The 72,089-nt window shown below is 44.8% G+C and overlaps 1 pseudogene; it reads right to left on the minus strand.

The window, feature by feature from the left end:
* Window positions 1-30,711: 30,711 nt before the first annotated feature.
* On the minus strand, window positions 30,712-40,206 carry LOC144827974 (syntabulin pseudogene; annotated as a pseudogene).
* Window positions 40,207-72,089: the final 31,883 nt, after the last annotated feature.

A 72,089-nucleotide genomic window follows, 5' to 3' on the forward strand; every position in this document is an offset into this window, starting at 1 on the left:
GTGTCTAGGGGCTTGGAACACAGGGCTGTGCACCATGTTGACTCAATGCAGTGTGCATGTTCTTGGTGAGGGATCTCTAGGGTGGCACAATTTGTGCTGCAGCCTTAGGGGACCCTCTTCAGTAACACTGCCCTAGGTACCAAGGGTACCATCTACTAGGGACTTACAGGGGTTGCTGAAATGTTGCCAATTGTGGTACAGTTTTAGGGAAAGAATACTGGTACTGGGAACCTGGTGAGCAGGGGCCCAGTACACCTCAGTCAAAGTTACATCAGAAACCAGAAACAAAATGTGGGGTGGGAGGTGGTTCTGCAACAAGTACCCAGTTTCCACAATGATCAAAAAGAATAAAGCTGGCCGGTTCTTAGCAAATTACTTAAAATTTGAAAAACACACATCTATCATCCCAACCATTACAAATGCCAACAGAGTTAATGTTACATCTGTGAGAGACATAATGGTGTTTTGACAAGACTTTTAGGAATCCTTATACACCCTTGATACTTCAATTGATGTAAATATCTGTGAGAATTTTTTAAACAAATTATCACTGTCTACATTAGACCCAGATTCCAGAGTCACTCTTAATAATCCCATAGAACAGGGCGAAATACTCAAAGCCATTTCTAATCTCAAACTTGGTAAAGCCCTTGGTCCGGACGGTTTAACATTGCATTTACAAGACATGTGCCAGATAGCCGCTCAAACCCCTCCACAGTCTGTTTCTCTCTCTTAAGAACACAGGAAAGATCCAAGGCTCTGCCACTGTAGCCACAATAGTTGTTAATCCCAAAGAAGGTTAAGATCTGCTTGAGATCAAAAACTATTGTCCAATTGCACTAATAAACACTGACTGCAAGATTTATGCCAAAATGATAGCCATGAGGTTAGAAAACATTTTGAGTAAACTGCTACAGTTGACACAAACATGTTTCCTTAAAGGTCGACTGGCTAGCGACAATACTAGGACACTATGCTATGTTCTGTAAAAGAATAAGGGGCTTATCTACAAACCCCTTGCACCGCCGGTGCGTCACTTTTAACATGGGAAAAAAGTATGTACCAGCAGCGCATGGGGATTGTAAATAAGCTCCTAAATCCCTAAACTCCCCTTCTGCTGCCATAGCCTTTGATGCAGAAAAGGCCTTTGATAAAGTCTCTTGAACCTTTCTGAGGGCCACTTGACAGAGATTTGGTCTTGGAGATAATTTCATTAAAATGGAGTTTGCCCTTTACCATGAAACAAAAGCTACAGTTCGTATCAAAGGTTGTACCTCAAAAGTAATCGCATTAGAACAAGGCACCCGTCAAGGTTGTCCTCTTTCCCCACTTCTTTTTGTACTACCCATTGAACCTCTGCTTGAATTAATTAGAAATGATACTGGCATCAAAGGTATTCCTTACCGTCTGATCCACAAAACGTTGTGGCCTATGCGATGATGTTTTAATCTCTACAGAAGAGGCGGATAAGGCTATCCTCTGCATACTAACAGTAATCTCAGAATACGCAGAGGTATCTGGTTACACCCTCAATAAAGACAAAACTAAGGTCTTCCCCATGAATATTTATTGCCTTTCTTCCCTAGTTCAAAACTCTGGCCTCAAATGGCAGAACAACTCACTAAAATACTTAGGTATATGGTTTTGGAACAGCTCTTGTGCAACCCTTCTAATTAATGTAGGAAAAACCCTTTAAAAAAAGGGGTGGTTGCTGCCAATCCGAGGTGGGGGTGGAAAGAAAAATAATAATAATAAAAGCATACACTCAACTTTCCTGCCAGCCGCGCAATCTTCTACTCCCGCACCATGCTACTCCTCTGCTCCCAGCCCAGCACTAAAATTCCCATGTGCACAGGCCACTTGACCCCACCAAATCCCAAAGTTTCTCCCATCATGAGAGAAGTGATGGAATTGGGTAGAGTGGACCAGGTTTGCGCTCCTGCAGGGCCTGGGAGCCTGTGCCCCTGAGCACTAGGATTTCTCCAAGGAACAGCCTGGAGATATCGAAGTGCGCATGTCGGTTAGGCCGGCTGTGGACGGACAACCAAACCATCATGCACACTTTTTGTGCCTACGACTCCTCCTCCCCCTGCTGTGTGACGCTGCAGCCTGGCTTCGTCCCGCTCTCGACTCAGCAGACTGGAAGTCAAAATAAAATGACAATGAAATAGTTTTATTGTCATTTTATTTTTCAACTGACTGCTGCATTTCAGCAGTGAGTCAGCCTTCCTTTGCACGCATGCGTTCGAATCCCATTCTCGTTGTCAAAATTTGTAATGAATAAAAGCCGGAACCAAGTTGAAGTGAAGTTCTTCTTTATTTTGAATTACACCAATAGAAACTCCACAATATGCGGAGCACAGAAAACACAACTGCTCCGTGAGACACCAGCTGTCAACTGTCAACATTCCAAGACTGACAGCTGGTGACAGGGCATGCTTAAATACGGTGTCCGAGAGAGGACATAGGGATACAGATTTCAACAGTACTATGTAAAGTATGATAGGATGAGAAATCAGATATTTAGCTCAGATTCTTTTGTTACATGCTTCATTAAAAGAAAAAAAGCATCTTACACAATGTATTGCTTTCTGCCAAATCTTGTTTTCCAGTCACTAATTACTTGCTCAGGGCATCTTACAAGTCAATTACCATGAGAAACATTTGAGGCTTCACTTTTTGCAGGTTAATCTACATTATTATTTCAAAACCTGTAAAAGGTGCTTTTTATTGCACCTGTTCAATCTGGGTCCGTGGGCAGAGTTGGATAAACTGCACACCATACACTACTGTTTTGGCCCTTACCGGACAAGTATGAGGGGCATACCAGCACGTGGCACACCATTCTCGTCAGGGGACGTCTGCATGGCAGGACGTCTGGAGAGTTGGCCATACGTTCCAGTGATATCCGGTGCATCTGTATGGGCAACTGATTTTAAGTTGTAGTTTTCCATTTGAAAGACATTCTAAGGTGGCAAGAGTGGTGGTTTTCCTTTTATGCAAAGCTCGACTCCTTGGGGTCCCTTGTGTCTGGTTTTTTTCAGATTTGTCTGAAGTTGCATGAGATTCCTGGGTGTTGGTTGTCCCTGGCCTAAAACTGCCACCATTTCCCATAGGCAATTACTACTGTTTCTCCTATTTAAAATGAGATAATTAGGAGCGCGCGGCGCACCAAGATGGCCGCAACTTGAAGAGCTCTGTCCCGACGAGCAGCGCTCATATACGAAGGGCAGACTCCGAGGCAGCGTTCCTGCATAAAAACAGCTTATTTCACGTCGGAAGTGTTCAGGCACTTATGGGCAAGTTTTCCGCTTCAAAATGCCTTTTTTTGAGCATTTTATGACTTAAAAACTGTTTCTGTGACTAGCGGCTGCCATTTTGTTTTTCTTTTTCTATGAAGCGGGTTTTTTCTTTCTTTTTCTTGCTGCAACTTTGTGTCTTGCCTTCATGGTTCCCTTTCTTCTACAATGTGGAATTACCTATTTTTTCCTGTACATGATAACTTGGGCTGGAAAATCCTCAATGCACCTATGCTGTGACTTTTGCAAATTACCTCAAATATTCATCTTTTAACCCCTTCGGGGCTGATGACGAGCTCAGCTCGTCATGGGCGTAACCTGTCCTACGCTGATGATGAGCTGAGCTCGTCACGTAACGCGGGTTTTTTAAAAACTCTGCGCGCAGCGGGAAAGCCGCTAGTGCGCATGCGGTTAAAAGGGTCCTAATTCCGTCTGAGCAGTGTTAAAAAGGATATACGCATATTCATCTGATAGCCTTGGCGGCTGGCACTACTCATATATTGTCTGGAAGCCCATTCCATTGTGTTTTTACTGTACTTTCAATTTGTTAACTTTGGGCTCTTCATTTCAACACCTTTGGTTTCCATCTGGAATGGACTGCCTCATCTTTGTCAATATATGGTTCAACTGATGTTGCTTCATATTGACCCTCTTTTCACCAATACTATTCAGTGCTTCAAACAATTGCTCCTACTGTACTCTATTTTTTACTTTTTGCCTCAACCCTTCTGGGATAATAGCTTTAAAATGGATTCCTCACTCTCAACCAAAGCTCACGGTACTCCCTCTGGTACTCGTAAGGACCCTGCGGAATCTTCTGGTAAACGCATCAAAAAGGATCCTCCGTCTCCGTCCAAATCTCCGCTGCCTATCACTCTGGGGACATCATGGAGGAACTGCGCCTCATTCGCCCCTTCATGACAGACACAGCTACAACTCTTCAGAGGCTGGATGAAAAATGGTCCAGTCTTGATACGAGACTTACAGACGTAGAACAAAAGGTTAACGACACTCCGGATGCTGTAGCCAAGGTTGCTAGCCTTACCAAAGAAGTTGATTAGCTTAAAAAGACCTCAGAAGATTTGGAAAACCGCAATAGGTGCAATAACCTGCACATTTATGGTATTCCGGAAGGTTCTGAAGGGTCGGACATCATCCAATTCCTTAAGACTCAAGTCCTTCAAATTGTTGGCCTCCCTAAACACATGGGGCCTCATTTATGAAAAGTGACACATCTCTGCGTGAAAACAGCGATGCGTCACTTTTCACTGCGCCCTCCTTGCGACACCAATGATGCTTCATATTTACAGTATGACGCATCATGGCCCAAGGAGTTACAGATACGTCAGTATTTCTGACGTATCTATATGGGGCAAAAGTGACGCATTGCTGGAGTGTGTCACAAAAGTGACGCAACTCCAGCCATGTGTCCTTTCAGATGTCTCTAAACCAACTGCGGCTCGACGAAAATAATTTTTGAACTTGAGACCTGCGCTGAGATCCATGATTGCTCGCTATGACCTAATTCATCCTTGTTTTTTCAAAGTAACTTACAAAGAAAGGACCTTTAGCTTTGAAGATCCTGCTGACCTTCGGAAGTTCATCCATACTCACAAGGGAGAACTTATGGAACTGAGCAAATCTTAGTTGTTTTTTAATTGCTTGTTGTTTTGTACTGTCTAATTTTTCCCTCCATATTTTGTATGTCGCTGTAACAATCTCTTTGTTTTTTCCTCTTCCTTGTTTCACAGGTCTCCCCTTTGCAGTTTTATTGTATACACTTCCTATACGTGTCATCCCGATGTCTGTAATGTGCAATTCATTCCGCTGCCACTCCTTCCTAAGTTCCCTTCATTTGTCTTATTTGGTTACCTTTAGTCTTCGGACTCCTTATTACTTCATCTATTTTGTTATAATTATTGTACAGGAAACCCTTTTTGCTTCCTTGTCTCTTGCTTGAGCGGCTTTCTTGTGCCTCGCTGCCCCCCTAGCACAGTAATGTATCCTGGTCAAGTGTCCTCTATGACTAAAGCCACTCGGCTTTTTGTGATCCTTTTTTTTACTTTACCTCATAGGGGATTCTGTCTCCCTTTTTTCTCCTCTTTTCTCGATGTCACCTTTTCTTTCTTCCCTCCTTTTTCTTTCCTTTCCTCTCCCTGGATACCTTTTTCCTTATCACTTTCTTCCCTTTCTTTCTGGCAATCTCTTTCCTATTCGTTCTATTTAGCATCCTTCTCCTTTTTTAATTCTACCTTTGATTCTCTATTACTTTCTCACTTTGCTCTTGTCTCTCTTTCTGAGGTGGTCATAGGCTCAATTTTTTCTTCGTTAACCTTTTTCTAATATCCCTACATTCCCAATCTCTTTTCTTTCTATTTACAACTCTGCTATTCCTCAAAGCCTTCCCTCTATCTGTTTGCGTATTCTTCTGCAAACTTCAAAGATGAATGGTCTCCGTGTCATTTCTTGGAATGTTAAAGATATTCGCAACCCTGTTAAGAAACAATGTGTTTTATCTCACTTAGCAAGACTAAAATGTCACGTTGCAATGTTGCAAGAAACTCACCTTTCGCTTAAAGATTTGTTTTCACTGCGCAAACGATGGGTGGGCGAAGCTTTCTGCTCTCCGGCAGAAAACAACAAAAATTGTGTTATTATTCTGTTTCACAAATCGTTATCTATCCAGGTAAAAACTGAGCTTCATGATACTAACGGTAGATGGTTGTTTTTAGATGTTATTGTTAATAATACAAATTTATCTTTCTGCAATGTCTATGGCCCCACTGGTGTAGACTTAACTTTTTGGAACAATTTTTCCATGCTTCTTTCCTCTCATGCGACCGATGACTTAATTGTTGGTGGCGATTGTAATCAGCTCATGGACCCCTTTTTAGATCTCTGATATCCGTACATCTTTTCATCTGTCCAACAAATACTCTTCCCAATATCCCTTACTTAAGCATGCCCTATCCTCTCCCATATCCCAAAACAGTTCCTTATCCACCATTGTCCCATCAGATTCCCCTCGACCTTACTTCACTATTCCTTTCAAAGCTGCTGCTATTTACAAATTATTTTCCCGTCCCACTACAGATCGGTTCAAATCCAAACTTGAGCTTATCTGGGAAAAGGATTTATTGCAGGAATTGTCCTCCCAGTTTGGGACTCTATTTGGTCTAAAATTCACATTGTTTCTCGTTCTACCAGTACCACAGAGACTTTATATTTTTTTTACAATAGGCTCTTTTTTACTCCCTCTAATTTATTTAAATTTAAAGCCTCAGATTCTAAGAAATGCTGGTACTGTTCATGTGCTGATAGTGATTTTCTTCATATGTTTTTTCATTGTCCATTGGTCAAATCCCTTTGGTCTCATATCTGGTTTATGCTAAATGATATTTTAAGTACGAACCACCCCTTTGATCTTGTTCATATTTTTTGGGGTGGCTCCTCTCCCATTTGGAATGTTCAATGTAATGTTCGTAAGTTTATAGATTTGTACATAGCTATTTCTTTGCAGATAATCACAACAAATTGGACAGATACTTCGAAGATCTCATATAATGCTTGGAGGCATCTGTTGTGTCATCACCATAGACTTGATCGTGCTTTTGCTAATACTGTACCTCTTTTAATCAAAAAAGACTTGTTATGGTTACCATTAACTAATTTCCTTTCCAGACATGTTTCATGAATTTCCCTTATGATCTATGAGCTAGATTGCCTTTTCTTTCCCTTCCTCCCTCCTCCCTTTTCTTTCTCTTCCCTCCTCTCCTTCTCTCATCACAAAATACCCTTAAAAGCATGTTCTCTTGGTACAGTTTATAATTTCCCTATGGGGATCTTTTGTTTTACCTATATATTGTGTTACCCGTTGATCTATTTTAATGCTTTCTGTATTGTAATACTGTTTTACATGGTTTATCTTATTCAATAAAGCTTACTAAACTTTACAAAAAATTAGATACTTGCCTGGTCATGGTTTTGATATGTCCTGTCCTGTACAACAGGCCAGCCTACACAGGTTGGGGTGGGGTTTTGATTTGATTGACAGAAGTGTGAACTCATAGGATGTTAAGTCGGGTTCATGTTGTGTTCTCGAAATGTTTGAACAATGATTATGGGATATCTACAAAAAAGTATTGTTTGCAAAGGCTGGTCACATTCACAGGGTATAATTAGTATTAAATATCCCGCGTAGCACAAAGAATACCCATCCCAGTATTCAGAATATATTCAGATTAAAAATCACACATACAAACATTGTTCCCACATTCTCTTTTTCACTTTTGTGTTCTCAGTTTTGAAATACAATGCTTATTTTGTTTGAAAACAAAACATTTTCTATGGGCAGAATGTTTCTATTCTGCTCTATCCTCCTAATAAATGTATCTATATATAGAGCGAAGAGTAGCGGGGAGCAAGGACACCCTTGCCTGGTTCCTCGTCCAATATCTATTATACCACTCAGCTCCCCCATGGTTCTAACTCTTATTCTTGGATTGTTGTATAAGGCTTTCAGAGCTCCCACAAAGCACTCCCCCAGGTTCAGCTTCTCCAACACTGCCCAGAGAAATCCCCACGAGACCCTATCAAATGCCTTCTCAGCATCTAAAAGGATCAGCGCCATAGGGTCTCGTGAGGATGCCGTGCCATCAAATAACGTAAGCACTCTTCTGACATGTTCCGCTGTTCCTCTCCCAGGTATAAACCCGTGCTGCCTTGGGGAGACGATCTTACCAATTACTGCTCCTAGCCTATTTGCCAGTAACTTTGAGTAGATTTTCACGTCGCTATTCATTAGGCTTATCGGCCTATAAGATCCAGGATTGGTTGCTGGCTTGTCTTTTTTCAGAAAGACTATCATGGTTGCCTCTCCCCATGACTCCGGTGGTATCGCACCCTCTTGTACATTTACAGCCAACTCATATAGTTCTTCTTCTATCTCGGCTAAAAATGTTTTGTAGAACTCCAAGGGTATAGAGTCTGGGCCTACTGCTTTGCCAGATGGTAAGTCATAAACTGCCCTCTGTATTTCTGTTTTATTAAATGTCATCTCCAATGCCCCCCTGTCCTCTATCGTTAGTTTCTCTGGTCTAACACTCTCAAGATACCCCTCTATATCCTCGATAGATGCTGTATTATCTTCTTCATATAGTTTCTGATAATAGTCCCGAAAGCTAGCACATTGTTGCGACACTTCCGTTCTCAGACCTAATCTCAGAAATATCTCCTTTAGTAGCAGCCTGCCTTGTTCGGACAGCTAGCATGCGGCCTATCTGCTCACTATACTCATATTGGTCCTTTCTCCATGCCAAATACTTCCCTGCTGCTTTAGAAGCAAATAGCTCCCCAACCGCTGCCTTAGCCATTGCAAGCTCATATGTTATACTAACAATATCCTGATTCGCCCTGATTGCTCTACTAAGTTCATGTTCTAGTCTAGCAGCTGCCCTTATTCTCGTTTCTACTTCCTCCCTCTCTGCCTTATTCCACCTAATTGAATACCTGATTGTCTCCCCCCTTATACCTGCTTTCAGGGTATCCCATACTACTGCTGGTGGAGCAGAGCTTTTGTTTAGTACAAAAACATTTCTTATCCATTCTTTCATTAGAGCGGTGTACTCTGAGTCCTGTAACAAGGCTCTCTCAAATGTCCAATTTGTCACCTTCTTTTGCTGGGCAGCGGTTGTAATATCTGAGATGAGAGGGTTATGGTCAGACATTACCCTGGGTAGTATGCTAATCTTTGCGGTGGATGCCACAGCAGGTGATACCAAAAAATAGTCTAGCCTTGCTAAGACCTTATGAGGGGCAGAATAATATGTACTACCGTTCCCTAAGTTATTTTGCAGCTCCCATATATCTACTAGACCATTATCACACATCAGTTGAATCAGTGCTCTGTGGCTTCTCTTCTTCCACAAGCCATTCAGTCCATTAACATTTAAGTCTGGCTATTTCTAAGTTAACGGAGACCATAGCTTCTGGGTCGTCTACAGTGGGAGCATACAATGAGCATAATGTGAAATTATAGCTCTGTATCTGGCATTCCACCAATACCCATCTACCATATCGGTCTGATTTTTGTCTCTTAACAACCACGCATCCATGCTTTGCTAAGATCGCTACCCCTCTTGTTCTTGTTCCTTGCGTCGTATATGATACTAATTGGTATCTCAACTGTTCTAAGAGTCCCTTTTGAGAGGCCTCTATATGTGTTTCTTGTAGGCAAATCAGCTCAGCATGAAGTGTTCTTAAATATTCCCTCATAGCTCTTCGTTTCCTGCCATCATTTAGTCCGCAAACATTCAGCGAAGCTATCCGCATAGTCATTTCTGGTTTTTTTTTCACGCTCCCCCAGTTAGTTTTTGTTAACCTGGCGCCTTTAGTTTCTTCTATATACTGATGTGATGACATTTTTTCCCCCATTCTTCCCTCCCCGGCCCTCTCTTATCCTCCCCTGACCCGTCCCACTTCTCGCTCCTCTCCCCCCTACCTGTTCCCCTCCCTCTGTCCCCCCCTTCCCCCCTTACCATCCTATGAGGCTTGCTGGGTCCCCGAGTACCCAGGTGTGGGTGTCAGTGTGGTCAGATTGCGCCTCAGTGCGTCCCGCGGGTAGGTCCTTTATATTTTGGTCGTATCGGGTGGGTGGGGTCAAATAATACCATCAAATATTTGCCCCAGACTATTATGTGAATACACTAAATTTTCGATACATTTATTCATTACCCCCGCCCCCCCTCCACAACCCCTTTTGATTGGTCCCCATGTTTTTGTGTTCATAGACAAGTTGCTGATTTGCGTTTATATTCCTGAATTCCCTTTCTCAGTTGCTGAGATTTCTCTTAGGTAAGCTTCGGCTTGAATTTCACTTGAGAAACTTCTTGTTGATCCCTTATATATTATTTTTAGCCGTGCTGGGTTTTGCAGGTAGACTGTTGCTCCGATTTTTTCAAAAGGTGCGATTAATTGTCTCATTCTCCACCTTCTCTCAACAGTTGCGTGGGCGAAGTCTGATCTGGTGAAGAACATAAAATCTTTATATTTCCTCTGCTTTGTTGGCCTTGCCAGATCATAGAGGGCTTCTCTTAGAAGGAAATTCCCAAAATAGACCAACATTGCCCGGGGATATTGACGTGGTTTTTGTGAATGTTTTGGTGGCGTCAGAGGGAATCGATGGGCACGCTGAATTTCTCTGTCCATATCCCAGGTACTAAGTTCCGGGAAGGCAGATTTCAGCAGTTTAATCATAGAGCCCCTTGGGTCGTTCTCTTCAAAGCCTTCAGGTATTCCAAGGAACCTCAGATTGTTTCTTCTTGACCTGTTTTCGTGATCTTCCACTTTCATCATGAGGTCTTTTATGATTCCATAATGCTCATTCTCCTGTTTTTGCAGCTTGATCACGTCCATTTCCAAATTTTCTGCACGTGCTTCCACTAAGGCCATTCTATCAGAGATCTCGGTACAGATATTGCCAACTTTTTTAATTGCCCCTTGTAACTTCTTAATAGCAACGTGGTTCCTTTGGGTTTCCTTTTTAATGTCTTTATGGAAGTTTTTTATGGAGCTCAGCACTTCGCTCAGCAGTGGCTCTGCATTTGTTGCTGAGTTTTGTCCTTTTCCGGATTGTTTCTGGCTTTTTCCTTCTGGCTCAGCTAAAGTGTGGTCTTGAACATGCTCTGTTTCTTCTAGAAGCTTTAGGGTCGGACTTTTTCGTACAGGTTTAGATCTTGTTATGGCATATTCATTGTTGCTGCCAGGATCTGTGGTCTCATCATTGATTAAGTTAGCTCTTCTCCTTTTATCTCTCGCCCTCTTTTTTCCCGTTTTTTCCTTGAGTTCGAGCTTTGGCATGTTTCGCTAATTTTCCTAGATTCGCTAGAGTCTAGAATCTCGGAGACTGTTGCTTCTAATATTTGTTCATCATTTGTTTCGCTTGTTTCACTTGAAGTGGACATTCCTGTTTGATATATGTCTGAATCCGAGTCCTCTTCAGAAAGCGCAGTATTACCAAGCTCAGGGGGGAATGTTTGCGTGCGTCATGGGGTGGTTTGTTTTTGAGCTATATTTTCCCCATCCACACCGATTCGCTCTACAAGCGTGTTTGGGTCAGCCCCACTGGTAACTTTCGCGCTGTCTGCTTGGTTGTTTTTTTGTTTTATAATTTCAGTAGGTTTGTTTGGTCCTTCCTTGGCTACCGCGATGAAGATGTTAGATATCCGAGTCTGAGAGAGGGTTGGGGATCCAGTATTTTTAGCGGCAGCTTTCAAGTTTTTTATTGTCTGCAGCCTCTGAGCCTTTTTAGCCATTAATTCCAGGTTAGCTTTGTCCGCTGTATCACTTCCCTTCTCTTTGTCTTTCTCTCTGTCGTTCTCTTTCTGTTTTTGTTTCGCTTTTTCTCTATCCTTGTCCTTTTCAGTATTTTTGCTTTTATTTTTTATTTTATTTTTATCAGTCTCTTCAGATATAGCTTTCTCCACATTATTTTCCTTGGCTTTGGATCCTCCGGTTTCAGGTCGTCTTTGTATGTCCTTATTTCCCTGCAGGGTGTGGCTTTTTATACTCTGTGTGGTTTTTAAATCTTCCCTGTTCCCCAGATTTCCTGGACTCTCTGTGCTTTCTAAGTCTTTGTCTGGGGCTTCAAGGTTCTGCACCTGCGTCTGTATCTCTTGCATATCTCGAATTGCTCCCTCCTCTCCTTCCCCCCCTCTTTCTAGATTAAGCAGCGATGAGTTTTGGGCAGCTATTCCATTTATTCCAGCCATATCCTTTATCTGTGTTTGCTCCGGTGCAGACGATCCTTTATTTGGTTTTTTATTTATTATTGCTTTTAGGGCAGCCAAGGTTCTTTTTTTAAGCACTATAAAAGATCGGCTGTGAACTTTGAGGGAGCTTGGGGCTTGAGCCCGTGTAGGATTATAAATTTGCTTAGTTATGTAGATTTTTTGTTCCACCTCAATTTTGGTCAAAGATTTGGAGGGAATATCTGTGCTTTCTGAGTCTAGCAGTGGATCGTGCCCCCTTGGACCCACTGCTTGCCCTGCTTGCTCTGCTTGCTCTGCTTGCTGCACCGTTCCTGTAACTGTTCCTGTGTATCCCACACGCTCCAGTTCCTGCTGTTGTAGCTGCTGTAACTGCTCTCCTTTCATTTAATCCTTTCCTTAGTGTTTCGCCACCCTTTACTTTTACCTTTCTTAATTTTCCTCTTGTTAGCTTATCTTTTCCCCCCTTCCCCTGAGTGTACAATTGAGTATTATCAGCTGTCGGCCAATCGGCTATCGGACAGCACTTCCGTGTCCCCCTGACAACGTTGCCTGCAACACGCAGCACACGCAGCCCACGTGATTTAAAGACGTGGCCTGGCAGTCTGCAGATGAAGCCTGATGTCGAACAGGGGAAGGAGGGTATTTTGACGTGCGAGCGCCGTAGAGCTGATGGAGGGAGCCCAGAGAAAAACCAGGTAAATGAATAGTTAAGATAGTTAAGAGAAGGCGAAAAAAAAGAGAAGAGGATATATACGCTAATATTCAATCTCCTAAATCGCGTGACGCTAGGCGCTAGACGCTGACATCGAGCCCCTTGTTTAGCTCCGTCCTGCTCGATTTCTTACTTTGATTAGCGCAGCACCTGGCTTCCTTCTCTTCCCTTTTCTTACACTTTCGTTGGGTAACAACAAACGGTTTAATATAATTCAGTGCAGTTCAGTAGAGATGCGTGCAAGTATGATCCCATGAAAAGCAGGGAGGCAGGGAAAACAGCCGATATTATTCGTTAATGGCACAGTCTGATCTAATTCGATACTTCAATACTTCAGTACTCACGGTTCCGAGGCATGTACCGCACAGAAGTGTGCTCAGAGGGATGTGCTTGGATAGAATGTTGGAGGATGCTAATATCGATATCGATATTGTCACATATCCTTTGACTCCGCCGTCACACAGCCTCTTAATAGCTCTTCTCAGCTGTCTCCTTCAGCTCTCCCCCTTTGCACAGACTTCCCCCTGCTCTCTGTTTTTGCGGACTCCTCGCGGCTCTTGCAATTCTTGCCCCTCTCCGTTTGCGGAAGCCAACGATCCTCATTGATTCCTCTTCTTCCTTTCTTCTCCTCCCGGCTTTTCGGCTCTCAGTTTCCCTTCCTCTGCGCAGCTATCCCAGTTTTTCCAAGTTTTTTTTTTCCACCAGCTCCAGTTCAAGTTAGGTTCAGCTCAGCTTCGTGGACTCCATTGCATTTTATTTTTAAGCAGCATGTCTTTATCTGTCTCTTCTCATATAGCATTCATATGGGGAGATCAAAGCAAAGATAAAGAAGGACCAGACCCACGGAGCGATGCTGGTGCGTCCTCTCACTCTGGCGCCATCTTGCCTCGAAAAACAATCAGATTTATCTGGGCCAAGGGTAAAACATGCCGCAGCCAAATATTTCTGTCACTCCCAAGAGAAAGAGGTGGGTTGGCGCTACCAGACTTTAAAGCATATTATTGGGCAACGGTCCTACAATACATCAGAGGTATGCTGGGGGGGAGCGTTTTAGACAGATGGAGAGGTAGAGATGGTGTCCCAGACGTATATGAATTAGTAGTGAAAAACTCAAATCAATGGCTACTCACATATGAGGAGAGGAGTTATCACAAAAAAGTAAGGTTTAAGACCTTGGTGGCCGCAAGATCAGTCTGGTCTGGGATCAGGAGAAAATTAAAACTAGGGAGAATGAATTATTATACCCCTCTGTATGGGAACCCATCACTGCCGGGGGTATTTCACAACTCAGTTATGAAGGGCTGGGATGTATTAGGGGTTAAAACTATCGGGGAACTTATAGGGGCAACCGGTCTGATCTCTTTTGAGCAGGCACAACGTTTATATAACCTAGGGCGCAGAGACTTCTTTAAGTACCTACAAGTGAGGTCAGTTTTGATAAAGAAACAGGGAGGAGACATGAATTTTCAAAGAATCGAAGTGCTGGAATGTGTAAGGGATGAAGGGGGAACCTCCATCTCGCAATTATACAAAGAAATTTGTAAACATAAAAAGGATGATTGTGTAAGAATGTATGAGAAGTGGAGAGACAAATTAGGTCTAACGGGAAATGAGGCAGAAAAGTCATTAAAACTATCAAATTCGGTCTTAAGTGTGGCAAATTTACAATCCCAACACTACAAGACTATGTTCGAACTCTACTATACTCCTCATAAAATAGCGCAATGGGGGGGAAATAGCGGGGGAATCTGTCCGAGATGCCAATCCACGCAAGCAGATACAATACACATGTTTGCATCATGCACCTCTTTGGATATATATAAAAAATCTTTGGAACAATTTTTTGCTGACTCTCTGGGGATACATTTAACTTTGACAGATGAAGTTATGACTTTGGGTGTAGCGAGGGTGGGTGTAGATGTTCTTCACCATGAGTTTCTGTATTTAGCTATGATGACCCTTAGCAGATTATGTATAGCCACACTCTGGAAGGATCCTAACCCCCCAACATTACAGCAATGGATCTCACGTGTACTGGCGATATATATCCTAGAAATGGCCTTTTATGAAAAAAGAGGGAGGGAAAAAAAAGAGGCCGGTCGGAGGATATGGGCCCCAATAATTGAATGGAAAAGGAGACTGGGAGAGATTTAAGATGAATTAAGGGGAAAGCCAGACGCAATTAAGACTACAAGATATTTCTTAATGATGGCCTTCTATTATTTCTGAGACAATTTTTTTCCCATCTGTTAGCCTATCTTACCCAGTCTAAAGCTCTTTGTGTGTTTTTGGAAAAAAATACTATATTTGTTTTAAACCTGACGATAATGCTTTCTGAATTGTAAGATAAAATTCTTTTTATAATTTTTTGGTTTTTTTTGTTTCTGTTTATCTGGCAATGTATGATGAACCTGTAAATCTGATGTTGATGGAAAAATAAAAAAATATTTAAAAAAGGAAATGGAAAACAAAACAAAACATTTTCAAACCACACAGACCATCCCCAGGTGAATCCAGAATTCCTTCTACTTCTCAGAAATCTATTGCTTTCTGGGTTCACCTCACAAATTGTGAGTAGGTTGAAATCTCAAATCTAGGACATTTTGGCTACCATTTACCAAATTTAAAAAATAGTGATATAATAATGTTTTTGGTGCCTCTCGGTCCGTTCCAGAAAACTGAGATCATGACAATTTTGCCACATAAAACCTTTTTTGCCTGTGCCGATTTAGAAAGAAAAAAAAAACACATACTTCTAGTACAGCATGTTTTCCTTTTTTTATTGCCATATTTTAACAATTTATGTAGATCCTCTCCTGAGTAAATTGCAAACTACTGGGAATTACGATTCCAAACGTGGGGATGGGGACACAAACTTGGCCGAGATGTTTGTTGTGGAAACATTTCTGCAGGTTTAAGTGGAAAGTGCTCCACGTGTCAAAACGTCCTGAGGGGGCAAACCTTTGCACGTACAAACCTACCATTGTTCTTGTTAATCATATATTGCTGTTGAATGTGTGGGAATTGTAGAGATGTGCAAATAATACGAGACATAATAAAATCATTAAACTGGAGGCAAATCCTGCTTTCTTTTTTATAAGCGAGCGCCCTCTCGTGGTATTTTTTGGCATGTCCTACTTAGCCGAGTTTCATGACTCATGTTTGCGTGTTGCTTGCCCACATAAACTTGAGGAAATAAACGTTACTTTAACATTGCTGAAAGGTAACAGATAAATACCTGTGGTCATGGCAGTATCCGGTGAATATTCAAAGCTCGGCAGCAAGGAAACAGCCTCCTGTTCATCATTGTTTACAAGTAGCAGGCATGGGACGGCCATGCCTCTGCAGTTGCGTCACCGCGCTAGGCCAGACCTGGCATCGGTGGCGCATTCCTCTCGGCCGGTTTGGAATGATACGGAATGTAAACAATGTTGAAAAACTTCCTGTAAATGGCCCCATGCGACTTCTAAATACTGCTTTGTCCTCTAGGATGAATGGACTTGTCTAAACTTGCAAAATACCTCTAAATCTCTCATGTATGCAAAACATGCACACAGTCTGCACAATGCGCGGCTGGGGGGAGGAGGGTGGGGGGTGTGGGCGGGGGGCGGATTGAATGCGAAAACAAAATCTGTATTTCCAATGTAGCATTTACTTAGCTGTTTTATTAATGAGTCAATAAGTGTCTGTATTCCGTGCTGTGCAGTTATAAAAAATGCGACGCTTTCTGCACTCAGGAGAGGGGTCCACGGAGAAGCATCTTTCCTGTGCTGGGGATGTCCCTGGCTATTGTCATGGCCACTGGAATTATGCAGCAAGGGAAAGACAAATTATGAGGCAAGAAAACACAAATTATGCAGCGTAATAAGGCACATTTTTTGATAGTATTCATTTTTTTATCATTTTTACACTTGTTAGCACTGTCTGGGCATAGGTTGCACCTCGTTAGTAGACTAGGCATTTGGTACAGAATAGCCAGAATCCTTGCACTTTTATAAGTTTTGCACTAATTGTATTGTGCTTGCAAAATATGTTCCCACATAGGAAATGTAATTTTTGAAGGGTTTTTATGACGGTGTTGTTATTGTGATATTTGCATTTTATGTAACTTGTAATGATTTTAAGTAATCACACAATAAACTTGACTTGACACCTCATTAGTACTGGTATAGCACTTTAATATACCAATAAGTAACGAAAAGGGGACCAATAAATCTTTGCAAATGGTGATCCTCTGCACAGCAACATGTGTCGCTGCATTTTGAGTAACTTTTGAACCTTTTGAGGTACAAACACATTTTTTGTTAACATCTGCAGATTATGCAGCAGAAGATGTATTATGTGGCAAATGAGGCAAATCCATAATTATACCATAAACACCATAGCAGCACAATCGCATAATTCCAGGGGTCCTGGCGATTGTATAATTGTGTACCCATAAGACAAAGGAGCTAGTATTCAATTTGTCCATGCCAAATTTCTCTTTATCTACCCATCCATCTATACATACATACATCTTTCCATTCCTCCATCCTAATCAGCATCCATTCACCTAGCAGATCACCATCTATCCATCCATCTAGATAGTCGTGTCTCCATTCACCCATCTTTTCATCCTTTATTCTCTCATCCCTCCTTCTCCACATCATTGTCTCCATCCGTTCCTTCCTTCCTTCTATACTCTCTTGTTCCATTTCTTTGCCCACCCAACAGCTCTAGTATCCTGTCATCTTGTGGTGGTCTTTCTGTGCTGCTGGGTGGAGGCTAGCCTCTCCAATCAAAGTGTAAGGAGCTATAAACAACAATAGAAATGTCTGTGTTCCACAGACCTGCCCTGGGCCACTGACCCATGCTCAGGCTGCCACAGCGACTCCCAGGCCTTTTTGAGTTTCCAATTTCAGTCATCCTGAAAACTAAGGTTCTGAGTCTGCAAATATATTTCAATTCCTGCACACACTTTACTCATCTTTGCTCTACTGCTGCTTAGTGTCAGCAGATAAAACCTGCTGAAATGCATGTCGGGCAAATGTGTAATGAAAAGGTAAAATGTATCTATCAGTGCGATAAATACTGAATCCGCATGTCATGCCTCATTTTAACAGGAAAAACACAGAATAGGAGGTATTAGCTGCACCCAGTAAAGACCTCACCCTGGAATATCTATACTTACCAAGGGTGATACATGCTATTCTGATACACTCAGAATCAAGGCTTAAATGTTTTAAACATTCAATCTTCACCACCTCTATAAAATATCAATGTTACCAAACCTATTATTGCAGAGTGGGAAGATACTGTTGCTGCAGTCAGGGCAACCTCATTTGCCACTGCCTTTTTATGTTCCATTTACAGATGTTTTCCATCAAAATGAGTGGGCAGCTTCCAGTTGTTGGCCCGTCATAGAGGCCAGTGCACCGCTTGCAGCTGCATGAGATGCTGTGGGTGTTTAGGGCAAAATTACGAAACTGAAGCGACTACATCTTGTATTAGTAAGTAAGTAAGTATGTCTTTATTCGGTTTCTGGCAAACAAAAAACCATAAACGCAGTTACATTAAAAACAGGAGTTACATTTTATACACAGTTTTTAAAAACCGAATACTGACAATGAATTTTAGTTATAAAAAATACTATTAAGAACAATAATAGAATTTAATAACTTCATTATGTTTAACGAATATTCACACCCATTCATTTCTGATATATGAGATGTTTAACAAAGTTTATCGTTCATGTTTTATTCAGTAGATTTATTTTGGTTTATGCCCCTGTACAGATTTAGACGGTGCCGAAAAATGCATTTTAAGAATTTAACAATGCACCTCGGCATCCACTCCTCATCAACTGTAAGAACAACATGGCCGAATCTTGTATTAATCGCACGAGCACATTCCTGTAGCACTAACACACGCATAGGCTTCGGTGACTAACACTTTTAATGGTGTTTTGGAAAGATCAGCCAGTGTCGCGCTGGGAAAGCAAGGGAGGGAGATAGGATGCTCTGGTCTCAGCCTTCAGAAGGGGTTCTCAAGGATGTGTCTGAGAGGGAAGAATGCCCTGTTTTGCTAACGTCGTCTGTTGTACCAGGAAGGAGTTGTTACACGTTTAAGGAATGCACAACTCTGTGTTCATTGCATGAGAACCGAACTGCTGGGTAACTTTCCATCTGCCGAGGCAGGGCATGCGTGGCTGTCCTCTGAGCTTTTGTTGAAGACATTCCTGGAGCCCAGTGCGCGTCATTCAGCTGAATAAACTTCGCTCTCGATGAACAATCCTGAGACTGGATTCGATTGAAGAGCTCAATGCTACAAATGTACAGAAAATAACTGCAAATATTGACGAACTGCAGCTTCTTAATGGTCTCTTGTTGTGAACTGTGCAACCAGGACGCTTTTGTGAGAAACCTGGATAAATTATGAAAAAACGGTGCGGGAGAAATCGACCCTCAGTGGTAGTAAGTGGTGAATCAGTGACGCTCTGATAGGCAGGGCCCCAGCAGGGCCCCCACAAAGGGGGGAACTGGGTTTAATTTACCTGGGCCTTTAGAACTGCCTGACTCAAGCTGGCAACATATGAGTAGGTGACTGACTCACAATAAATGATTATTATATTTATTAAGGGCACATCCATCTTGCCACTAGAAAATCAATGCATTTAGCAGGGCCTGGCTTTGATTGCTGATTTCAGCCCCAGGAGCAGAGGTGTTGTGCTGACAGGTTTGTTGTTCTTTTTTGGAAGCGGTGGGGTTGGCTCTGCTTGCATTTAAGCATGATGTGCACACTGCCCTGCAAGTGGCAATGCAGTGCGCAGCAGCCTTCTCCAGTTCATCAGGCATTGACAAGGTTAAAAGCTTTGGCCCATTTCGCTGTTGAGCTGCGCATGCGCAAACCTCACTGCCAGGCAGCTGGAGATCAGTAAACTCCGCAGGCGGTCATCAGCCTGATGCAGAGGTCATGTCCTCTGCCTCTGGAGTAGGGGGACCATACATTTCACGGACCGTCGGTTAGTTGGGTGTGATGTTCGGTGTCAGCCTTCATTCGTTTTTTACGGGCCCCTTTTGTCCATAATTTGGGGGGCTGCTGCGAGCTGAGCTGTTCCCCTGCAAGAAGCCCCAGGAGTTTTAAAGCACTCACTGTTGGGGCCAGCTCGCGCTTCTCTTTTCCACTGCAGTGCAGTGAACGGGTATCCCAACCCTTCAAGGGAACCCCAAAGCTTCAGGGGGCCCCTATACAGCCCAAGGCCAATGAACATCTGCTTGATATGGGAAACTCGGGGTCCCTCGTTTAATTCTGCAGGGGCTCACATCATTTTGCGTTATGCCACTGCTTTGTGGAAGGGTGCGCCAACAAAGTTTGTCGCACCAGGTGCCGCCAGCACTAAAGCCAGCCCTGCCAGGGTTGCATCTGTCATTTCTGCAGCCTGTGTTGTGCCCCAGGCCCTGAGCTAAAAGCACTTCAGGACTTGGTTGTGGGAAGGCATAGAGTCTAACTAGTCTATGTGTGGGTCATTAAGCTAACAAAACCGTGTCAAATCATCTAACCAAAACAAAAAGAAGAATTGCTGGATACCAGTGATCACTTACAGGTTATCCATCAGTCACCACACGGAACCGCCCTTCATCATTTGGCATTCCTGTTGTTCACAATCATTGGTACGTCACAGGCTCAGGCAAGCGGAGGTCAGTTGGTATAACCTCCTGAGAGCCAAGTGGCGGCCAAATAGTGGTAGAGTGTCACTAGCTACCCATCAATTTATTTGGTGGGTGACTGATTTGCAGTGCTGTGAAAAGGGGTGTGTGGATAGGGTGAGTAAAGGTGTATACAATTGGGTGAGTGAGCAATAATAAGAAAACTTTATTAGATCATATGCTCGCTCCGCCAACATTAAAAAGCAGCATAGGTAGTTTTAACAAATATCTACCCTGATATTAAATTGGTCGACATGTTTCAGCAAACTTCTGGGGACTAACGAGTCCATTGCTTTCATCAGGACCGTAAAAACGTATGAAGGCTACTGCAAAACGTGGAGTGAAGTGGAAGAATGAAATTAAACGCCAGTTGGCTCAGACGGAGGCAACGGAGTACCGACGGAGAGTGCGGTGCTTCCCTCGACTCCTGAGCCGTTGCCAGGCGGGGTGGAGCCTTCTACTCCTACTATCATGTGACGAGTATACTTTCTACAAACTAAAGAATACACCTCACAAATCAGGTGATCTTTTTTCATGTTGTAAGAAATATAAGTATAAAGTCACGTTTAATTTCATTCTTCCACTTCACTCCACGTTTTGCAGTAGCCTTCATACGTTTTTACGGTCCTGATGAAAGCAATGGACTCGTTAGTCCCCAGAAGTTTGCTGAAACATGTCGACCAATTTAATATCAGGGTAGATATTTGTTAAAACTACCTATGCTGCTTTTTAATGTTGGCGGAGCGAGCATATGATCTAATAAAGTTTTCTTATTATTGCTCACTCACCCAATTTTATACACCTTTACTCACCCTATCCACACACCCCTTTTCACAGCACTGCAAATCAGTCACCCACCAAATAAATTGATGGGTAGCTAGTGACACTCTACCACTATTTGGCCGCCACTTGGCTCTCAGGAGGTTATACCAACTGACCTCCGCTTGCCTGAGCCAGTGACGTACCAATGATTGTGAACAACAGGAATGCCAAATGATGAAGGGCGGTTCCGTGTGGTGACTGATGGATAACCTGTAAGTGATCACTGGTATCCAGCAATTCTTCTTTTTGTTTTGGTTAGATGATTTGACACGGTTTTGTTAGCTTAATGACCCACACATAGACTAGTTAGACCCTCTGACACTCTTTTGTTTTTGTACATGTAGCTAGGGAATGTGTCTTGGTCTTTAAAATCCCTCAGGCCCTCCTCCTACCTTTCAGTGTCCGTTGTGGGAAGGCATAGCCTATGAACGTAGGGAACTTATTTGATTGTAACCCGTGTTTCTGTGTAATGTTTATTCCAACATTTCCAGTTAATGGAGAATGAAGAGCACAATTTGAAATGTCTAACATAACAACACTGGTGTGCACTTATCCCAAAATCTTCTAATTCCGCAATATAATCTACCAGACAAATGCTCCAAGCGGGAGATTTCTCCCTATGTCTTTGAAAAATACTCTTTTTTAAAACAACTGTGATGTTGTGTCTGTATGTATGTATATGTTATTTCTGTAGTGTGACCCTAGCCAAAAGGCAGTGAAGCACTGTACAAAGTCCTACACAAAATCCATGTCTGGCCACCTGTGCCAAATTATTAATGGGGATATTTATTGACTGTGTTGCATGAAACGGAAAGAATACACCCGCACCACATTTTGAAAGACATGCTGCAGTTCTGCTCTCTTCTAGCACTGACACACTTGTGACTGTCTAGTGTCAAAATAGTTTGGTCAAGTACGTTTTTTGTGCAGGAAGGGAAACCTATCCGTTAAGGCTATCTCCTCTTTGCAAAGAGGAAGTAACGAGGCACACAATTTTGGCACAAACCCATGTTTACTACTTCTTGAAAAGAAGACAACACGTGCACTCACTAAATTCAAGCCACTTTAGGTTTATTGATGAACAGCAGTATTTAGAAGATACAAGTTTATAGAGCCCAGAACACACAACCAGTCCCTAACCACTTCTCAGACTGTCCTGCTGAGAGTTCTCAATAGGACCCTTTGCGTGTCATAAGAGAACCTTTGGTAGGTCACCAGCCTCAGCTAAATAAAGACACACACACCCCACACCTAGCTCTATAACACATTTATAACTTTAGCCCACTAGTCTTTGTAAATATTTGTTTATATTGAGTGGCATGGGAACGCCTATGCACCACCCATGTCATCCTGGGAGACTCGGCCCAGGTCCTTTGCAGAAACTAATGTAAGGCAGCGCTATGCCCTGCAGTGTGTTACTTTTTTACAAAGCCACACCAATCGGGATTGAAGCCACTGTGTGCTAGAAAAGCTTATATAAGCCAGCAAGACCAGGCTTATCTGCCTCATTCTTGAGACAACTTATCTTGATAACTGAAAACAACCTTATGAGAAACACAGACTGATGAGGATGATGAAGGTATAGAATGAGGTATGACAAGAGGGCACACTGAGTTTCACTCTCTTTCATAGCTACTGTGTGTCTCATGCCATGCTGGTCAGTCTGTCAGTCTTTTTTTAAACTAACAGAGCACTGCAGGGTTGTAATGCAGGGGCCTGCAGTTCCTGTGGCACAGTGGAGGAGGGGACAGAGGGCCACTATTCAGCCCAAGGTCTATAAATATATGTGAGATATGGGAGTTTTATGGACCCTCAGCATGTTCTGTAGGGAGGGGATATCATTTTCAGTTACGCCACTGAAGCTTTGTATTCTAAGACATGTGGTTCAATGCAGTTTCACTTTTGGGTATAGTTGGAGGAGTCACACATGGCATGCAGGTGCTCGGCAATTACAATCTTTAATTGGCTCATATATATCTGCTGGCAGAACTCTCTTCAGTGGTAGCAATTTGAAGCCTTGAAAGGATGAGTTTGGCCTGCCAGAGTCTAAATTGCGACCCAACATTTGCACAGAAATGTCTGTAAAAGACACTGAAACTATTTAGGGTAGTTCCTCTGTCCTGGGAAACCTGTTCTCAGGGGCAGCTCTAGGCTCATGGCGGCCCTGGGCAGGGAGCGTAGGTAGGGGGCCCCGGAAGAGGGGGTCCGGGCGGGGCGGAGCCCCCTGGAGCTCAGGAAGGTGTTTTAATAAAATGTCCAGAAAAGGCGTTAGATGACAAGTACCTGCGGCTGCTCCTACCCTTCCGAAATCGTCTCAGAACGATAAAATTTAGGAGGAGGAGGTTATTGTGACACATGACGTGAGAGACTGCACAGACGGCTGCAGTGCCAGGGCCATGACAGGGGCCCCGGACCCACAGCCCCCCCCACAGAGAAAGAATCAGTGGACTCTTTGCCCGGAAACTTTAATATCGATACCATATTGAATATGGTGTCTTACACATGGTGGATGGCCACATCCGTTGCGGACACTGCATAGCCGCCTCGTGCTCATGACACAAGAGTTGTAGTGTGAGTGGCCTCATGCATGTGGTGATGACTAGAAATGACAAAAGGCCCACTCTCTGTAATGGCTGGTCATGGAGTGCTAGTTGGGGCTCAACGTGAAAGGCTGAGTGTGGCCTAAAATACGTGCGCCTACTCTCAATTATTAGTGGTACTGGCAAAGGTTAAAATGGCTAGGTAGGGGCAACATGATTTAAACCAAACGCGGGCATGCTCGCGTTTCATAAATGCTGGCAATGGTTACACAGTCATACATGGTCATTGTATGCGGGGAAGGGGCCTCCTGAGTTAGAGAAAGTACCCCGCCTGGCAAAGGTTTACAAAAATGGGCACAGGCTGTTGCGGTATTATTTAAAGGCGGGGGGCGAACGCCTCCTGATAAATGAGAGAGGTGGGGGCGGTAGGCCATCGTCTAATCCTCAGACGGGACACGCAGAGGAATCGTGCAGCAAAAAGAATCTGTAAAAAGCCGGTTGAGCTATGGGTGTGTGCCTTGTCTGGCGCAGCGTAGGCCAAATGAAGAAGAGGCGTATCGAGCAGCAAGCTCGCTTACCTTACAATGCCGTCCATTGCTCAGGATTTAGAAAACGCCGGTGCCGGTTGAGGAGCCGAAATATAATTGGTGTGTGCGCGAGGACGCATGAACGTGCGATGTCTTAATTTCTCACACTTAAGCAGAGTCAGCACAAGACTACAGTATTGGCGTGGCGACCCCTGGGGTTTGGCGGCCCTGTGCAGGTGCACAGCTTGCACATGCCTAAGGCCGCCCCTGCTGTTCTATTCATAGGTGAGAGTCGCACTTTCTAGTATATTTAACTGCATTTAGTAGGTTTTTGTGAAGTTTGCTGCAGAGCTTCAAATGGGACGATGACCAGTCTCGCGCTTGGCCACTCTCATAGACTCCACTGACCTGAAAAGAAGTCTTGGGAAGCTTCCAACTGCAGGCAGACAACTGTAAGGGGTAGATGACAGAAGCTAGCAGACCTCCCAGCCCCTTCAGTGAGGGCAAACAGCCTGAGTTCCTGAAGCACTGCTGCACTGGGGATGAGCACAAGTTAATCTCATGCAGTGGAGTGATATTCCAGTCAACACCTGGGAAGTGATCAAAAGTAAACCTGGAGATCAAGTAGTGTCTTAGAGTAAACCATGTCAGCATGGAGACTGTGCACATGTAAGTGACCAGGACGTTCAGTCATCTGCAGCGTGCACAGGAACTTCAAGGAAAGAGAGGAGGAGCTTTAATGTCCTGCAGTTGAGCTGCAGCCTCTGGGACTGAAGGTGAAGAGAAGCTTCAGGAGCCTTAGAGGGAGGAGTGTTGCAGAACTTGAGGTCAAGCAGGGTGAGCAGGAGTCTTTCGGAACTAAGGGTTAGCAGGAGGCACTGAGATCTAAGAATGAGGCTGAAGCCTTTGAGGCCTGAACGTAGGCTGGAGCCTTGAGGACCTAATAGGTTTAGGCGATAATTGGTTGTCATTAATACAAGGATACACTTGGCTCCCAAAGAATTTAGCATAGTAAGAAAAAGTGCAAATATGCAATTTAAGCGGTGTGAAAGGCGAGGAAAACACCCTAGACCCTCCAATACATCAACCCCGAGGTCTATTCCAAGTAACACTTATCCTCAGCACATGCATTTATCAAAAACAAAATGTCACAAGTAATCAAAATAGAATCAACAAAAGAGAGTATGTAGTTTCTGGTTTTTCTCTGGTCTTTAATCGAAATCGCCCAGCCAATATGTGTTTCGTCGATTGAGGTGATGACACCTCGACTTCTTCAGGGCTGTAAGGCTCTCTTGATGAATGCCCTCTCCACCGGTTGTAATTCCATCCGGGCTGGTTTGGTTGGCTTTATTAAAAGATTGCTGGTAAGTGTAACAGCTCCGTAATGGGACTCTATTAATGTAGATCGGTGCTTCTCCCTGACAAGTGGACTGGGCAAAGTTACGCTGAATCCAGTCTGAGATCCTTGTCAGCGAGTACGCTGAAACGAAATGCTACCTCCACGCCGTGTTCTATTGTTCAACCATAAGCCTTGAGGACCTACATTGAGCATGGCATAAACTGGGAACCTAAGAGTGAGCCTGTGATGCCCAGTGGTCAGCAGGAGATTTGGAAATCCAGTGGTGAGTGGGAACGTGGAGAAGTGTGGCTCAATGGTTAGAGCAGGCAGACCTTGATGCAGAGCTCTGGCCAGGGACCAGGGTTCGATTCCCTCCTTGGCGGGTCTCCGGCTCATTATTTGCCCTGACTGGATATTCTCGCCTCAGTGCCTGTTCTGATCATGGGTCCCACGCTGCAACTCTGGGCAATAGCTTGCTTAGTCTCCACAATGGCCCCAAAAGCGCTGGGATGCCTGGCTGCACCTGGGGGGTGCCCAGGAGTGGACATTTCCCAGGAAAGCCAGGAAGGCTTCCTAAGCGGTATACGGACAGCGCCGGGACACCTCCGGTGGAGGTAGCTGTGCGCTTTACAAATTCCGACATTTACATTTACATTTTACCTCTGGGTCTTTTTGTCTGTGGAGCACAGGAAAAGCTGGGAGTAAAGTTGTGGAGCACAGGAAAAGCTGGGAGTAAAGTAAGTAAATTTATTGTTGAATAAGGACATTTTTACAATATAAGATCATTAAAACAATCATGTTATACAATCAAGTACAATGAAAATATTCAGCCATCGCTTTATACAATTGAGTAAAAAGATTTCAGAGTTGTAGTTTAAAACTAATTTAAAAAAATTTGCAAAATGCAAGCAGCTAACGAGGAATCAATGGTTATCAAAAAGCACACAGTAATCTTTCCATATGTATGCTAAATGCCGCCTCATATGCAAGACTTCAATAGCCAACAATAAGTGTAAAGTGAGCATCTAATTGGTACGTATGTCGGCACCTCACATGATTAGTGTTGAGCACACGAGCGTGGCATGCGCTATCCCACGTTCATGCGTTGTGAGCATGTTTCTATCATTGTTACTGCTTGAAGTAGACACGAGCATGACAAGTTGTGGAAACTCTTGTGTCTATTACATATGGTGCTCTGGGGTTGATGGGGGAGACTGAGTGTGTGGGTATCTTTTAAAACACTGGGGCTATGTATATATGTGGAGGGTGGGTGTGTATCACTTACAACGCAACTTTTACGTCGTAATGCTGTTACAACGCAGCTATTACAACGCAGGATCCATTACATCGGATGCCATTACAACGCATGGCATTACATAGCAGATGGTATTACAACGCATACCATTACATCGTAAGTATTGGTAAGTATATAATTTTTTATTTATGTTTTTAAATATTATAAATTAAATTTATTAATTTAAGTAATTTTTTAAATAAGTATGAGTATAGGAGTATATGTTTTGGGGTACTGAGGTATATGTTTTGGGGTGTTTGGGTATTTTTAGGTTTTAGGGCAGGGTTTGGGTTTTGGGGTACAGGGGTGTTTTTAGGTTTTAGGGTTTTGGGGTACAGGGGTGTTTTTAGGTTTCAGGGTAGGGTTTGGGTTTTGGGGTACAGGGGTGTTTTTAGGTTTCAGGGTAGGGTTTGGGTTTTGGGGTACAGGGGTGTTTTTAGGTTTCAGGGTAGGGTTTGGGTTTTGGGGTACAAGGGTGTTTTTAGGTTTCAGGGTAGGGTTTGGGTTTTGGGGTACAGGGGTGTTTTTAGGTGTCAGGGTAGGGTTTGGGTTTTGGGGTACAGGGGTGTTTTTAGGTTTCAGGGTAGGGTTTGGGTTTTGGGGTACAAGGGTGTTTTTAGGTTTCAGGGTAGGGTTTGGGTTTTGGGGTACAGGGGTGTTTTTAGGTTTCAGGGTAGGGTTTGGGTTTTGGGGTACAGGGGTGTTTTAGGTTTCAGGGTAGGGTTTGGGTTTTGGGGTACAGGGGTGTTTAGGGGTGTTTTTAGGTTTCAGGGTAGGGTTTGGGTTTTGGGGTACAGGGGTGTTTTAGGTTTCAGGGTAGGGTTTGGGTTTTGGGGTACAGGGGTGTTTTTAGGTTTCAGGGTAGGGTTTGGGTTTTGGGGTACAGGGGTGTTTTTAGGTTTCAGGGTAGGGTTTGGGTTTTGGGGTACAGGGGTGTTTTTAGGTTTCAGGGTAGGGTTTGGGTTTTGGGATACAGGGGTGTTTTTAGGTTTCAGGGTAGGGTTTGGGTTTTGGGGTACAGGGGTGTTTTTAGGTTTCAGGGTAGGGTTTGGTTTTTGGGGTACAGGGGTGTTTTTAGGTTTCAGAGTAGGGTTTGGGTTTTGGGGTACAGGGGTGTTTTTAGGTTTCAGGGTAGGGTTTGGGTTTTGGGGTACAGGGGTGTTTTTAGGTTTCAGGGCAGGGTTTGGGTTTTGGGGTACAGGGGTGTTTTTAGGTTAAATTAAATTAATTATATTATATTAATTACATTTCTTAATTAAAATAATTAAATTAAATACATTATTTTAAATAATTTAATTTAATTACAATCAAAAAAATATTTAAATTAAATTAATTTAATTATATTAATTAAATAAAATTAATTACAATTTTTATTAAAATTAATTTAAATAAATAGATTTAAATTTATTAAATAAAAATAATTACTATTTTAAAATGTATTTTAATTAAATTAATTAAATTAAATTAATTAAATTAACTTAATTACATTTTTTAAAAAAAGGTATACTTACCTATACTTACGATGTAATGCCATGCGTTGTAATAGCATCTGCTATGTAATGCCATGCGTTGTAATGGCATCCGATGTAATGGATCCTGCGTTGTAAAAATTCCGATGTAACGGAATGCGTTGTTATAAACCGCGTTGTAGTGACACCAATCCGGAGGGTGGTTACAGTTGGGTCATTCTCGATCTGGACTTGTTAACTTCTGTTGCGGAATAAAGCTTGTGCTGTTACTTACCTCTTCCTGCAATTTGTGAGCTTCCAGTTCTTACAATTAGGCTACCTAAGGACATGACTGTTCAATAAAAATAACATGGATCTGTAATCCTATACTATATGTTAATTAAAAATTCAATTACTAGCAGCAAATTCAATCCAAAATGGCATCATGAAAGTCCAATTTTCTAGTCACAAGCTTCAGGAACTTTGTAAAAATACAGCTCAACGATGTATCAGATGTTTTAAAGGATGCTAGCACCGCTTGCATTCACGTACGAATGCCCCTCTTTTTCAAAGTTATCATTAATAGCCCCCTTTTCTCTTCCAGTGGTGCAGGGCAAAGGCAGGTTAAGTGAATTATGTTTTCCTCTCCAATATTGCACAGTGTGCAACATGTGGTTTTTGTTACCTGCAGCATAGTCATTGCATGAGCGAGGCCTGGGAGTGGGTCAAATCGTGCTCTAATAAAATATTTTTTAGCTGTGGTGACCAACCACTCTCTAGATAGGGCTGTAATTTAAGAATTTTATATTCGTTGAGTATCATCCAAGAATGTGATCTATATGCAAGGGACTCTTTAATCTTTCAACCTTGAGTTTTTTTTCATTAATCCGTTGATGACTTTTTTTTAAAGGACTCTGGGGGTAGAGACATTTCCCATAAAGTGCGAGCTGACAACTCATCTATTGCCGAGTCTAGATACTGCCAGGATAGAGACTTTACATTTATTTGAACTTCTTGCCAAAGAAGTTGGCATAGATGGTTTGAAGTATTTGATTTTATTATTTTCCAAACTTTAACATTAGCTCCTTTCCTTGCGATTGTTCGATTTAATAATCCAATGTCTAGCCTTGTCTGGGCTGGCAAGGCATTGCAGGAGAGACGGAAAAGAGATTTAAATGTTTTTACAATGATTGTATTTAAGGTTACTGAGCCTCTACCACGCAGTGCCTCGCTTCCATAAGAGGTTATCATTTTGTGGTTATTACTTTTGACAATGGGAGAAGGCTTGGGCCGCCTAGTGACATCTGTGGTGTGTGGAATTCTAGAAATAGAATATTGCTTTTCCACTGCAGGTCCAGCTTATGCTGCTGGAACCCTTATCATCAAATAGTACTCCAAGGTATCTGTTTGTTTTGACCTGCTCCAGTTGTTGCAGTCCAATCTTTGTATGACTTAACAGAATCACATCATCAGCATATAAAAAGTTTGATATGTAAGTAGTAAAGCTTTAAAAATCACTTCGGCAAATCCAAAAGCCATGACAAATCAGGGTGTCAACATGCTTTAACAAAGTTTATACACTTAAATAAAATAAGTTAATAAATGGAAATTAATCATTTAAATTACTTTTACAAATACACTGCGACATCGATGGAATGTACACCCATTGTTCATCACTGACCCCTCCCTCGTCCAATAAATTACTGTCCAGCAACAAAAACATTGAATCCTTAAAACTACATCACTTTATGCACAACAGTATTTAAGTACACATTATTTAAAATATTCCAGAATCAAACTTAATCAAAAATATTACATAGACACACAACACTGCCTAAACTACAATAAAGCATCCTTGGTTACTATGCCATGGCTTGCCAAGGGAAAGGGAAATTGTACATTGAAACTCACAATAAGCAAAGCATTTGCACATTAAACGTGCTGTACATACTGCTAGCCGCTTCAGGAACATTTGAACATTGCAAATAGTCTAGGTGTGCTTAACAGATATTCCAATATGCACCATTCAGACTACCATGCGTTTATACATATTTTATATTGGGTGCATTTGGTTTATGCAAGTTCATATTATTACTTAGTAATATCTGATTATGGTTCTAGAGTGCAGAGTGCTGGTCAACAAAACATCCTGTAGTGCAAATAAACTATTTTGGTGCAAAGAATACAAAATTAACTTGATTGTTTACAATAGCTCTAAGTGCTCTTTAGTCTCCGTCATGAAAGGAACATTTGGAAAAAAGTAGGGTGTCCCACCCACTAAGGGAGATGTGGGGTTCTTATCCCAAGATTAAATGGTGTGCGCCGAAGGGAATGCAAACCCACCAGACAGCAGCCACGGAGCAAAGTGCCCATATTATAGAGGGGATCAGTTGCTCCTCTCTGTGTACTGTAAACCCACATTACTGTAGGTATGATGGGTACAGCTAAGGCCAACACATCCACCCAAAAACTATCGCTCCAATACTTTTTCATCACACTCCCCGATGGGGAACTCAGTTCGCTCTCAGTTTCACTTTCTGGGGGGACCTCAAAGTCAAGTTCCTTCATAGCACGGTTGGTATTATATACTGAACTCATTTTATTAGCAGGGGACTCGATGGGGGATAAAAGAATGGCAGAGTTTGGATCATTTGGAGTTAAATCTAGCATTAATGCGGGTGTGGATTCAGTGACACATTCAACATGAAAGCCACCGGATACCCACAGAGCAGATGACGCACTAATAGGGTTGTTATAATGAGATTTGAAGATTTTGAGAACAAGCTTTTCCACATCAAGGCTATATTAGGCTGTGGGGGGGTTTAGGTTTAACCCTATAATAACTGATGAAACCCCACTGAAAGAAAAATAGCCCTCACCGGTGAAAACATATATCACTGAAAAAACACCTGCACAACCACAAACTAAATGCCATTCAAAGAAAGGAAAAAGAAAGTGAAAGAGTCATTTTGTTCTTACTGAAGGGGTCAATACAATGTAACTTTGTTATACAAGCTAGCAGTAAGAAAGACTGGCTAACATTATTCTGCTTGAGTTTTGTTCTTTAGGGATGCCACTAAAATATTGTTTCTTCTTCCTTTTACTTTTTTCAGTTTTATGGCCTTTGGTCTAAAGATGCAGGGTTTAGTTTCACGTTTTAGGATTAGTTTAATTATTTTATAAACTGTAGAGAATCAGGGCATATCAAACTCACATTTGATATTTTGGCTGCATTTAATTCATTTAACTGATAGGCAAAATGGCTATTTTCATAAAAATCTTTCCTAATATGTGTCATCACATTTACCCACAGAGAATGGGTAAAAGCCCTTAATACACCAGACCTTAGTTTCTAGTGGGTCAGTATTGATAGTAGGCGAATTGCCAACATCTCAGGCTTTAAACATTAATTGCAAGGTATAGTGACAAGTATATATATCACCAAGCATCTGGGATAGTGGTGAAAACGTGACACCAGACTTTTGGAAAACATGGAACGCAGTGTCACTTGTTATGCTCTGCAGAAAAGGTTCTTTCCAAGTTCAACAAAGATTGGAGTGGTATTGTTTGTATTTGTAGTGATTCAGCTACGTATATAAAACATTTGTGTGATGGCCTGTCAAAATTGATACCCGAGCTGAAGTGATTCCCTGTAGGAGATCCTTGCCACTTGTTAGATGGTATCCTGAAAGCATCTTTATAATCTTCAGAGTTAATGAGGGATGCTATTGACTTTGTAGTCCATTCTGGTGCACTGTTTTCTTATGCCCAGGAACAAAAAACGCAAATATTTATCATTTCGTGCTTTATGTGGCATCAAAGAAAGAGCCATCCCAACTGTGTCCCTTAGCTGACGATTCTCAGCCCAAGGGGCTATGAATGCTGAGAGGGCCATTTCACAGAAGTTTACATGGGAAGGAAAGCGAGAGCGCACATGACCAAAGACTCACTGAACAAGTATTGTATGGTGTACTACAATAAGATTAATTTGCAAAAATCTCTTTGGACCTCATATACACTATACGTACACTGTCTATATACCATGTTCTTTCAGTGCAGAAAGCAAGCAATGATAAAAGCAAAACGATTCATAAACACAGGAAAAACACTTTTTCTGTTGTTTTTAGTGGCGTGAAAATGTGTAACAACTGATAACAACTGTTTTTTAAAATATTGAAAACACTGAAAAAAAACCACCAGAATTTACCAAAAATAGAAACTGAAAACAGGACAGCCTAGCTATATGGTACCACATCTGTTTGGATGGCTTGTTCCATCAATATGGGGTTCTCTGCCACCACACAGGACATTTGCTCATTGGTAATCTTCACAAGAGGCTTACGTGCTGATCTGGCATGCGCAGCACTGGAATCGAGTACAGTATACTTCTCAAGCTCACTTGATGGTGCTATCAAAACATCATCAAGTAAATCAGTTTTGTTTGCCATATCATCATTGAGCAGGAGCCCGCTGTCCGCCATTTCCTCTACTGCTTGGCCTTCTTCATCAGCCATTTTCCCATACATTGTGCTTTCGGTTACTGACTTGCCTGGTGATTCACATAAATACTCAAGACCTTGCTCCTCTCCCACAGACCTGTTCTGGGCCAACTCCATGTTGTGCAACAAAGACTCCAGCTTCTTGTTCTGAATGTTGATGTCTATGAAATACTTTTGAATGCCTTTATCCTTCTCTTCCAAGCTGTTTTTCATCGTTTCGATAAACTGCTTAAGCTGTTTGATCTCCTTCCTAGCTTCCTTTAAAGCAAGCTGTGCTTCCACTCTGTGGCATTCTTCCTCAATCCAGTCTTCTCTCATCCGAGCCAATTGGGATTTCAGATCTTCTATTTCAGTCTCCCTTTCGTGAAGCCTGCTCTCAGACTCCTTCAGTTTTGTCTTCAGATGCCGTATCGCCACCTCTTTCTGCTGCAAGGGTGTCAAATACTGCTCGGGGTTGGGTAGTTTAATGCCGTGGTTGTCGCCACAAGAGTTGTACCTGGCGGTGCGTCTCAAAGTTGGGCTGGTTTCGCTTCCTTTGTAGGAGCCGGATTTGCTGCTACTCGCCGATGACGCTCCATAGCCTTCATGATTGTTGACGGGGCTGACGGGATTCCTTCCCAGCATGGACATAAGGTCCTTATCACGTGACACAGGTGGGCTGGTTCCTGCCTTGTGAGCTGAACAACTCGCTGTGCCCCTCCCATGACAACTGCGGATGCGAGAAAATGAGGACCTTTTGTTTCCAGTGGCAACCACGGTGGCAGGAGTGGCAGACATACTCCCAGTGCTGCTCGACGAGCTGAAATCGGCCTCACTCCTAAACGGGTAACACTTAGGTGTGCTGTAGAGAAATATATGCACGTGTGGATTCAGAAGCCTGCAGCCGTAGAGCCCACCTTCACCAAAAAACTGGTCTCTCTAGAGGGGCCTCCATTTAAAGCCCTCGAGGGACGCGAACATCACACACGTTATTAATTAGAAGTGCCCGATGGCGGCACGTACAACTAGCAGATCCGCGAAGGGTCGATTTGTTTTAGGAACGTTTACATGTAGCTATAAACATGTAAAATTCCACTGGGTACAGATAATAAACATTAATTGCAAAATATATCTACCAAGTTGAAACTAATTAGGTTGGCAGACAGTATAAATATTCCATGTAATAAAAAAAAAACGGTATATGCTCAGCTTGAAGGAAAGCGGTTTCGGCTGGGGTCTGGCAGTCAGGAAAAGTGAAATACGACCAAGTTTGATATGTGCTTGTCTCCAAACTTGGGAGGTTGTCCAATTACTTCAGATCAGATCACATCAGACAAACAATAAGTTAACTAGGTATGGAGCAAGAACGCTTCAGTCTCTGGGAGGTTTACATTTTCCTAGACAGGTAAGAACCATCACCCTTAGTCAAGTATCAGAATACAACAACTAGATTGCTTTTAAAAGACAAGCAGGTATGCCCAGTTTAAACATCTTTTGCCAGAGAAGGTTGCTCTGTACACAGTCAAACGCAGACAGAAAATCTACAAAACAAAGGTAGATTAGTTGCTTATTTAACTTCTATTTATCTATGATTACTGAGATTGCTAAAATGTTGGTCGCCGTACCTGACTCTTGAACGATCCCGATTGGTTTGGAAGGATAATCTGCGCCGCTACCTCTCAATGTGATAATTCAATCAGGAGGATCCCTGCGAAGAGTTTTCCCTCTGTCTTGTAACATGATAAGGCGATAAAAGAGCTGGAAGTAAACAGAAGCATCAGAGAATCTCAAGGTGAACATGGTCTCACTGACCTGAGGGTAAGCAGGAGCTTTCAAGCAAGAGAGAGCAAGAGATACAGAGCCTAATGGTGAACAGGGATCTAAGCAGGACTATTGTTGAGCATGATTCCAAAACACCAGGGAGTGAACAGAGCACAAACGTGAGCAGAAGCCTCTTGGGTTCTCTATGTGAGCAGGGTCCTCTGGGATGATTCTGATGCTTGCAGGCCAGGTCGCTCCCCACGCCGAACAGCACCGCCTGTGTGTTCCGCACCTTTCCCCCTGCTGCCACTTCTACTGTGAGTTCGAGACTCCCCTGCCTGTTGGTAATCGCCGTATTGCCTTATTGTGCCTTCTACCCTTGTTGTGCCTTTTGCCTTATTGTATTGTCATTTCACTGTATTCTGCTTGCCTGCTCCTTTGCCCCTGTTCTCAGCCCCCCAGTTTTGTCTTCTGTACGCCATCGTCGCCCTTGCCTCTTCCCCGCTCCCGCTGCTGCTCCCCTGCGGCCCCGCCCCCAAGCGAGCCCATTCGCCGCCCCGCTCCCGCCCCCCAGCTGCTCCTCCCTCCCACCTCGCCTTAAATGGCGGCCGCTGCGAGACCGCGCAGCGGACGCACAAAGCGGGTGCGTTGCTGGCGCGCCATCAGCGCCCGTCCGCGCCCAGCACCTGAACCCTTGGACCCCGCCACCACCTCAACGCCAGACTCCAATACGACACCAGCACTCTCCTTGCACTCAACACCGGACGAGACCATAGCTGCATCCAGGCCCCCCCGAAACGCACCCACGGACCCTTCTCCTGCCGCACCTGCAGCTTCACCTGCGACAGAGCCACCAAACCTCCAAGGACCGGACCCAACCACCTTCACTGCATACTCCTCAACAACCGCTCCGCACGCAAACACGCCATCGAGCTCTGGGACCTGCTCGACACCTCCGCCCCGGACATTGCCTTCCTGACCGAGGACCTGGACGAGCGGCTCCTTGGCACCCGACATTTCCATAGCCATCCCAGATGGCTACAAGATCACCCTCAACACCACCGAACACCTGCACTTCAGGATCCACACCGACCCCAACACCACCCTCAGAGGAACACTTGTCTACAGACCCCCCTGGACCCCAGGTCAGTTCAGTGACTCCATCGCCGACCTCGCCAGTACCCACGCACTCGCCTCCACAGACTACATCCTCCTCGGGGACCAGAACTTCCACCTCGAGAACAACAACGACGACAACAACGCCACCCTGATCGACAACCACGCCAACCTCGGCCTCACACAACTCGTCACCACACCCACCCACGCCGCCGGCCACACGCTGGACCCCATCTTCTCTGCATGCACCCACATCACCGTCAACCACACCACCAAACTCCACTGGACTGACCACCGCTGCATCCATTTCACCTTCAAGAAACCAATCAGGCACCAACGCACCCATTAGCTGCCACGCCGCTGCTGGAGCAAAGTCACCGACGATCAGCTGACCACCACCCTCGCCGAGAACCCACCAACCGACCCCACTGACCCAGACGCCGCTGCCTGCAACCTCAGACTGTGGATCAACGCTGGCGCCAACACCCTCGCCCCACTCAAGAGACCCTCCAACAGCCACACCAGCAAGAAAGCCACCTGGTTCACCGACAAGCTCCAGACCTCCAAACGCGCATGCCGGACTTTGGAGAAGAAATGGCTCCGCGAACGCACACCTGACAGCCACACAGTCCTCAAGGACGCCACTCGCAGACATCACCACCTCATCAGATCAGCCAAGAGATCTTCCTTCAAAGACCGCCTGGACAACAACGCACACGACAGCAAAGAGCTCTTCAGCATCGTGAAGGAACTCTCCAACCCCATCGCCAACGCCAAGGACATCCCGCCCTCACAAGAACTGTGCGACTCACGGGCCACTTTCTTCCACCGCAAAATCACTGACATCCACATCCACGGCTTCAACACCACGACCACTCCGACTATGCCAGAGTCCACCCCCCTGCGAGAACCCACCGCACCAACCCCCTGACCTCCTGGTCCAACGTCAGTAACGACGAGACACGCAAGGTCATGAACTCCATCCACTCAGGATCTCCATTGGACCCGTGCCCACAACACGTACTCAACAGGGCAGACGCAACCATTGCACCCCAACTACGGAAGGTCATCAACATCTCCTTCGAAAATGCGACATTCCCGGAAAGCTAGAAGCACGCCAAAATCAATCTCCTCCTCAAGAAGCCCAAAGCGGCCCCCAAGAACATTCGGCCTATCTCCCTGCTCCCATTCCCAGCAATGGTCATCGAGAAAATCGTCAACATGCAACTGGCCCGCCAATTCGAAGACAACAACATCTTAGACCCGTCTCAGTCCGGATTCAGACGAAACCACAGCAGCGAGACAGCCCTCATAGCCGCCACAGACGACATCAGGCACCAACTAGACAATGGCGAAACATCAGCCTCATACTCCTGGACCAGTCAGCCGCCATTCTACACGGTCTGCCACCGCACCCTAAAGTCACGCCTCCAAGAAGTCGGAATACAAGAGAAGGCCCTCGACTGAACCACGTCCTTCCTCTCCTCCAGAACCCAGAGCGTCCGCCTCCCACCTTTCCGATCCAAACCCACCGACATCATCTGCGGCGTCCCCAGGGCTCATCCCTCAGCCCAACACTGTTCAACGTCTACATGGCCCCCTCACACAATTGGCCCGCCAGCACGACCTCAACATCATCTCCTACGCCGACGACACCCAGCTCATACTCTCCCTCACCAAGGGCCCGCACACCGCCAAAACCAACCTCCACGAGGGAATGAAGGCCGTCGCCGACTGGATGAGGAGCAGCCATCTGAAACTGAACTCGGACAAGACGGAGGTCCTCATCCTCGGACTCACCCCATCAGCCTGGGACGACTCATGGTGGCCGACCACACTGGGAACAGCACCAACACCCACCGACCATGCACGCAACCTAGGACTCCTCCTCGACTCCTCCCTAACCATGACAAAACAGGTCAACGCCGTCTCCTCCTCCTGCTACAACACCCTCTGCATGCTCCGCAGGATCTACAAGTGGATCCCGACCGAAACAAGAAGAACAGTGACACAAGCCCTAGTCAGCAGCAGCTGGACTACAGCAACGCACTCTACGCAGGAATCCCAGCCAAACACATGCGAATACTACAACGCATCCAAAACGCCTCCGCCCGACTGATCCTCAAAATCCCCCGATGCAGCCACATCACCCCCCACCTAAGAGACCTACACTGGCTCCCCGTAGACAAGAGGATCACCTTCAAGCTCCTCACCCATGCACACAAGGCACTCCACAACACCGGACCAGCCTACCTGAACAGCAGACTCAGCTTCTACACTCCCACCCGCCAGCTCCGCTCTGCCAGCTTCGCCATTGCCGCTGTCCCCCGCATCCAAAGAAAGACCTCCGACGGCATCCTTCTCATACCTCGCCGCCAAGACCTGGAACACCCTCCCCACCCACCTACGGCAGACCCAAGACCAACTCATCTTCAGAAGACTCCTCAAGACCTGGCTCTGCGAACAGTAGCAGCACCCCCCCCCTCCCTTCAGCGCCTTGAGACCCTCATGGGAAAGTAGAGTGCTTTACAAGTTCTCTGATTGATTGATTGATTAGGAGTGTCAAAGGAACAGAGAGTGGAAATGAGTTTTAGGGTCCTGAGGATGAGTGGGTAGTTTTAGGACTAACTGATGATGAGCAAGAGCCTCACTGTCTTAGGTCCTTCGGTGTGAATAGAAGTCAGACCTAAGGATGAACATGACACTCTAAGGACCTGTAGGTCAGTGGGCAGAGGGATCCCCATGAATGAGCAGGAGTTTGAGAACCTAGGAACAGGGAGATGAGGGTGAGCAAGGGCAGATTGAGACTCATAGACCTGAAGATAAGTGTCAGTAGGCCAGCAGAGCTGCAGTGGAAAATTGAGTTTTCACTCCTATCCAATGTTACTGGCCTACATGTTATAAAAGGCTTTATTTACCACAAAGCTTTCTCACACTGAATCATCTGATACTAACTAAGCAATGCTTCACCAAAGGTTGTAATCTGAGCCACATTTCTTTTGGGTGCTTTTAAATGGATTGCAGGTGGTTGGCAAAACAGAGGGGAGAATGGGGTGAGGAGGGTAAAGCATCACACACAGAAGTGAACAACACTGGGAGCCGGGGGAGAAACAAACAAGGAGTGAAGGACACAGCACAGACAAGGGAGAGAAGAACATGGAGCACAGCGGGTAGAAGCAAACAAGCAGTGAGAAGCACCTGAAAAAGCCAGTAACAAAACAGGGGCAGAGATGTACATGAAGGCAAGAACAACACTTAGAGGGAAACACAGCATAAGTGTGGGCATTTGAGCGATGAGAGAGCTAAAAAAAAAACCCAACACGTACTCTTACGGAGTGCTTAACCCAAAAGAAAAAAAGTTCGGCAAAGGTCATTAGTTGAAGGATAGAAGACAGCCAATAAGCTAGATGGTAAACAGACTGTGCTTCACGGGAGGGACTGAGACACAAGAAGGACAAGTTGTGACAATGGAAGCCATTGAAGTGGAAGCAAGCAAATGAGACTGGCAATAAAGGCAACTAAAGGTAAACAATGGCGGGCTGTAAGCCCCAGGAAGTTCTTCATCTGTCTGGCAAGCTAGACCTGCAAATGTCCTTCACACAGTATAAAACAGGTTCCCCAGCAGCTTTTAGACTTGCTGATTCATTTGTTTTAGGTAACATGCACCCTGGAAAGAAGCCTTATTTCAGGCTACTGAAGATCAGGGTTAATTGTTCTGGAGCAAATGTTTTTAACAAAAATTATGGGATGTGTTTTGGTAAAATTAAGAAACCGTGTGAATGTTCCCAGTAAATACTGTTCACTTTAACCTTTGCACAGGGCCCTCAAGCAGACTTCTGTATAGATATCAGCAACATGTGCACTAGCCCTCTCAGCTCCCCTAGCAAAGTATCATATTGGGATTGAAGGCTCTGACATGCAAGTTACAAAGCAAACCCTCACTTAATCTCACTGTTCACTCCCTGTTCAACTTCTTTCTCTCTTTTCCCTTTTCTCTATCTGTCCCCTGTCTTGCCATTCGTCTCTGCCTCTCTCATTCTCCCACATGCTTTCTCGCTGTTCACTCCCCCTTGCCTTTTATATGCTCTTTCTACCTTTTTCTCCTTTAGAACTTCTCCCTGTCACCCTCAGCATCTTTCTCTATCTATTTTTCAATCCTTTCTCTGCCCCATCTACTTCTGTGACTCTCTTTTCTCTCTTTTGATCATCTGTTCTTTTTCTCTCACCTGAGCGATCCTCGCTTACTTTCTTCTCTCACTGTTCCAAATGTATGTCTTTCCATCTCTGCATATATCCTTCTGTTCACCTTTTTCACCATCATTTGCCTCTCAGTTTTACACTCTCTGGTTGTGCCACTGCCTGTGAACTCTAATTCTACAGTCAGTAGCATAGCACTGCCTCCGGCTCTAGCATTCATGGTCGGATGTCAAATTCAGCTTGGAATGTATATTTTTGCTAGTTTTCTCATCGTTAAATACATCCAACTATATGTGAATGTTTGCTCACTACACCAATGTGTAATACAACTGTCAACTGTCCATTTTATAACCGTGCAACCTACTCAGCTGTGTCTGTAAAAATGACCTTTTCTCCTAAATCTTTGTCCTGAATTTTCTCCCCCTGTCCTCAAATTTTACTGTCACTATCCAGAATTCGCCTTCTTGCCAGGTGGTCGCCCTACTCTGGAGGAACGCCCACCAAAGTCTAAATAAAGCCAAAAGTGCCTAATGCAGTTGAGGTTTCATAACAAAACCTGGAAAACACGGAAATTTGGACACTTAACAGCATCGGGCAGCGAAGCGTATCTCAGAATAGGCCAGTCCCTGACTGATATGTCCTGCTTGTGTTTGCTGGGCAAGCCATGGCAGTGCTGGGCAGGCAGAAACGAAAAATGTCCCAAAGCAAAATGAGGAGACGTTTGAATTACAGGCTATGGATTTATCCTGCGCGTTACAGAGGCCACAGGCTCTGGATTAATCCCACAGGTTACAGAAAACCACAGGCTCTGGATTTATCCCATGAGTTACAGAGAGGCAAGGGCTCTGGATTTAGCCCACAGGTTATAGAGAGTAAGAGGCTCTCCGTAGCCCATTGAATAAATCTAGAGACTGTGGCTCTTTGTAACCCGTAGGAAAAATCCAGAGCCCATGGCTCTCCGTAACCCATGGGATTAATCCAAAGCCGGTTGCTCTCCGTAACCCATGGGATTAATCCAGAGCCCGTGGCTCTCCGTAACCCATGGGATTAATCCAGAACCCGTGGCTCTCCGTTACCCATGGGATTAATCCAGAGCCCGTGGCTCTCCGTAACCCATGGGATTAATCCAGAGCCGGTTGCTCTCCGTAACCCATAGGATTAATCCAGAGCCGGTTGCTCTCCGTAACCCATGGGATTAATCCAAAACCGGTTGCTCTCCGTAACCCATGGGATTAATCCAGAGCCCGTGGCTCTCGGTAACCCATGGGATTAATCCAGAACCCGTGGCTCTCCGTAACCCATGGGATTAATCCAGAGCCCGTGGCTCTCCGTAACCCATGGGATTAATCCAGAGCCCGTGGCTCTCCGTAACCCATGGGATTAATCCAGAGCCCGTGGCTCTCCGTAACCCATGGGATTAATCCAGAGCCTGTTGCTCTCCGTAACCCATGGGATTAATCCAGAGCCGGTTGCTCTCAGTAACCCATGGGATTAATCCAGAGCCCGTGGCTCTCCTTAACCTGTGGGATTAATACAGAGCCCCTGGCTCTCCATAACCCGCATGATAAATCCAGAGCCTGTGGCTCTCTGTAACCCGTGGGATACCTTGATATTTGCTTGTAAACACCACACCTGACTTGGAAAAGCGGTGCCATTCAGTGTGGTCCATTTATGTTAGTTAGCCCTACATTTTTATCCATTGAACTAGTCAGTCCTTATGTTCCATCCATTTCCTTTTCTGTTCATCATCAGAACTAGGCTCAAATGAAGGTGGCTACAATCCCACCAACCAAGGCTATGTGCCGACTCAACGTACAGTGGTTGCAGCAGATCTGTTTTGCCAAGGGCATATTCCATATTTACTGTAACTATAGCTGGCCTACTGAACCCCCCCAGTTAAAAACCCCTCTAGTCCCCATAACTGGGGTTCCTTACTTTCACCATGTGGGGGACATGTATAAAAGCAGTATATGTATGCTGTTTGTGTGGTGGGGGTCATATGGCCTGCATGTTTGTGTTCTACATACGATGGCAACTCTCCATGTTGAAGTCTGGATTCATCCACCAAGGAAATCCCAGCCTGCATGTTGTTCTTCCCAGGTCCCCTGCCCTGAGACCTATTCTACCTTGTGGGTAGCCAGGGTCACCAGCCCACTTACAGCAAAGAAAACCCACCCACCTCCCTCTTCTTGTGATGTTGCTGGTATCCAAGGACATGGTACCCGATGTAGAGATCTATCTGGGCAGAAATCCACAAACAATCTTGTCCACGCCAAACTTGAGTGGATTCTGACATGCACCATAATAGGGTGAAAGATGCACGCATGTTTGAGCATCTGGACACCAAAGAAGCCTGCAAATGTGGCACCAGAGGTGAAACTTTTCGTGGATTGCTATTCTCCATCTATATTTGAACTAAATCTAGCACTTCACTAAGAGGTTTTGCTGCTGTAATCCGAGGAGAGCCAGAGAGCTTGCTAGCCGGCCCAGGGATCTAGGAAGCACCTGCCACCTGGAACTGACCTGATGGATCTGCAGGGAGGGCATCTAGTGGGATCAAGAACACACAGGAGGGGTCGGGGAGGAGCCTAGCCCGCGGACGTAATGGCCGCCTTTTAGCTCGGCTCCGTCGACCCTCCGGCTAACTTCGACTATCCTGTCCTATATCCTGCACTGCGACGCTACTTCCATACAGAATTTGTACTTTGAACACCCACTCTTACTCACCGTCTGATCCGGAGGTCCCTGGGTGCTGTGGATCCGTAGCTGTGCTCTCGGTGAGATTGGGGCCTCCGGGCGTTCGAGACCGGGACCTCGCCTGCGGGACCCGACCGGCGGAGAAGAGATTCCTGCGAGACCCGACCGGCGGAGAAGAGATTGCCGGCCCCTGCCGCGAAAGTGAGCCACTGGTGGGGACCGTTGTGCGTGTGCCCCGGAGATCCTGAACCGGCCCGATGACTGGGCCGTGCGGCTGGAGGGGGACGAGCTGTGTTGGGGGCTGACCGTGTGAAGGGGTCCCTTCGCCTTTGTCCTGTCCGGCGGTCCTGGACCCCGCGCCTGGCTCTCGCCTGTGGGGCCTGCCGCTGTTCGGAGAGGACCCCCCCCATCGGGCACTCTCCCATCCTGTGCCGGTGAGGCCGTTGTTGGGAGCCTCCGGGGGTCTGTAAAGTCCTACATTTGGGAACTGTTTGGGGGACCACGGTGGAGTGTGGGGCGGTGAAACTCACAAGATGGCTGCCGACAACGTGGGGGACACTGCGCTCTGCACCGATGCTCCTTGCCGGCCGGATTGTGCAGAGGCCTGGGTGTGTACTCGAGCGCCCACGCCCGGAGATGTCCTGGACGCCTTGATGTCATTGTATGCTGTCTTGGCCCCCGGTTCCTCTGCTGACCCCGTGTGGCTCGCCGCCATTTTGGGCCGCCGCTCTTTCATGCACCCCTATCGCCCTGATGCCGCCATTGCTTCGCCCCCTTCGGCTGCGCCAGGAGTTGCTGTTGTTGTTCTTCGGCCGCTGGATGGGCCGGTGACTTTTGACCCTCTGCTTCCTCGTCGCCTGGATTCCGAGGACTTCCACACGCCGCGGAGATCTGCTCCTTCCCGGGTGCCTGGGACTCATGGTGGGCCGCTGTTTGCTCCCGCTTTGTTGGATTCGAACTTTTGTTCTGGAGGGATACCTTTGTACTGTCGAACTGCGCACCTGGACTCCGGCTTGCCTTTGCTTGCCTTGTCGTTACTGCTACAATTGACTTGCTTAATTGGCTTTTTGTATTCCCTCCGTACGAAAGCTCTACCTGATTTATATCATTATCGTGACTCTGGACTACGTTATGATTATTTTTTGCTGGGTGGTCCGCTCCACATTATCCTTGATTGGGTTGGTTTCGTGATCAGGAAGGGTTGGGGGTGAGTTGCATGACATGATAGTTTGCTGGTCTACCGGCCCGTTGCATTGCTGTCTGTATTCCCGACACGGGGAAACATTACGAACTCTTCCTCCTCCCCCTCCCTGTGGTTTTTGCTGTATGTGAAGGTGTAGTATTGATTTGATACTTATTCATTTGTTGGCCGGGGAGGGTCGTGGCCGAATGTGTTTGCTCATATCCTCTGGCTCCTCCCTCACACTTTATTTTTGTTTTGTATTTCATCTCCTTCTCTTTTTGTCTTCTTCCTTTACTTTTCTTTCACTATATTTCGGGTTTCGGATTAGGGCGACAGGCACGCTGTTTGGAGGGTAGGCCGTAGCCTTCTGCAGGGGTGCGGGGTGGGACGGGTGGGTGGGGTCTTTCATATGTTTTCTTTTGGTTCTATGGCCCTTTTCTATCCCTTTATAGCGGTGCCGCTTCTGTCCTCGCTTCTCAGGCTTAGGTGGGTTGGGGTTTCTTGCTTTGTCACTTTTCTCGGTTTCGATGCTTCGTTGCGATTGCCATACCCTTCTTTTCGCCAGCTACCACTTTCTTCTGTACTATTAGCCACGGGTTGCTTGGCCCGGGGTGGCGCCCGTCTCGCACGATTGTGTTTCACTTTTATTCTTCTTTATTTTGTTCTTCTCCCTTCCTTTCCCTCCTCTTTTTCTGTCTTTTTTTTGGTTTCCTCCCCCTAGTTTCCTTCCTGTTTTTCCCCCCCTTCCCTTCTCCCCCCCCTCCCCCCCTTTCCCCCCCCCCCCCTTCCCCCTTTTTCCCAGGCTCGTATTGTGAGTAGTGGGCTTGCTTCGTACATTTTTCCGTTCCCCTTGCCTCCGTTAGCGTGTTATTGGGTGGGGGTCATTAGATCTTGGTAGCACTTGTATGCTTCTCCACTACATTTTGCGTCTGTTTTGTGCTATGGTCGTATCATGCCCTTACATCCTCCTTCCCCCCACCCCCCCCTCCTCCTCTCGTTCTGGCATGGGTATAATCCTGTTTCTGGGTTTTTCCGTATTTGTGAGTCAGCCATGAGCCTTGTCCCCTCATTATAAAATAGACCTCATTGATCCTGATGTTGGGCCGTTATTGCTGCTTATCTCATTTCTAGCATTGTTCGATTATGTTTGCTTGCCTGCCACCTGGCCTCGTGTTGCCCTTTTTTGCCTCTTGTTTGTCTTTGATTTGTGGCCGGCCGGATTGGTTGTAGGCCCGTACATGTTTATCCTAATGATGCAAATAAAGGTCTTCAAAAAAAAAAAAAAAAAAGAACACACAGGAGGCACGAGATCCCAACATCCCTTGTGTCGTGGAACTGCAGTGCGCATACACCATCCGTAATCCATGCTTTGTCTATGGGGTGTCTTGAGTCCAGAAGAACCAGGAGGCAGCCCTTGTCCCCACCCCTGCCATTGGACTGGCTTCTGTTCGCTGGAGGTCGCCCGGTATCACAATAGTTTGAACCATGGCTTAAGCCCACATGTTTTGGGAGACAGTGACTTTTGATACTGCAGACAAGTCCAATTCCCATTTGGGAACGGCTGAAGAGAGTCACTGAAATAGGTGACCTGTATCATGGGATACTCAGGATCGAAAAATTCTGACTGCAATAGGCAGAGTCTAAGTTACTGGACACTGAGGCTTTAGGTGCCCTGGTTGTTCCCTCCTACAACTGTCCTAATAAATAAAGTGGGAGCAGGTTGAGTCTCAAATGAGTTCCTGTACCCTAACCACATGACTGGAGTCCAGTCACTCTTAGCTTCAACGCCGTCTCATAGGACTGTGCCTGTGACCTCATCTGGGTAATGTTTATGTGATGGAAATTCAGTATCTAAGACTTCGGCTTGTACCCTGGATTGGATCTGAACAAGGCCTGCATCTGAATCTCTTGCACCAACTGAAATCGCAGAGGCGGGCCACTGTAGGGGGCTGAGGAGGCGCACCATAACCCGGCGGCGAGCCCCCCAGTGCAGCAAGGTGGGGGCAGGAGACGGCCCAAGAGACCCCAGTTTGGCGCAAAAACGGGGTCGCCCCAGCGAGCTGGGGAAACCCCGAAAGGTGTCCGGCTCATCCCCACCTCCCCTTCCCGCACCACGGCCAATGGGGGGGGTGCGGGCAACATTCGAACCCCCCAATGACAATGGCAAGGAAATTTATGATGACATAACATGCAAATGCAAGCTATACCTGTTTCCTTGTAACCCTAATAAACTGCGGCCAACAAATGACCACCACAAAGACAAGAAGTGTAGTGGCTTTCTTGGCGGGAGGGGAATTACAAAGAAAAGGTATTGGGGATCACTGCAGGAGTGGGGCAGAGTGCGGGGGTTATTCCATGGCTTGGAAGAGTTCTTATAAGATCCAGAGACCTGACAAACCCCAAAAAACACTATTTGACTTGAGCTCAACCATGTGGCTATGCCAAGGCACTATGAGCCAGGAAAAAGATGTGGGGTCTTATCTCAGCCACAAAAGCTATCAGCCAATGACTTCTTTTCCAGAGCACAGAGTTACCTGTTCTTTGTACTTATCTAATATATATATACTTGGGGAGTTTTATATAGCGCGAACTAGAACCGCAGATATCAGATATCAGAGCGCTTTACAGTTTCGTTACAGATGGACACATTAATTTTTTGGGCACGGGGAGATTAAGTGATTTTCCCAGATTCACAATATGTTGAGGGTCATTACTGAGACTCAAACCAGTTCCCCAGCTCCGAGGTCAACGCTCCAGCCGTAAGGATGCATCCTCTCCCCTAAATCTTTTGATGATGATTATAGATTCATAAAGCGTGACAAATACACTAGGCTGTCTAGGCGCTGGCCTTACCACGTACAGATCTAGCTGGAGTAAGTTTAAGAGTTTGCACCTTTGAAGTCATAGCACAGAGTGGATATTAAAGTTAAGAATTGTTACTTGCTCTATCCTAATGTATCTGAGCTGCTAATCTCTACCACATCCTAGATTAGGCTGTGACTGCTCGCCCCCGCTACCTACACAGGGGCATGTGCTACAAGGAAACATGATTTTTCAGGTGGAATGCAATAGGTTTTTGGTCCTGAAACACCAGTTAAAGCCACACAGGATTTCTCTTAGCAAACGCTGCTTTCCAATGGTGGCCAAAAAAAGACCTCCGGCAGTTCTGTGAAGGCAGGATGAGAGGAACGATTATAGAATGGGATCTAAAGGGAGAACCTTCACTGTACTTTGCAGACGGGGCCTAAAGTTATGTTACCCCAGGGATCAGGGGGTGCCCCTAAAGGACGCCATTAACTGTGAAGCCGGATCTTTTAAGCTCTTGCTATCTCCAAACTTCACGTTATCTGGTGCTTTAATATATCGTGCTCCTGGCACAGCCAGCACCTGGGCAGCCTCTTTCCCGGAGCTCATTGCACCTTATCTGTTAGATGCAAATAACTTTCTGATAGTCGGTGACTTAAACATCCATCTAAATGACACCTCCAGTCACACCAGTACTAATTTTATTGCGGATCTTTCTGCTCTAAACCTCACTCTCCATAATGCAGGTCCTACCCATAAGGCGGGAAATCTTCTTGATCCAATATTCTTCAACCAAGATAACATTGTTTGTAAAACATCGACTCCTATCCCCTGGTCTGATCACTACGTAGTGGAATTTACAATAGTAGTGCCGCGCCCGGCCCTTTCTCATAAGGCCCCTTCCAGACCTAGGACACTAAGGAACTGGAAAAAGCTGGACACTACCAAGCTGAATACTCATCTTAACGACACCAGGCCCTTTACTAATATAACAAACATAGAGGAAGCTTCCACCAGTCCCAACTGGCTCAGCTCTGCCATCAACGTATGCCTCCCACAGAAAAATAAAAAACAAACCCCACAGCATCCCCCAGCCCCCTGGTATACAGATGCACTTAAATTAGAAAAAACGGCCTGCAAAAATCTAGAGCGAAGATGGCGGGTCCACTATGACCCGGCACAAAAATCATTATATAAAGCAGCCCTTTGGAAATATCATGCTAACTGTGCATCAGCTAGAGCTGAATTTGCCAAAACAACCATTGAGAATGCTCAAAATCGGCCCAAAGCACTTTTTAAAATAGTCCGGGAACTCTCGGGTGCATCTTGCCAACCGAAAGCCCCCTCCCTGGACGCTGTACAATGCAATGCTCTGGCTGAATTCTTCACAAACAAAATTGACAGAATATATGAAGAGTTCAAAGATCCAACCTCTTCCCCATCAGTCCCAAATTCCCCGGTAAGCATGTCCAACTGCGAAAATGCTAGTACACACCCTCCCTCAGGTGTCCTCCCTCAGCATCTAGCCAATTGGGACCCACTCAACCTGACATCATTGCATGAAATCATAAAATCTATCAAATCTGGCTCCCCCCTTGACCCTTTTCCCCCTCAAATCCTCCTTTCACTCGACACCCCCTCCCTTACGCTTATCTTAGAGCTCCTGAACTCTTCTTTAATAGAGGCCAAAGTCCCTAAAGCATGAAAACATGCCATGGTCTCACCTCTACTGAAGAAAGCCACTGCTGATCCAAACGACCCCTCTAATTTTCCTCCAATTTCATTGCTACCCCTATTCTCCAAAATCTTGGAGAAACATATTGTAACCCAACTTACTCACTTCACAGAAACTAATCTCCTCCTCCACACATCCCAGTCGGGATTTAGGGCAGGTTTCTCAACGGAATCTACCCTATTGGGGGTTTCGGAAACGATACGCCGACAAGTTGATGAGGGGGAGACCGTGGCACTCATCTTACTCGACCTAAGTGCCGCATTTGACACGGTCTCCCACGCCATCCTCCTTAACACCTTGCAAACTTGTGGCATTACTGGACCTGCCCTGGCATGGCTAAAAAGTTTCCTCTCCGATAGAACCTTTCAAGTTTTCTCTTTCACATCCTCTTCCAAACTTCAGAATTCAGAATTTGGGGTTCCCCAGGGTTCGACACTCAGCCCCATACTATTTAACTTATACATCAGTCCCCTTGCCACCTTAGCTGAAAAATCTGGGTTGACGATCTACTCATACGCTGACAACACCCAGATTGTTTACTCACTTTCGGCGAATGCACACTCCAACCCGTCCTCCCTCCATTCGGGCCTTATTAACATTGCCAATTGGAAGTTTGAGAACAAACTAAAACTCAATGGAGGAAAGACTGAACTACTCCTGCTTGGGAAACATACTACCCTATGGGGCCCACAACATTGGCCTTCTCAGATGGGACCTACACCCACCCCTCCAAAACCGCTCGCAACTTGGGCATCATCTTTGATGAACAACTGTCAAATGAAACAACAGGCGATCAGAGTGGCAGCCACTTGTTTCCCCATACTCAAGTGGCTCAAGAAAATCAGGTGGATGCTCCCCCAGAACACACTAAAATCCGTAGTCCAAGCTCTAATTACATCTAGACTGGACTACGGCAACATCTTACATCTGGGGGCTTGCAAAGAAGTTACTAAGAAACTTCAAACAGTGCAAAACGAAGCAGTGAGGCTGATATGCATGATACCAAAAAAAGCACCAACTTCATCAGGTCTTCGGAGTCTCCATTGGCTCCGTATCGAACAACGAGCAAAATTTAAAGCTCTATGTTTCATGCATAGAATCAAGTCTGGCAAGGCCCCAGCCGATCTCAGCTCTCTTGTCATCAATATGTCCCTCCAAGAACCCTCCGTTCCTCAACCCAACACAAGTTCCAGATACCCAGGATCAATCGAGTTAGACAGGGTGGTCGCTCTTTTTCCTATCTGGCCCCCTCCCTATGGAACTCCCTTCCAATTCAGCTCCGCACGACCGATTGTTACCTTCAATTTCGTAAGAACCTAAAAACATGGTTGTTCAACCAATAATTCCGTTATCAACAGCTCACCCCCCTTTTTGTTTATACGCTCATTTTGTCCTCAGCGCCGGGAGACCTTAGGGTAGCTGTGCGCTCTACAAAAATAAATATAATAATAATAATAATCATGCACTGCCAACGATTCGTCATCATGCAGAAATCGCAGGATTTGCAAACGTAGATTTGCTTTGTCAGTTAGATAATGTAAGGGTCTCTCAAATGAGGGAGTGGACTTTTGTTTTGTTTTTTAACAGATTTTATTGAAGTATTCAGGAAGATACGCAACCGTAGACGGGGCTCAGTGCAGGGTAGCTCGTAATACAACGTACAATACAACAGTGCTCACAGAATCACATTGCAATTTCGAAAAGTATACAAATAAAGCACTTGAAGAATAAACTGCAATAGCCGCCCGGCCCTTTTCAGGCAGTCATACTTCCCACCACACAGCCACCGCTACTTCACGTCATAACTGTAAGAACATTCACCCTACCCTTCAGCCCCAGCCCCACCCCCACACCCCACCCTCGGCCGTGCCCTGTTCGTGTCAGGTCTGTGGAACTTACTAGCATCCCGGTGGAGTGGTTACATGTGTTGTTAGGTGCTATCACAAGAATTAATGGCGTCCTGGTGCTATGCCCCCCTTGTAAGCGGCCCACATGAAAGCGTTCAGTTATCCAAGTGGCGATAGTATCTAGGGGGTACTTGGTAACTCGTCAGCAGTGGAGGTGTCAGGGTTCCGCATTGCCTCCACCAATGTCTCCCAGGCCCTGGCTAGTTTGAGGGAGTCTTGACTCCATGCGGCCTTCCTAGCCGCACAACACTCTCAAAGCCCACCGTAGAAATTCCTTCTTCCAAACCATCACTCAGGGCCCTCATGGATCTTTCCAATTTCTGGCGATTTCCCTCTTTGCAAGAATAAAAGCCAAATCCTGGAACTTACTCGTAGCTTTGGTTTTGGCAGTGTGTGGGAACCAGCTCAAAAGGCAGTGTCCAGGGGCACAGGTGACCTCCTTCTCAATGACCTCAGTCAGAAGTCCCGTAATGGTCATCCAGTAATCCGCTATGCTTGGGCAGTCCCAATACATGTGCAGGGATTCGGCTCCTACTGCTCCACGTCTTGAGCATCTCATCCTCTCTACTGCGAAGTGCCCAGTAATCCTTCTAGGAGTAAGATGCACTCTATGCAATACACAGTAATTGATGAGCTTAAAGCTGTCATTTCTAGATACCTTGAGCATTTGCTCTAAAATAGTGTCCAGGTCTCTCCCCCGAAATGGGTACCCTCAAGTCTTCCTCCCAGTGGGCTCTAAGGGTGGTTAAGGACAACTTCATGTCTCCTCGTAATATTCGGTATAAAGTAGTACAGCTTTAAAGGGCCTCAACGAGGTGACAAGGGGCTGATAGCTTTGTGCATGAGGTGGTTCCGCGAAGCCCACTTTCCAGTGTCTACGAATAGGTGCCATTACCGGGACGCCCCTTTGCTGGGGCAGCTGTGCGCTTTAAAAATGGAAATAGCATAACATAACATAACATTACCATTCCATGAAGGAGGAAATGGCCCTGAGGCAGGTCATGTTGCAAGCAAAACTCCTCAAACTGGAGGAGCACTTCCACCTCAAAGAGGGTCCCGACGTTCATCGCCGCTGCGGCCACAGAGTCTGTTGTACCTCTCCAGTCGCCTCCATGTGGAAGTTCTGCCAGACAAGTCATCAGGACATCAAGGGAATACAGTAACTTCATCCAAATCTTCTGTAAGCTTCTACCCCAACAATGACTGAGAGAGAGGCCTTTTGTGACAGTAATAATGCATGCCATGATATTACTGGAGAGGGAGGGGTGCTCCATATTGTGACTGAAGAAAGGAGTCGAGGTTTCATAGAGTCAAAGAGGAGCTCACTGACCATTCATCCTTCTGGGCTGGTTCAAGTGGCCACAGGTCAGCCTGGGAGTTAGGGTCCAGATCTCACAGTCACCAACTAACTATGTAACCTGGAAAAAACCAGATAGATGTTCTGTTATATGACCCTATTGAACGTATGCATATGTGGAGACTGGATAATGTGAGCTTAGAGCTTATTTATGAGCCGGTTTGTGTTGCTCTTGCACCACAAAACGTGGTGCTAGAACACCGCAAACCTTACATGGAATTTATGAAGCCATGCAAGGCCACTGTTTGTGGCCCTAATGGGCTCCATAAATCTGGAGTATGGCAATGCAGCACACATCGCTGAATTGCCTTACTCTCTCCTAGGATGCATTCCATGGGCGTTGCATGTTTGTTCCTTCACGAAACCGATGGATATTAACGCATTCCCATATTTACCAGAATTGGTAGACCTAGGAATGCGCCAAAAAGATATTCCTTCTTAGGGGAGGCGTAACGAAGCGAAATGTCTTTATTTCTCCTTGTTACACCCGCTTTCTATGTCTGCTGTTTTCTGCAGCATACATAGACAGAGGAATGTGCCTCAGGATTGTTTTTGTGCAAATAGGTGTCCATTTCTGCACAAAAACAATCCTGCATGCAATGCAGGCACCCTTGCACGGCGGTGCAAGTGTGCTGCATTGGCAATAGGGTGTCAAACGGGCAGCAGTGCAGGGAAAAAGGCAAGATGAATTGTTTCTCTAAGAAGAGAGGAGGGGTAGTGCACTACTAGGTTTTTACTTCAGGGTTTCTGCCCTAGAAGAGGAGTCCATGAAAGAGCAGTACCCAACATAGGCAATGTAAGCGGGCCACTGTGCCCCGTAAGATTTCTGAGTATAAGGGATTGGTGTCCCTGTTGGAAATGCAGTATACAGAGCAAAAGTTACCGGGTATTTCACCTACCTTAGAAGATCCTAGCATCCCAATGAGGGTTTTGTAGGATTACCCAAGACAATCGAGCCCCACACTTTCACAATTCAATTTCCGGCAAATCTACATCTCCATAAAATATAAGGCCCCCATACAAGACTATGAAATACATGAAAGAAAGTCCCTTTTGGTAGCTATGCAGTAAATATATAAATCTATCTGTAGTATCTATAGTATGTTATATATCTATATATATATATTTTTTTTCTCAAAATCACTGAGAAAAAAAATAAAGGATAAAGTGACATTATAATTAGGTGAAAATGTCTTCTTAAACAAACGAAAAAACAATACTAAACTGAAGAAACTCTAACCTGTGCCCCCGCCATGCAAAGTGCTGCTCTCAATAATGCCAAAGAATATTTCAATGTTCTTCTGTAAATCAAATAAGTGATGTGACCAATGATGTAATTTAACATGTCATGAGTGATGTAGTACGTGTGGTCATAATCAGGGCATTGCGAGGGTGCGAGTAGTAGTTTCTTCAGTTAACTGTAACGGGTGAATTTCAGCGTTTTCTTTAGTTTATTATGTTAATTTTTAACTAACATTTTCATCTAATTAAATGTTGTTTTAACCTTTGTGTTTTTTAGTGAATATCAATGGTTTTTAACATAAAGTAAGTTTTTATTACCAACCTGTCAGTCTTAGAGTGGTCTTCTCCCAAAGCTTTTGCCTTCCTCCATCCATATTTTCTTTACCCCATTTTTGTTGGCTTAGGACTCTGTGCACTTTACCACAGCTAACCAGTGCTAAAGTGTGTGTGCTCACTCATTTAAATACAGTAAGATTGACTTATACCCAACTGGCATATTTAATTGCCTTATAAGTTCCTAGTTATGTGGTGTTGCATGTGCCCGGGCCTGTAAATTAAATGCTGCTGTGAGCCTGCAGTACTTGTTGTGCCACCCACTTAAGTAAAGTAGCCTTACAAACCTGTATCAGGCCTACCATTGCAGCCTGAGTGGGCAGTTTTAAACTGCCATTCCCACCTGGCAATATTAACCTGTTGCCAGGTCTAACCCTTTGATTTTAGTACATATAAGTTACCCAGAGGGTAGGGCCTACAGAGCAGGGTGCAATGTATTTAAAACGTAGGAGATGTACTTTGAAGTTTCACATGTTGTGATAGTGAAAAACTCTTATATTGGTTTTTCATATTGCAAGGCCTACCTCTCCCATACTATAACTTGGGGTTACCTTATTACACTTAATAAGGATAACTTGCATGGGAGCAGGTAAACTGCTCATGTTTGATATCTTTGGAAGTGTAATGAAAAATTATTTTTTATAGTTAAGTCAGATTTTGAAATATACTTTTGAAAAATCTACTTTTAGAAAGTTGTAATTTTCCTACCTTAGCCATTTAGTGCCTGCAGGCTGTCTCTGGGCCACATGACCAGGTGTATTCTTCCAAGACAGCCATATACAATAAATAGCTTATATGTGCCTGGATAGGCCATCACTGGTAGGATGGTGACTGGGCTGGGGATAACCCTACTTGCACCCAAATTGGCTGTGTTCTGCCTTCAACACAGAAGGAGCACAAGGGGGAAAGAAACAGTCAGGCCACCCCCACTCAGCAATCTATCAACAGAAAAAGACCTGACTGATATTGGGCAAAACCCCTGATCCTTAAGACACCAGAGGTGTCTGTCCCTTTTCTCAAAACTCCCTCAAAGGTAGGGCTCACTGCCACTAGTCCAAGAGTCTATATGTTCAATTTGAACACAAATTTCAATACACCACAAGAAAAGGAAACCCGCCAGAGAAATGCGTGAAAAAATGTGAGAAAGAGAAGAAAGCACCTCACGGTAGTAACACCAAGGGGGGATTGCTGGTTGGTACTCACTAGCGCACCCACTTAACATCGGTTGCTTTCTTCCCATAAAGAAAAAGTGTGTGTTTCATCAAAGAGTTCTCAAGGGTGAGGAAAAGGAAAAAGACAGACAGTGAAATAACGAATATAGATCCACGGTCAGTGCTAGTGTCACTAAAGTGCCCACTGGTCCTCTAGAAGCTTCTTCCACTTCAAAGAAGTCACCAGGTTTAAACATGGACCTCAGACACCAACTCTTCAGTACACTTCTGGACCCGTGGAAGACTATACCTGTAACCAGGGCCACCAGTGTGACTCCAAAGGCTTGTTACTTGTAACTGGCACCTGCACTCTGTAACTGTGAGTCCTACTCTGCCAAGTGGTGCCACCCCAGTTCTGGACCCTTGGAAGTGGTCCTGACGGTGCTCTGCCAGCCCATGGAGTAGAACCAACGCATCACCTCTGCTGCATTTACTTTCCCGGCACAAGGACTTCGCATTCAGCAGCATCATCTGAACCACAGCGTAAAGCATTCCAAATGCAAGCCCTTACATCGCAAGCCTCTCATAGACCACAAGCCCAAGAACTTCTTTGGAACCAGCCAAAGCAGAACGCCTCCTCAAGGAAGCAGTAGATGCAAGATCTTGCATTTCAGCCTCGAAGTTCTCTAGAACCGACGCTGCGCGATGCATCTCTGGCTGGGACCTCTCATCACCTCGTCTGTGCAACAGATCCTTGGCACTAGACCACTCCATGCTCAACAACCAGGATTTAAGGTACGCTTGTTAAGCGGTCCTTACTGGGTCCCCATATCCGGCCTGTGCTATATCACGGTCGGCCTGAACTGGTGACTTTATACTGGTCTGGCGCAACCAGATAACTTCAGTTGGCGATTTGGGCTTTTTGGCTCTATAGTCACTGAAATCTTTAAAACTGCATATCTCCGGTTCTCCTAGTTGGAATTCTGTCATTTTAGTCTTGTTTTATTTATTAAAATCTACTCTACTTTGCTAATTTGGAGTAGCATTTTTGTGTTGAGTCTTCACTTTAAAACTGTTTGAAATGCTGCATATATGTGTGGAAAAGTAAATTTTGCCATGTTCTGTGTCCCTACGTGTCCTCCATCTTATGATTATGTGTGCATGATTAATATGCATATGTATTCCCCATGATCGATTAAAGACGCAATTACAGTTGTGTCCATCTCTAGTATGCCAGTTTCCAGTTCTCGTGAAAGCTACGAATATCAGGCCTATGTAAAGTTACGTTGCCACGTTTCTCAGTGTGCACGTTATTTCATTGAAAAGTCCCCGTTTCTAGGCCTCAAAAGGGCCTGGACACCAGATTCAGCTCCTGTCTCCTGAATCCTCGCTGAGGAGCGATACAGCCCCCACCTGTATCCTTGACCCTTCACTTACTTCCTGCCTCACAGTGCCCGGCTCGGCCTGGCTCTGCCTGTTAGTCTGCCAAGAGTATGTTATGATTCTAGTTATCAGTCCAGCCCTCCTTCTCTGCATTCCTAAGCTACTGAATCGCATCAATAGTTTCCGTCACAGTCTAGCCTTTACGTCTCCATGTAAGAGAAATACTGTATTAATGGTCATTTAATATTCCTCAGCACGTACTACATGTAGAATAATGCATGCACCAGTCTTAGAGTCTGTTAGCCTTTACCCCGATAGCTTTTGGATTCTATCAACATGTTCTCTAAACATCAGATACTAGATATTGTTTAGGTACATGTCGCCCTGACTCTCCAGACTTCAGTCTCTACTCCTAGCACAGAGTTCATAGCCCCCAGCTTCTCCTAGTAACACGTCATTGTCAGTTTACGCGCACCATTAGGTTAGAGGTCCCGGCTCCTTAGGTAGCCCCCTCCATGTTTCCGCCCCATTTATGACATATTCTGTTACGTTTACATCACATGTCTATGTACACGCCTCTTGTTACACCTACTTTCACCCTTATCTTTCGCGACTGCTATTGACCACACCCACTGCTCCGCCTACTGTATTCATTATAATGCAACTATTTTAGTATATATGCTTGTGTACTGTTATTAAATGTTACGCCGATCCTGATCCAGCCCCCGGCAGCGCTGCCATCCTATTCCTGTGCAGGTTGTTCTGTTCCTGTCCTTTATGCTGTATTAAACCTGCAAACTCCTACTACCTCGAATCTTGACTCTTATTTATTGAGCTATCTGTTATTGCTATGTCCAGTAAAACCTAGATCCGGTATTATTTATTTATATACCACATAATGGCGCCCGAACAGGGACTTGCCCTTTCCCCACGCGCCGGTGAAGCCACGCCGGCCCCCTGACCCTCTGCAGCCGTGACGGAACCATACCGTGCACGTGCAGATATTTCTGCTTCAAGTATCCCTCAGGCCCACGGAGGAGACGGAGGTGGCGGTCCAGCATCCAGACGAGGCGGTGGAGGAACGCGGCGAGTCCCGACCAGAGCCCAAGCCGAGAGTCCAAGGTCCGGAGGCCCACCCGTAACAGAAGTCCGAAGTTCGTCCGTCCGGCGTCGAAGCAGTCCAGTCCAGTCCGAGGCCTTCCGTTCTTGCTGCCCGGTGAGTACCATTGCTGGGGTAGTATCTAGACAGGGTCAATCTAAATTGACTCTGGTCCGTGGGTTGGTGGTACACAGACCAAAAAAAAAAAACGAAGTGTCCACTTCGGTGGATGCGGGTCCTGACGTGTCTCTTTATGAGACCGGTAAGTTTCGTACTGTTTTAGCAGTACATCTAGTTTCTGTTCTAGTCAGTTCTGTTCTCGAGAAATTCATGTATTCTGTTTTCAGTATTCCAGGTAGTATTCTGTTCGAACTGATATTTTAAATGTTCTTCATGTATTTTAATGTCATGGTATGAATGTGGAGTAATTATCGTGTTCATTGTGTATTGTATTGTGTCTAGATTAACAGTTCAGTCATGCCGTTATTTTCCAGACTACGTCAGTTAAGAACTAGAAAAGGTCTGTTAGAAGAAGCAGTTCCTGTCCCGCCTAGGGACAGTCCAGGTCATTTTATGTATCAGAAGCATGGCATAAGTGCCATATTGTATTTAGATTTATGGGTAGAGTATACCAAACAGTTAGAAGAAAAGTATAGATGGCCCGTATCAGGCACATGGGATGCCGAGTGCATCATGCGAGTAGAAGAAGCATTATGGAAAAAGAAAGCCAGACAGTCACAGAAAGATGCCATCGAGTTATGGCGCAAAGAATCTCATAAAAGAACCGAAAAAGAAATCAGAAGGTCAGAATTAAGTAGAGAATCCTTAGAACGAGCCCAAGAAAGGGAACTAATCGAGATAGGTGAACGAGTCAAAACTGAACAGTCAGATAGACAGAGGCATTAAGGGTATGTATCCTCTTCTTGCCGAGGGCTTGCCAAAAGCGACCCCGGAGGCATCCAGTAATTTTCCGCCACCATTAGTTCCGACCAAGCTACGTCACAAACCGACCGCAGCTGATATTTTCATCTCGTCCTACTTGGACGACACAGTCCCAGAATATGCAAATCCTGTTCCGCCAGTCCCTGTAAATGATGCCATTCCTGCTCCTCCAGACACCGGAGTACCTGCCACGGTACCCCCGGTCCAGCCTACACTACAATTTCCCACTCTGCCAGCACGAAGAGTATCAGTCGATGATACCAGTTTAGGGGCCGCAGGAGGAGGTCCTCCTGGTACCCCGCCACCACACCAACGTAGAACGTTGGCCGAGTTACATGAATGTGCGTTACAACGTACGCCCAAATTTAAGTCCGTTGCAGATATCCGACGAGCTCTCACTGAATGCCGCTATGATCCGGTTGCAGGTGATGATAGTACAGTAATATATTCCATCCGTGTAAGACGGGTGACCGGGTATTTAGACACCCTACCAGATATGAAAGGAGATCTAGACAGAATATATCGTTTCATCCGTACAGGGGATGATCCAGAAAGTATTGGTGAAGCCATGTCCCAAAGGAAAGCTGAGATCCAGCTCATGATATTAAAGTTTCTGATTAATTGTCTAATAGGAGAACAAGACTACCCGACTAAAGATCCGGCCGAAATGAGAATCCTGACAAGGTGGAGTGATAATATAGCCGAGGGTAAGCACAAGACTATCAGTAGTATAGAGAGTATGTACAAGAGAATTCGTAAAGAAATAATAAAGTTACATGAACAACGTAAAGCAGCACAAGTAAGCGAGAAAGAGAATGACTCTTCTACTGAAGAGGTAGAGGACGAGAATCCCGTCAGAATAGCGTATGTAGGAAAATCTAGATTTCCAGACCGACATTCACGTCTAGACTACAAGAAAACTGTTCATCATCCGGCACCAGAACAAGGTTCTCTAGAACAAGTATTTCAAGCTACCGATCACATTCTGAAATCACGAATCGGTTATAGTGAGTTAAGTACTATGCATGAACAAGAACTAGTCCGATCAGCAGTCCGATGGATTACTGATTCTACCACTTTTCCAGATGAAATAGTGGCACAAATGTTTCTGAAATTGCCCCCAGCCGAGCAGCGACTGGTGGGTATGTATATGATCCAACACCTCATTACATTGTATGAGGGTCAACACTCTGATCCAGGTCCGTTACATGATGTCCTGAACGAGTTACTCCAGTATAGATGGAAAGGTCTAGGTACCGATTTAATTAGTGTTATTCTAGAACAGCGCCACAAATATAGAACGTTCTTGAACCCGCATTTTGTTCATGTCTCACCCCCAGAAAGTAAACCGTTTTACATAGATAGACAGAATCCGTTACGAGAAGTACACCCAGTCAGGACAACAGATGGTGAAATGCAACGAGTGTTTGTTTACACTCCGATTACCAAGATGGAACTCTTAGAGATGAAGAAATTAATTCCCTGTCACGACAAAGATCCAGCAGGGTTCCACCGAGAATTAAAGGACATGCTCCGTATGGGAGAATACACGTATCCAGATATAATTAAAATGCTAAAAGTCCTGTTGCCCGCAGGGGTATACGAAAAACTCAAGGAAAAAGAATGGGAGGTGGGAGAGAAAAAGATCGATTGGGCAGTTCTAGAAGCTGAAGATAAGATACGAGTACCAGGTACCGGTCTTGGAGAGAAATGTAAAGAATTACCAGAACTGTTAATACAAGTTTTGCCCAGATTATTAGCAACTAAAAAGGAAGACTGGGATGCAATCTCAGCCTGTAAACAGAAACAAGACGAAGACACTAGTGATTTTTATTCTAGATTTGAAAAATGTTTTATTATAAACAGTGGCCTCAAGACAAGTAGCGAGTCATACCCTCATCTTTTTGTTACTAAATTAGTCGAGAATTCGAGTCCACAAGTTAAGAATCGAGTTTTGAAAGTCGAAAGTACCTGGCAAGCTAATACCCCGTCCCAGATGTTACAGATGCTTCAGTATCACCAGAATAGAATCAGAGAAGAACAAGATCATGAAAGAAAACGTATGAAAGACACGAAAATGAAAGTACTAGTTGCACAATCTGTTCCACAAGACAGTCAGAAGAGGGGTCCGAATCAAGCGAGTCATTCTACAGCTCCCGTTAAAGGGACATGCAATTATTGTAAACAGCCAGGTCATTTCATAAACGAGTGTGCAGTTCTGAAACACAATATAGCTACTGGTAAGACTAAAGAAAGACCACGTCCGCCTAGACAAGAACAAGTTTCACAGACTTTTCAGTCACAGAATGCACAACAGACAGTTCCAGCACCGCAGCCTATTGCTGCAACACAGCATGTTACACAGCAGATGTACCAGTATGCACAGTCTGAGTATCCAGAGTATCAGCCATATTCATGAAACAGCCTAGAGAGGGAGGTAGGCTTGCCTCTCATCGAGATTCCTGTAGATCAAGAAGGTCCCTATGTTCATAGTCAAGTACTAGGGAAAGACAGAAAGTTTCTGATTGATACAGGGGCAAGTAGGACCACCATTAGTCACGCCGAAGTTCCAGGGGCTCCGCTCTCAGGCTCTAGAAATGTTTCCCTTGGATTTTCAGGAAAACCTATTGTGAATGAGATTTCTAAGCCAGTTACTCTAGAAGTAGGTCCATTGTCCCGAACTATAGATCTGTTACTTACGAAGTCATGTCCAGAAAATCTGTTAGGCATTAAAACACTGAAAGAATTAGGTGCAGTTATTTGCTGCTCCCCAGAAGGAATACGACTGTTCTTACGTGACTTCAAGGGTCACTATGTATTACGAGATTTTGATCCGAGATTGTCTAATGTTCCGCAGCATCTATGGGCGCAAGGTCCAACTGATGTAGGTTATATGCAAATCACACCCCATCGTGTGACTCTCAAGCCAGGTGTAGTGTTACCACGAATCAGACAGTACAGATTGCCACCTGAGGCTGTAGCAGCCTTATCCAAAATTATTGACGAGCTCATCGCTCAAGGAGTAGTTGTAGAAACCGACTCCAATGTATGTAATTCTCCGATCATTCCAGTCATGAAACGTACTGATCCAAATGCACCCCCAGTATATCGATTAGTGATTGACCTACGAGAACTTAATAAATGTATTATTCCCCAGTATCCAGTTGTCCCAGATATCTCTTCCCTATTGACAGCCATTGATTCCGAAGCCTCATTTTTCACAGTCATAGACCTCAAGAACGCGTTTTTCAGTGTCCCCATTCATCCAGACAGCCAGTTTCTTTTCGGATTTTGTTTAAATGGAAGGAGCTATATGTTCACACGAGCTCCTCAAGGTTTCACAGAAAGTCCTAGTATTTACAGTCAAGCACTTAAGAGACAACTAGACAACATTCACATGCCAACTGACACTGCCCTGCTCCAGTATGTCGATGATCTACTGATCACAGCCCGTTCTGAACGTGCTTGCGAGCGAGCATCACTTACAGTCTTATATTTCCTTGCCGAGATGGGGCACAAGGTGTCCCCTTCTAAGCTTCAATTCTGTGTCCAGCAAGTGATCTATTTAGGCCACTTACTGTCCAAGAGGGGTAGGCAGTTGACACCAGACCGTATCCAGTTAATAGCGAGTCTTCCTCAGCCCAAGACACAGAAGGAGGTACGTGCTTTTATCGGCCTTACTTCTTATTGTAGACAATGGATTCCTCAGTATGCATTTCTAGCTAAACCACTGATACAGTTAACGACACAGGAGGCAGCCCTATCGACTGTCCTCCCTTGGACATCTGAACATACACTTAGTTTCAATGAGTTAAAGAAAGCTTTATGCCAAGCTCCAGTTCTAGCTACACCGAACTACAGTAAGCCTTTTACACTTTTCGTCACTGAACGCGAAGGTACAGCATTATCTGTTCTCACACAAGATCAAGCAGGACAATACAAGCCCTGTGCTTATTTTTCGAGCACATTAGATCCTGTAGCCCAGGCTCTGCCTGCGTGCCTCAAGTCAGTTGCAGCCACAGCACTAGCTATCAGACAAAGTGATTCCATAGTATTAGGACATTCCTTGACAGTACAAGTTCCACACTCCGTGGAAGTTCTTTTAAACCGAACACAAACTCAGCACTTGACAATTGCACGTTTAACAGGTTATGAATTGACACTGTTCCAGCCACACATAGAAATCAGACGCTGCAACGTTCTAAATCCTGCTACACTGTTACCATCAGTTAATTCGAATCCTGCCACACACGACTGTGTGGAAGTAGTTAACACTATGACAAAGCCAAGACAAGATCTGACAGATATTCCATTACCAGATCCCGACCTGACACTTTATGTGGATGGTTCATGTATGAGAACAAGTACAGGAGAACTAGTAGCCGCGTATGCAGTGACTACTGACACTGAAGTTATAGAAACACACCGTATTGACACCCTGTCTGCTCAAGCAGCAGAGCTAGTTGCTCTGACACAAGCCTGCATACACGCTAAGAACCTGAAAGTTAATGTTTACACAGATTCACGCTACGCATTTGGAGTCGTACACGACTTTGGAGTGCTCTGGCAGGAGAGAGGTTTCATGACTTCTCATGGAACCAAGATTCAGCATGGTCTCCTTATTCAAGCTCTGTTAGATGCCATACATTTACCGACATCTATTGCTATCATGAAGTGCAAAGCACATACGAAAGTTACTGACATTATTTCCCAAGGTAATGATCTAGCAGATCGCACAGCCAAGCTTACAGCACAGACTCCAGTTAACCCGACACAGACACATACTCCAGATCTGACTACCTGTATGACAGTTAAGGACCCTACTCAAGATGTCATAGATATCCAGTTACATGCTACTCCCGATGAAATCAAGAAATGGTCCGAACAAGGAGGGGTCCAGACAGATCAGGGATGGGTAACGAAGGGTAAAGCCACATGGTTTCTCCCCGACTCCATGGTTCAAGTCATTATCAATACCGCACATAGTCCAGCACATTTAGGAGAAAAAGCTATGTTAGACAGTATCCAGAACATTTGGTTCAACAAGCATTTACGAGCTGCGGCCAAGCAGAAAGTCCGTACCTGTATGATATGTTGTCAGTTTAATCCAGGTAAAAGTGTCCCGGTGGAACAAGGTGGATTCCAGCCCCCTGACCACCCTTTTGAAGTCCTCCAGATGGATTATATTCAGATGGAGCGATGTCGAGGTTTCAAGTATGTCCTTGTAGTTGTATGCGCTTTGTCCAGGTGGACAGAGGCATATCCAGTCCCAGATTACACAGCCGCGACCACTGCCAAACAGTTGGTTCGTGAGTTCTTCCCCCGTTATGGACTCCCCAGAGTCGTATATTCTGATAACGGCCAGCCATTCTCATCTGAGTTGATGAAACATGTTTCCCTTTTGTTAGGGTACCAGTGGAAGTTCCATTGTGTACGCCATCCAGAAGCAGCTGGTCTAGTAGAGAGACATAATCAAACCCTGAAAATCCGTATTGCCAAGATTTGTAAAGAGAAAGGTGTGGACTGGCTAGTAGCTCTGCCAGTCGCTTTATTTTATATGCGCATGGTCGCACATTCCAGATCAGGTCTGTCCCCGTATGAGGTCGTATTCGGCCGCCCCCCTAACATGTGGGGTACACCTAGACCTCGAAGTATTACCGATGTTTCAAGTAATATGCTGACAGATTACCTAGCTTCCTTGATGTCTGCCCTCAACTCTTGTCGTTCACAGGTTGCTGCCGCATTTCCAGACAATACCGAGGTGGCACCGCATGACATCGTTCCCGGATGCATGGTTCTTGTCCGGAATTTTGATCGTTCAAGTCCGCTGGAGCCCCGCTGGAAGGAACCCCGACAGGTCCTCCTGGCCACCCGTACTGCCGTCAAGCTGGAAGGCAGGAAGGGCTGGGTCCACCTGTCACATGTGAAAAGATTTTTTGGACTAAAGCCTGTTTCTAAGAACATTTCCGAGGATCTTAAGGACTGCCAAAGTACTATTCTTAAGGACTGTCCCGCAAAAGACTATGATATTGAACCCTCCCCGTTAGAGAAAACTCCGCAACAGGAGTATAAGCTCAAATTAAGGTCTAGTAAAATAAGTCAGCCAGTTTGATTGTCTAAGTCCTCCCCTAGGTGAAACGGTTAGACCGGTTTCTGACATGTATATAATAGACCCCCATAGTGAGAGAGTTAGTCAAAACTCAATCCGATGTATCGTTTTTCTAAGTTTCATATTGTTTTTCAGCCTTATGTTTACCTGCACAGGTTATGCTTTTTATTTGTATTTTCCAGTTTCTCATGTAAATAAGTCTGCTAATGCTACAGTAGAGCACACGTTTAGTGATCTGCCTCCTCATGAACTCTCTTATCGTCTCGCTATGCGAAATAATTCTTTTATCCGCATGTTACATTATTCACACCAGACCAACAATGCCACTAATTGTTGGGTGTGTGGTCGACTCCCCCCTTTCCAGACACCGAAGGGAGTTCTGCCACTCTTTCCTTATCCATTTTCACATAATGGTTCGTGTGGAGCATGGTCCACGTTAACGTCATCCTCAACAGATATGTCTTTTCTTAACAGTACATGTTTTCCAGACAAGCAAGGTCTTCCCCACAGAACAGGGTTAGATCTAGAAAATGAAGTTTATAATTTAGGTAATTATTCTTCGAATTTCATGGTCCTGAATGTTCAGTCTGATACTACTCCAGACTTACCTGCTATGTCAGTACTACCAGTTAAAGGCGAATTATGTGTCCGAAAGAATGGTTCCGTACATGTAGGCCATAGTGATTGTACTACTATCGTCAAGTATAGTGACAGTGGGAAATCTATTTTCAAAGCTTCACGTCATTCTTATTTTGTTTGTGGTCAGACCGCATATGTTCGTCTGCCCCTCGATTGGGAGGGAACCTGTTACATTGCCTTCCTACTGCCACCAGTTTTTCTAGCCCCACCTGACTACCATAGGAATTCCCACCTAGTACATACTAGACACAAAAGAGACCTCCCGATTGTCGATTATACTGAAACTGCTCTAGAACAATACATAGATATCAATAAAGGTGTCTTCCCTTATTTAGGTACTGTCGTGAATAGTAAACTGATACGTAGATTAACGAGAACCCTTGAAGCAGTAGTGATTGAGACTACTTCTGCTCTAAGTAACTTAACCGAGGAGCAATCCTTTATGAGAATTGTCGTGCTCCAGAATCGTCTCGTCCTTGACGTCATACTGGCCGATAGGGGCGGGGCCTGTAGAGTCATCGGATCTAGTTGCTGCATTTTCATTCCTAATAACGCGCCGTCTGTTTATTCAGCCATAACCAGACTCCATAAAATTGCCCATATGTTACACCAAGATCCAGGCACCTGGACATGGTCCGGTTGGTTCTGGAATATAATTTCCGCCTGGGGATGGAAAGTATTGTCATTTCTGGGTATTGCAGTAGCGATCATATTCAGTTGCTGCCTCTGTTTACAATGTGGCCCTGCGATTTGCGGCATTTGTGCTACCTCTTGTATTCCTAGTCCCAAGTCCCGTTCTAAATCCCGTTCCAAGAAAATTCGAGACGAGCAAATGATACTGTATGAAATGATAGATGGTATCATGAATATTGATGTTTCCTGATGGAAACGTAGTGACAAGGAGGGAATGTGGAAAAGTAAATTTTGCCATGTTCTGTGTCCCTACGTGTCCTCCATCTTATGATTATGTGTGCATGATTAATATGCATATGTATTCCCCATGATCGATTAAAGACGCAATTACAGTTGTGTCCATCTCTAGTATGCCAGTTTCCAGTTCTCGTGAAAGCTACGAATATCAGGCCTATGTAAAGTTACGTTGCCACGTTTCTCAGTGTGCACGTTATTTCATTGAAAAGTCCCCGTTTCTAGGCCTCAAAAGGGCCTGGACACCAGATTCAGCTCCTGTCTCCTGAATCCTCGCTGAGGAGCGATACAGCCCCCACCTGTATCCTTGACCCTTCACTTACTTCCTGCCTCACAGTGCCCGGCTCGGCCTGGCTCTGCCTGTTAGTCTGCCAAGAGTATGTTATGATTCTAGTTATCAGTCCAGCCCTCCTTCTCTGCATTCCTAAGCTACTGAATCGCATCAATAGTTTCCGTCACAGTCTAGCCTTTACGTCTCCATGTAAGAGAAATACTGTATTAATGGTCATTTAATATTCCTCAGCACGTACTACATGTAGAATAATGCATGCACCAGTCTTAGAGTCTGTTAGCCTTTACCCCGATAGCTTTTGGATTCTATCAACATGTTCTCTAAACATCAGATACTAGATATTGTTTAGGTACATGTCGCCCTGACTCTCCAGACTTCAGTCTCTACTCCTAGCACAGAGTTCATAGCCCCCAGCTTCTCCTAGTAACACGTCATTGTCAGTTTACGCGCACCATTAGGTTAGAGGTCCCGGCTCCTTAGGTAGCCCCCTCCATGTTTCCGCCCCATTTATGACATATTCTGTTACGTTTACATCACATGTCTATGTACACGCCTCTTGTTACACCTACTTTCACCCTTATCTTTCGCGACTGCTATTGACCACACCCACTGCTCCGCCTACTGTATTCATTATAATGCAACTATTTTAGTATATATGCTTGTGTACTGTTATTAAATGTTACGCCGATCCTGATCCAGCCCCCGGCAGCGCTGCCATCCTATTCCTGTGCAGGTTGTCCTGTTCCTGTCCTTTATGCTGTATTAAACCTGCAAACTCCTACTACCTCGAATCTTGACTCTTATTTATTGAGCTATCTGTTATTGCTATGTCCAGTAAAACCTAGATCCGGTATTATTTATTTATATACCACATATCCTTTACACATTGCCTCTAAATTAAGTCTGACTGCTATGTGCCAAGCTACCAGTGGGTTGAGCACAGGTTAGTTTTAACTCTTCCTGCACAAAAACAATCCTGCCTGGAATGCAGGCACCCTTGCACCATGACGCAAGCGTGCCTGCATTGGTGCTAAGCAGTACACAGTGCACCAACGTTAGGAAATGTGCCAAATCTTTGTAAAAATGGTTCATTTTTGCTATCTGCCTTTCATGCAGCGCAGTGCAGCAAGCTGTTTTGCTGCATTGTGTGAAATGTAAGCAAATCTGCCTTGAACTTTCTGATTGGACAATCCAGAGCAGTAATCAGCTAAGCAGACTATAACGTCATAACGATATCATAAGAAATACCGTAATGGGACCACAGAGCTGTTTGAAGCTGCCAGAGTACTGAATAATCATAAATTGTGCATCTTTCTCACACTTCATCATCCCACCACACTGCTACGCACTGTCCCTCATAACATGATAACCGCACCTTGGTGGTCATCACACACAACATGGAAACACCTCTCACATTGGATCACAAAACAAAAACACCCTTCTAACCACATACCACCCTATCTGGCGAAGCTTGCTGCCCATGTAGGTAATTGCTTCAGTGCCACACGTATGGGTAGTAGGTGCTATACATTACAATATTTATCACGTGCATAAACAAGATTTGTTTTCACCCTATTAAAATCTCTGTCTTCATTACTTCAGAATTACAAAAGAAAATGTGATTCATTAGTGCTTTTGTAACTGCTGATCTATGTTGAAATATTTGTAAAGTTCATTTACAGGTATTTCCATTTTTGTCAATTAGAAAAAATTTGACAATCTACAATATTTGTTTCATACTTAATGTGCACAAGGCTACTGGAATAATGTAATTCTGCAGCCACGGAATTATACAATTCTGCTGCTGCAGTCTATACAAAATAATTATGAATTTGCCTCATTTGCCACATAATCCATCATCTGCTGCATAAGTTTAAGATTTTAGCAAAAAAGCAAACATTTTATTTCTCGCTCAAACAGATCAAAAAGTACTACAAATGCTGCAATGCGTGCAGTAGAAGGTCCTTCACAAAGGTTCACAGTTCACCTTTCAGTTACTTAAGCAAGCAGTATTTGGATGTGGAACTGGTACTTATACCGAGAAACCATTGCCCAGACAGTGCTAATATGTGCAAAAATGACAGAATAATAAAGTGATACTATTAAAAAATATTCCAGATAAAACAGAATAATTTGTGTTTTCTTTCCACATACTTTAGTTAATATTGCTGCATAATTTAGGCTTCCACTGCTGCCTATTTCCAGTGGCCTTGTCTGTACCACAGAGAGATTGTCACATAGTTCATTTTACAAAATCCTCTCACTTTACAGTCAAAGGAACAAAAAACATCTGCAGAATAAAAGAATAAGCATCAATTTGTAAGAAGACAGCTTGACATGTATTTAACCTGTCTTGGAACACGCAGCACATGTAATAAGAAAACTACATTTAAATGCATTTTTATTGCTCATTCACCTTCAGTACTCCTTCGACTCTAAATTGTGCCAGGTGCCTGAAAACAAGTAAATCTCCACACAGAGGATAATGTAGGAGGTTACTTTATTCGTACCAGTTACAGGGACTCCCCGGCAGCAACTGCCGTGGCCAGAACACTCAACACTCCTTGTTCCACGCAGGGCACGTTCTCACACCAGAGTTCTCTAGGACCAGATGCCAACACACCTCCCCCTCTTCATAAAAGAAAAAAAACATAAAGGAAAGACTAAAGTGAAGAGAAAATTAAAAATACAAAGATGGAATGAACAGAAGCAAAGATAACATCCAAAAAACGACTGCATTTATAATCACAGAACTTAACAGGCAAAAATTTCGACCTAGAAGACACCCTCCTAGGGGAAACATGATCAGAATGGACAACACCATTCCTCCATGAACATCAGAGGGCACACTAACAGAAGGAGAACGTGTGCCAAATCTTTTGTTAACCTCGTCAACCATAGGTTTTGGAACAATGGAGATGGTAGATTTATTCCGCACTCTTCCATCCGTCAACACCACCACTTGATCCTATACAACAGACACCTTTTTAGGAGACGAAAATCGAGACTCTCCTTTACGAAGAAAACCCATTTTTCTGATTCTCACCCAATCACCCACCTTTACATCCAGAGAATGACGTGCACCAGGCCTAGTATCATACTTTGACTGTACAACAGCTCTGACATCAGTTACCACAGACATTTTGCTGGTATCAACCACTCTTCTGGACATCCACTCCTTATTCAGTACGGAACCAGCCACCCTTCCCCGAAGCAAAGTAAAAGGAGCAACTCCAGTGCTGACATGAGGAGTGGTTCTCACGACCCACAACATATCACAAAGTGCCTTGCGCCAAAGCAAGTTGCATGTGTTCCTTGACAACACGGTTGAACCGCTTAACTAAACCGTTGCTACGAGGGTGATAAAGAGACGTACAAATGTGTTTAATCCCCGCCTCTTTGAGAAAGCTCTGCATTTCAATTGAAGTTAACTGAGTGCCATTGTCAGATACAAGTTCTTCCGGAAAACCCTCCCCGAGAAAGATGTCATGTAAAAAACTGATGATAGATGTGGAGTTGGCATTATTAACAAACCCAACCTCAGGCCATTTAGTCATATAATCAATCAGAACAAGGGCATATTTGGGAGAACATTCAATGAGACCAAACGGACCAGCAATATCAAAAGCTAGTTTGGTCCAGGGTATATTTTTTACAATAATAGGTTCAATAGGAGAAGGTTGTGTCACTTGAGACTTGTCACTAGTGACACATGTACAACAATCATGTACAAAGTGTTCTACATCCTTGTCTAAAGCCGGCCACCAAAAATCTTGCCTAACTCTACGCTTCATAGCACGAATACCTGGATGATCTTCATGAGCCAAATTCAGAATTCTGCTGCGAATAGAAGAGGGAACCACTAGCAAACCACCCCTGAGTAACACACCGTCCACAACGGATAATTAGTCTTTAACTCTTTTGTAGGGAATCAATTCGGAAGGACAATCTTTATCACAGGGTCACACACCGGATAAATAGTCACATTCAGAAACAGCATTTCCAGCACAGAGGGGCAATCTAGACAGGCAATCTGCAACATGATTTTTAACTCCAGGCACATATTGAAGACGATAGCGTAACTCCTGCAATCTAAATTGCCACTTGGCAACACGTGGCGTAGCCCTATTTATTTATTTTATTTGTTTTATTTAGTGTGTTTTATATAGCGCACAGCTACCCTAACGGGGTTTCCCGGCACTCCTAGATGTGCGATGAGGTTTCCTTAGTTGACTTTTTAGCAGAAGAGGAAAGTTTTCAATGCCCTGCGAAACGGAAGTTCTTCCTGAATCATCCTGATGGGGATAGGGAGTTTGTTGCAGTGGGAAGAGGCACATACTTGAAAGGTTTTTCCTCCTGAGCGGACCTTTTTGAATTTGGGAGTGGTAAGGAGATTTTTTGAGCTAGATCGTAGAGATCTGGCATTTCTGTAGGGACGAAGGCAGGAGGAGAGGTACGCAGAGCCAGCTCCCTTTATTGCCCGGTGCGCCAATGTAAGGGCTTTGAATTCTGCCCTTTTTTGTACTGGAAGCCAATGGAGCTTACGCCGATGTGGCGAGATGTGTTCTCTAAGAGAGATGCCACAGACCATTCGGACTGCAGCGTTCTGAACTATTTGCAGCCGGTGGCAGAGGCCAGAGGAGATTCCAATATACAGGCCATTGGCGTAGTCCAAGTGAGATGTAATTAGTGCCTGGACGATGGTTTTCCTGGTGTTGCTTGGAAGAAAATTAATAAATTTTTTAACCATCCTTATTTTAGAGAAGCAAGCGGCCGAGACCGTCTGTACCTAATGGTGGAAGGAGAGGCTGGAGTCCCATCTAACCCCTAGGTTTTTTACAGATTCCTTGGGGGGGGGGGGCGTGCTCAGATCGAGTGACCACCATAGGTTCGGATCTAGGGGGGACGGCTGATGGAAAAAAAGGACCTCGGTCTTACCAGCATTGAGCCGGAGACAGTGGTTATCCATTCAACAGGCGATGTTGCGAAGACAGTTTTTTAGTGGATCAAATGTGGACGGAGAGGGGTTATCGTAGGAAAATAGGAGCTGAATGTCATCAGCATACGATGTAGTTTTAATTCCAGATTGGGCAATCAGCTCTGCCAAAGGGGAAAAGTAGACGTTGAACAGAAGGGGGCTTAAGGAGGAGCCCTGAGGAACACCCCACTTAAGGGGACTGCTGTCTGAGGTGAAGGGGGGTAAATACTGCCTGTGTCCGGTTAGATAGAAATGAGGACAGCCACTCCAAAGCCTTGCCTTGAATGCCCTTAGATTGGAGGTGGTCGAGTAGAACGGGGTGGGAGACGGTGTCAAAAGCTGCCGACAAGTCGAGCAGCACCAACACCGCTCTCGAGCCCCCGTTCAGACTCCATCGAACGGAGTCAGCCATCTCAATCAGGGCCGACTCGGTACTGTAGCCCGGTCTAAACCCGTGTTGAGAGTCACAAAAAGACCCGTGGGCTTCAAAGAAGTTCGCTAATTGTTGTTGTGCTAGTGTTTCAAGCACCTTAGCTGGAGCAGGTAATAAGGAAATAGGCCTGCAATTGGCAGGTTCATTAGGGTCTGCATTGGCTTTTTTAAGGATAGGGATAAGTTGGGCGTGTTTCCATGAATCCGGGAATATGCCTGTCCTGAGGGAGTCGTTCCAAATGCCATTCAATACGGGGTTAAGAAGGTGAGCCAGGGCTTTGTATTGTTTATCAGTCCAAGGGTCGATAGGCGAGCCAGATCTACATTTTAGTAGCTCTGCCAGGGAACGATCTAAGGTAATCTCCTCAAAATTAGAAAAGACGGGGGGGGGATTAGAGGCGGTTTCTGAGTGAGCTATGTGGTTGTCATTCGAGCCAAATCTGTTCTTGCTGGGAAAAGAATCATAAATGGTGACGATTATTTCCTCGAAGTAGTCCGAGTTACAGAGGGTTTGTGAAACCGGGGACTGGCGTTTAAGGGCCATTGGGTCAGTAAATGTTCTAACAGTATTGAAGATTTCCCTCGAGGATCCTCGCGCTCTGTTGATTTTATCCTCCAGGTGGATTCTTTTTTGATCAATAATCATTTTCCTGTATTTCTTAAGAGCTGACTTATAGTCCGCTTTACTGTCAGGGGAATAAGCTAGTCTCCAGCGTCTCTCCAGGAGCTTGCAAGCAGACTTGCATTTACGGAGTTCGTCCGAGTACCATGGAGCCGAGGGGGAAGATCGAAAGGTTTTAATAGGCCTGATAGGAGCGAGCGAGTCTATAGCAGATGAGATCCACTTGTTAAAATTGGTCAGCCTAGAGTCCAGGTCTAAAGCGTGCGGGGC

The sequence above is a fragment of the Lissotriton helveticus genome, chromosome 4_1, assembly GCF_964261635.1.
Source record: "Lissotriton helveticus chromosome 4_1, aLisHel1.1, whole genome shotgun sequence".
Taxonomy (NCBI): domain Eukaryota; kingdom Metazoa; phylum Chordata; class Amphibia; order Caudata; family Salamandridae; genus Lissotriton; species Lissotriton helveticus.